This window comes from Capricornis sumatraensis, chromosome 2, assembly GCF_032405125.1.
Source record: "Capricornis sumatraensis isolate serow.1 chromosome 2, serow.2, whole genome shotgun sequence".
NCBI lineage: Eukaryota > Metazoa > Chordata > Mammalia > Artiodactyla > Bovidae > Capricornis > Capricornis sumatraensis.
The window spans coordinates 13,710,648-13,782,736 of record NC_091070.1 but is presented as its reverse complement, the minus strand read 5'-3'; the positions used below and the strand labels follow the sequence as shown (position 1 = coordinate 13,782,736).

The window sequence follows — 72,089 nt, the reverse complement described above, 5'->3', positions numbered from 1 at the left end:
CTTTTGAGATAGTACCCCCTGGCAGCAGGGGGCCAGTAATGAACAGTTGTTGTTCAGTGGCTAAGTCATGTCCGACTCTTTGTCACCCTGTGGACTGTAGCCTGCCAGGCTCCTCTGTCCAGGGGATTTCCCAGACAAGAGTACTGGAGTAGGTCGCTATTTCCTTCTTTAGGGGATCTTCCCCACCCAGGAATCAAATCCACGTTTGCTGCATTGGGAGGCAGATTCTTTACCACCAAGCTACCAGGGAAGCCCACAGTTGATCTTATCGAACAACAAATTCCTCAACTAATTCTTAAGTATCTACTGGGGACTGGACCACAGTGTGTGTGTGTGTGTGTGTGTGTGTGTGTGTGTGTGTGTGTTTGTGTGTGTGTGTATAGAAGTCAAGAACTAATAGTTTAAGTTAATGGGCTCTTGGGTAGGGTTTGATTTAGTAACAGAGACCCTTCAAATAGTACTTGCTTAAACAAGGCTAAGGTTTATTTGCCAGGGTCTACTAGGCAGACCACAGCTAAAACAGGGTTCCAAGATATAAGGGACCTGGGTTCTGGCATTTCTGTGGCATTTCACTCATCATCTACAATGGCTCAATGCCACATCCTTATGCCAGCTAAGAAGGAGGCAGAAATGGTGCTAAGAAGGGCATGTCTTCTCCTTTCAAGGATATAACTCAGAAGTTTCATACACCACCTATTGTATATCCCATTGTCACTTAGCCACATATAGCTTCAAGGTTCAGTTCAGTTCAGTCGCTCAGTCGTGTCCGACTCTTTGCGACACCATGAATTGCAGCATGCCAGGCCTCCCTGTCCATCACCAACTCCCAGAGTTCACTCAAACTCACGTCCATCAAGTCTGTGATGCCATCCAGCCATCTCATCCTCCATCGTCCCCTTTTCCTCCTTCCCCCAATCCCTCCCAGCATCAGAGTCTTTTCCAATGAGTCAGCTCTTCGCATGAGGTGGCCAAAGTACTGGAGTTTCAGCTTTAGCATCATTCCTTCCAATGAACACCCAGGGCTGATCTCCTTTAGAATGGACTGGTTGGATCTCCTTGCAGTCCAAGGGACTCTCAAGAGTCTTCTCCAACACCACAGTTCAAAAGCATCAATTCTTCAGAGCTCAGCTTTCTTTCTAGTCCAACTCTCACATCCATACATGACCACAGGAAAAACCATAGCCTTGAGCTTTGTTGGCAAAGTAATGTCTCTGCTTTTCAATATGCTATCTAGGTTGTCATAACTTTTCTTCCAAGGAGTAAGTGTCTTTTAATTTCATGGCTGTAGTCACCATCTGCAGTGATTTTGGAGCCCCCCAAAAATAAAGTCTGACACTGTTTCCACTGTTTCCCCATCTATTTCCCATGAAGTGATGGGACCAGATGCCATGATCTTCATTTTCTGAATGTTGAGCTTTAAGCCAACTTTTTCACTCTCCTCTTTCACGTTCATCAAGAGGCTTTTTAGTTCCTCTTCACTTTCTGCCATAAGGGTGGTATTATCTGCATATCTGAGGTTACTGATATTTCTCCTGGCAATCTTGATTCTGGCTTGTGCTTCTTCCAGCCCAGCATTTCTCATGATGTACTCTGCATATAAGCTAAATAAGCAGGGTGATAGTATACAGCCATGAAGTACTCCTTTTCCTATTTGGAACCAGTCTGTTGTTCCATGTCCAGTTCTAACTATTGCTTCCTGACCTGCATATAGGTTTCTCAAGAGGCCGGTCAGGTGGTCTGGTATTCCCATCTCTTTCAGAATTTTCCACAGTTTATTGTGATCCACACAGTCAAAGGCTTTGGCATAGTCAATAAAGCAGAAAGAGATGTTTTTCTGGAACTCTCTTCCTTTCTACATGATCCAGCGGATGTTGGCAATTTGATCTCTGGTTCCTCTGCCTTTTCTAAAACCAGCTTGAACATCTGGAAGTTCACGGTTTATGTATTGCTGAAGCCTGGATTGGAGAATTTTGAGCCTTACTTTACTAGCATGTGAGATGAGTGCAATTGTGCGGTAGTTTGAGCATTCTTTGGCATTGCCTTTCTTTGGGATTAGAATGAAAACTGACCTTTTCCAGTCCTGTGGCCACTGCTGAGTTTTCCAAATTTGCTGACATATTGAGTGCAGCACTTTCACAGCATCATCTTTCAGGATTTGAAACAGCTCAACTGGAATGCCATCACCTCCACTGGCTTTGTTTGTAGTGATGCTTTCCACTTGACTTCACATTCCAGGATGTCTGGCTCTAGGTGAGTGATCACAGCATCATGATTATCTGGGTTATGAAGATCTTTTTTGTACAGTTCTTCTGTGTATTCTTGCCACCTCTTGTTAATATCTTCTGCTTCTGTTAGTTTCATACCATTTCTGTGCTTTATCGAGCCCATCTTTTCATGAAATGTTCACTTGGTATCTCTAATTTTCTTGAAGAGATCGCTAGTCTTTCCCATTCTGTTGCTTTCCTCTATTTCTTTGCAATGATCGCTGAGGAAGATTTTCTTATCTCTTCTTGCTATTCTTTGGAACTCTGCATTCAGATGCTTATATCTTTCCTTTTCTCCTTTGCTTTTCACTTCTCTTCTTTTCACAGCTATTTGTAAGGCCTCCTCAGACAGCCATTTTGCTTTTTTTGCACTTCTTTTCCATGGGGATGGTCCTGATCCCTGTCTCCTGTACAATGTCACGAACCTCATTCCATAGTTCATCAGGCACTCTCTCTGTCAGATCTAGGCCCTTAAATATATTTGTCACTTCCACTGTATAATCATAAGGGATTTGATTTAGGTCATACCTGAATGGTCTAGTGGTTTTCCCTACTTTCTTCAATTTAAGTCTGAATTTGGCAATAAGGAATCAAGGCAAATTGCAAGTGGTCAAACAGGAGATGGCAAGAGTGAACATCGACATTCTAGGAATCAGAGAACTAAAATGGACTGGAATGGGTGAATTTAATTCAGATGACCATTATATCTACTACTGTGGGCAGGAATCCCTCAGAAGAAATGGAGTAGCCATCATGGTCAACCAAAGAGTCCGAAATGCAGTACTTGGATGCAATCTCAAAAACGACAGAATGATCTCTGTTTGTTTCCAAGGCAAACCATTCAATATCAGAGTTATCCAAGTCTATGCTCCAACCAGTAACGCTGAAGAAGCTGAAGTTGAACGGTTCTATGAAGACGTACTAGACCCTTTAGAACTGACACCCAAAAAAGACGTCCTTTTCATTATAGGGGACTGGAATGCAAAAGTAGGAAGTCAAGAAACACCTGGAGTAACAGGCAAATTTGGCCTTGGAATACAGAATGAAGCAGGGCAAAGGCTAATAGAGTTTTGCCAAGATAACGCACTGGTCATAGCAAACACCCTCTTCCAACAACACAGGAGAAGACTCTACACGTGGATATCACCAGATGGTCAACACCAAAATCAGATTGATTATATTCTTTGCAGCCAAAGATGGAGAAGCTCTATACAGTCAGCAAAAACAAGACTGGGAGCTGACTGTGGCTCAGATCATGAACTCCTTATTATCAAATTCAGACTTAAATTGAAGAAAGTAGGGAAAACCACTAGACCATTCAGGTATGACCTAAATCAGCTTCAAGGAGTGGGGGCAGAGAAACATAATCCTCATTCCAAGTGACTATTAACCAGGAAATATCACAGATCATATTATTCTGGAAAACAGGAGAGTGGATTTTGGGGAACAAATAACATCTACTTCCACAGGGTTATATAAAATACGAAAAGGCATTTATGAAGCCCTTGACTTTTCTAAGCAAGAGTGTACAATAGGCCTTCAATTACCTGGACTTGGACTAAGGCTTGGACTAAGAGATTTGGATTCTAAATGTTGAGAAACAGGAGGTGTGTATCATTTATACCAATGAGAAAACAGGAACCATTCTAGAATATGAAACATTTAAGGCTGACATCCCTGTTTCCAAAGTCTCCCAGAGTACTTTTATTTTTAATAGCAACTTAACTTTGCATTATAATTACTTCTGAGTGTGGATGTGTCTGTCTCCCCAATTATAGTGTGCTCCTATGGGGCGGGGACGCTGTTCCATGTCTGACTCATGGTAGGTACTTAGTAAACATCATCTGATCTGTTGTGGGGAACTGACACACGTTCCCATTCCCCCTTCTGCCTTCTTGCTTACCTGAACTCTGACCTTCTCTTTTGAGAATTCGTTAGCAGCGCTGAGGGTGAATCCGAGTGATAGCTGAGGACCTGGATTCATGGCATCAACTCTATTCTTGGGCTTCCTGATTGCTTCCTTAACTGAAACTCACTTCATCTGGGGACTCTCTGTTCCAGCTTCTGGACACCCTCTGTTCTGACTGTCCATTGACATGTGACAAACTACCCCAAAACTTAGTGGCATAAAATAATGGCTCAGGAATTTGAACAGGGCACAAGTGGAGAGGGTTTCTTTCTGTTCCACAACGTTGGGGTCTCAACCAGAAGACTCAGAGGCTGGGGGTGACTCAACATTTGGGTTTAGAACTATCTGAAGGATTCCTCACCCTGATATCTGACAGTTGATGCCAGCTGTTTGGCTGATACCTTCGCTGGGACTGTTGCTAGAGCACCCTTTTGCTAGGCCTCCCAGGTGGCTCAATGGTAAAAAATCCTCCTGCCAATGCAGGAGGCGATAGGAGATGTGGGTTCCATCCCCGGGTGGGGAAGATCCCCTGGAGAAGGAAATGACAGCCCACTCCAGTATTCTTTTTCTGGGAAAGCCCATGGATGCAGGAGCTGGTGGGCTACAGTCCATGGGGTCACAGAGTCAGACAGGACTAAGCAAGAACACATGTGTCCTCAGTACCCAACCTTGCGCACAGCACCCTGAACCTCCTCGCCTGCGCGAGGTGCTCTTAATCCTTTCCGTCCCCTGATGCTCCTATCCGCTTTGCCCACCTCTCTCCCTCGCCTCCTCCCTGCCCCCCTTCTCAGTGCACTCCCACCCCCACTTTTTCTCTCCCACATTCTCTGCACCCTATCTTTGTCTCTTTATCCTGTTCTCTCTTTTAAAAAAAATCAATCTGCAGAGCGATTAGATTTGCAAATGAGCGGGCAGGAAACAGGGGAACAAAGGGAACCAGAGCCGAAGAGAGAGCAGGTATAATTACTGTAATTAACTCAAGCAGCGGGGACACATCCCCTCGCCCTGAAGCGGCTGCTGAGAGGTGCTGCGAGGCACCACAGGGGAGGCCGAGGGGAGCCCCCCCATAATGACACTCAGACTGCTCCCCCTCCCCAGGGCCGGGGTGCTTGGAGGGGCCCAGCTGGGAAGCCCCTCCTGGAACAGTGCCCATGCGAGGATCCACCTCATCTCCTTTCCTGGGCTCATCCAGAGCAGGGATCGGGGATCTGGGCCCGGACAGAGTGGGGCCAGGGAATGAAATCACCGCTTTCCTCTCTTACCTGGACACCTAGCTCTTTACCTGCTCTATGACATCTGAGAGTCTCTCTGGTTTCCCTGGGGTCCACACATTTCTAGAGACCTTGGAGGAAGAAACCTGTCTCCCATCCCATGAAACTGTCATATCTATGTCCCCAGTTCAGTTCAGTCGCTTAGTTGCATCTGACTCTTTGCGACCCCATGGACTGCAGCATGCCAGGCCTCCCTGTCAATCGCCGACTCCCGGAATTTACTCAAACCTATGTCCACTGAGATTGGTGATGCTATCCAACCATCTCACCCTCTGTCATCCCCTTCTCCTCCCGCCTTCAATCTTTCCCAGCATCAGGGTCTTTTCCAATGAGTCAGTTCTTCACATTAGGTGGCCAAAGTATTGGACTTTCAGCTTCAGCATCAGTCCTTCCAATGAACACTCAGGACTGATTTCCTTTAGGATGGACTGATTGGATCTCCTTGCAGTCCTAGGGACTCTCAAGAGTCTTTTCCAACACCAGAGTTCAAAAGCATCAATTCTTCGGTGCTCAGCTTTCTTTATGGTCCAGCTCTCAATCCATACATGACTACTGGAAAAACCATAGCCTTGACTAGATGGACCATTGTTGGCAAAGTAATATCTCTGCTTTTTAATATGCTGTCTATGTCCCTAGGCACCCCACAAAACACACCTCTGGGCACTTGGGCTTTTCAACCGCACCTTTGCAACCTGACCTCTTGGAGTGCTCCTCATGTCTTCATCCTGTAGCCAGATCTGACCTTTCGATACGTCCTAAACATGCGCTGCATTCTTCTCTTTCTCTGCCTTCTCCTGTGAGATTGTCCCTTTCCGCCTGTGCTGCACTCCCCCAAATGCCAGATGGTGAAACGTTATCCACCTTTTGAGACACATTTGAAACCAAAGCCATTTCTGTGAAGTCTATAGCGATCTCACCCCTCTACCGAGGCCCGTGGGCCTTGTCTCTTTTATGGACTTAACTTACTATACTTCCTGTCCAACTCCTGTTCTTCAGAGAAGGTAGACAGACCCTGACTTTGGATTCCTGGAGTTTGTCACCTCTGGAGGTCTGTGTCAGTCAGACCTCTTTCACCTTCCAGGGACAGAAACCCCAAGGCAAACTGGCATAAACAACAAAGGGAATTTACTAGTTTGCAGTCAGGCATGGCTGGACCCAGGAGCCCAGATCTTATCGTCAGATCTTTCTCTCTCCTGTCCCCCTTTCTCAGTGTGTGTCTAGGCAGACCTCTAGAGAATGTGGCCCCCCAGCATCCCCACGCTAATGTCATTCCTAGAGCCAGCTGTCTTAGGGAGAGAGTTTCTTCCTCCCAAAGTTTCAGCACACACCTGAGATCGTCAGGCTGGATGGTGTTCAGACTGCTGAGTTGGGAGAAATGAAGCCCAGTGATTGACCAGACTGGCATCAAACCCTCGCCCCTGGAGTCTGAGGGGGTGGTGTGGTCAGGCCTATTCAAACCACATGGATACCCAGAAGGGAGGAAACTTCAAAGGACAATGGAAGAACAGAGCAGGGATGTTGCCCAGGTGGAAACCACAGATGCCTGTTGCTCCCTGAGAATGCCCAGGTGAGGGCCCCGTCCCTGGAAATGCCCCATATCTTCCCATGATTATACTCAGCCTGTCCTTCAGTACTCAACCCATGTCCATCAGCTCTCTGATCCCTCCCCACCTGCTCTAGGTGCCCAGTGAAAATCTCTCAGTCGTGTCCCACTCTTTGCAATTCCATGGACTATACGATCAATGGAATTCTCTAGGCCAGAGTACTGGAGTGTGTAGCCTTTCCCTTCTCCAGAGGATCTTCCCAACTCAGGGATCGAACCCAGGTCTCCCACATTGCAGGCAGATTCTCTACCAGCTGAGGCACCAGGGAAGCCTTAGGTGCCCAGAGTCTGTCATTTAGCCAGGTACACACCTTTATGCTGCCTTCTCATGATATTTATGTTTTCATTTGTTATAACCTCATCTGAGCAACAAGATTACAGACCCACTGGGAGCAAGGATGTGACCATGCTTGTGTGCTCCCCTCCCACCCTGATACAGCCCTGGGCACCTGGACAGCACTCCAGTGGACCCAGCCCAGCGTGCAGATGATGGCCAGCTCTGAGAAAGGGCTGAGTCCCTTACAAGCTGCGTGACTTTGTGGAGTCCCCCAACTGCTCCAAGCCTCAGTTTCCACACCTAGAAATTGATGATATGAAAACACCTATTTTACAGAACTGTGAAAATATCTTCTTGGCTAAGCCCAGACTGTCATCCTCCAATTGCGTGATGGGTATTTAATTACCACAGAAGTAAGAAACAGGCATTCATCTCCTCCTTTCTGTGACAATGAGCTCTCCAGGCTTCCCTCTGCCTCCCTAGTTATTTTTATTTTCTTGGCCAGCTCCTCTTACTTTTTCCCTAAATAGTAAACAATGTGTGTTTTCGTGGTCCATAGCACAGGTGTGGGTCCTACATTGTCCATATTGGGGTTCCAGTTATACCACTTGCGAGAATGTAACCTTAGGTGTTATTTTACTTCTCAGGGACCCAGTTCCTTCGCTAAGGGATCACTCCTCACAGAGTCTTTCTGGATGTCTAACCCCTCCTCCCAGGATGGTCTGGAGCCTCACCTACAGCACCCTGGGAATATTTCATCCTAGCAATTTGTCCTTTTTCTTGTCTGTCTCCTCCACTATGCCATAAACATTAAAAGACAAGGTTCTCATGTTCAAATGCCTAAAATGTTCAAATGAGAAATCTCAGTAGTATTGAGTGAGTTAATTTGTGTGAAGCACCTAGAACAGGACTTGGTGGGGAGTGTTATAAAATTGTTAACTATTATTTCTAATGTTCCAAACAGAAATACATTATCCTTCAGCATCAAGTCCAGTCAATTCTTTCTCTGTAAAACTTCTCAAATTGATTCTTCCGCTGCTCTCCATCCCTTCTCCTAATTTATTTTTTAAATTAATTAATGTGTTAAATTGAAGGATAATAGCTTTACAGAATTTTGTTGTTTTCTTAACTCAGGCCCTCAACATATCCAGCATGGATTACTCCTTCATTCTTTTAATTGATTTTCCTTATCTGTCTTGCCCTCTAATCTATTTTCCACACAAAAATCTGATCATATATCTCCCCTGTATTAAGATTTCGAATGGCATACCACAATGATGAGGATACAAAATCCAAACTCATAGAGTATGATGTACAATGTGCTTCATGATGTTTTTCTTGCTTATTTCTTTAGTCTCATCTATCTCCGCTGGTCCCTCATGTCTGGACACATCCGCTTTCACTTCCTTCTTGGTCTAGAATGCTCTTACCCTCCTTTTCCTTCTGACCACTCGTTTGGCATCCACTGAGGCTTCGTTGAGGGATCACTCCTCACAAAGTCTTTCTGGATGTCTAACCCCTCCTCCCAGGATCGTCTAGATGCCTCACCTACAGCACCCTGGGAATATCTCTATCCTAGCAGTTTGTCAATGTACATGTCTATCTCCTCCACTGGACCATAAACTTATTATAGACAAGGATCTCACGTTCAAATGCCTAGCTCTTGGCAGTTTCTGGCATCTCATCCGGGCTCAGTGCTTGTTGAATTAATTGAATAATCCCTACTGAATTTGTCAGGCGCCTTCTGATTGCAAGTGACAGAAATTGGCGATGGGCATCACTGGATCCCTGTACTCAAATGACACCACCAGGACAATATCTCTCTCCAGCTCTTGGCTTTGCTTTCTTCCGTCTTGGTTTCATTCTCAAGCTAGTGCCCTGAAAATAACCATCAGGAGCTTTGCAACTCTGAGAAATCCTGAAATTAATGGCATGTCTTTCCCAACATTTTCAGGGAAAGTCTGGACACTACTGTCATTAGACCAATTTGATTTAGTTGCTATCCCATGAAATGTGGTGATTGGTCAGAAATAACAGAAATTTATTTCTTATAGTTCTGGAGGCTGGAAGTTCAAGATCAATCTCCTGGTAGATTCTGTATCTATACTTCATAGATGCTTATCTTTTGCTGTAATCATACATGGCAGAAGGGATGATGGAACTCTCCAGTGTCTCTTTTTCTTTTTTAATCATCGGATAATTTGTATTTGGTTTAAGTAAATCCAGTCTTAATAATATATATGACCTGTTGCTTTACAGAAATAAAAAAACTACGATTAGTAATAATTCAGCTAAGTGAAGTGAAGTGAAGTTGCTCAGTCATGTCTGACTGTTGGCCACCCCATGGACTGCAGACTCCCAGGCTCATCTGTCCATGGGATTTTCCAGGCAAGAGTACTGGAGAGGGGTGCCATTTCCTTCTCCAGGGGATCTTCCCGACTCAGGGATTGAACCTAGGTCTCCCATATCGCAGGCAGACGCTTTACCCTCTAAGCCACCAGGGAAGCCCTATTCAGCTAAAGATAGATTTAAACTACATAGATTTCATTACCAAATCAAATTTGTTTAACAAACTAGCTTTACTTTTTTAACTTTTCATTTTATATTGGAACAGTTTATTAACAATGTTGTGTTAGTTTCAGGTGGGTTATTCATATACATGTATCTCTTCTTTTTCAGTTTTTTTTTTTTTTTTCAAATCCAGGGGCTCTTATATGAGGGGACTAACTGCAATCCTGAGGGCTCCACCCTCATGATCTAATCACCCCAGAGGCCCCACCACCTAAGATCATGGTAATATGCCCATCTCTGGAACTGAGGGATGGTCATGTTCACCTGAAACAAAAGGACAACATTCGGTTCATCCGTGAGAAACCCGAGGCTCGGAGTGTTTTGGTGATTTGCCTGAATTGAACCAGCTTACAAGAGAGGGAGCCTGATTCTCAAACAGTCTAACATTAGAGCCTGCCCTCTTATAAAACAAGTTTTTAAAAGGAATTTATATACACAGTAAAAATTCCAAACAGTGAAAAAAGGTGTACAGTGAACAGGACAGGAAGCTGTACTTCAAGCCATGACCTTGGTCCTCAACTCCCCATTTCTTCCCCACAATTATTCATCCAGGAGGTTTCATCATTTCATTTCATTTCATTTCTCTGCTTTATTTTGCTGATCCAGAATAGTCTGTTTAGATCTACTGTGTCCCCACTTCCAAGGATTTTACCCCATGCCCAGTTTATTATGAGGTCTTTCCATTTGGGCTGGCAGGAACACAAACTAGTTCCAGCCGGGTGTGAAGTTGAGAAGCTGTTGGACTTGCTGCTTTGCAGTGGTTCTTTGTCAGCCTCTAGTAGCTGCTCACATGTGTACTGACCAGTTCTCAGGCAGCAAGTGGAGGGAATCCTCTGCAAGTCTCAGGAGCTCTCTCTCCTCTGACACCTGCCTTGTCAATCTAGCTGATGTGGACACCCTGATACAATCTCTGCCTCCTTAGCTCAGGGAGGCCACCAGATTGCACCTGGAAGGCCCGCCTAGCAGTAAGCTGGGGCAGTTGTATGGCCCTTTCCTTCCTCTCCCTTCTCTTGGTGTTGTTCAGTCGCTCAGTCGTGTCTGACTCTTTGCAATCCCATGGACTGCAGCACGCCAGGCTTCCCTTCTCTTACCCATCAGCAACTCTTCCAGCACTGCCTGCTGCACAATGTCTTAAACTGTTATTTCCTTTTGTCATTAAAAAAAAAAAAAACCTGAATAAGGAAAGAGAGTAAATCTGGTTCCTATTACCGCACCATGGCCAGAAGAAGTGCTTCTTTCACCAGAATTTATGAATCCTTCCAGAGATATTCAGTGCATAAACAAGCATATATACCCTCTCCTCTTTTTGCTGCGGTTTTGCACCTTACTTCAATTTCTTATTATCCTGCAGATTGTTCCTTATAGATTGACCTTAGTCTTTAAAGACAGAGCCTGCACTCCTAACCCTTACTCTAGTCTGCTTCAGCGAATGATAGCTGAGTTATATTTGGCTGTAATTGATGCTCAGTAAATAGTTGACGAGTTGAATAAATTATGTTGAAACTGCATCGAGGTGGCTGGACTCTGATGTGCTGATGACTGGAGGAAACAGGATATACCATATTCAGTTTGGGGTCCTTTGTATTCCAGATTGCTCTGTCCTCTCCTTTTATTTCTCGGAAGTTTCTTCTTGCTTTCTGGCCCATTGAGGCTGAGACGCAGTGATATCTAAACCTCAGCTCTTGTCTTCTATTTGATAGTCTAATTTATAGGACAAAGCCACATCCTCTGTATAAAAAGAGGCACATGTACCCTTTTGGGGCAGCACTGTAAGTGTTGGAAGATATGGAAGTGTGCCTGGATAGTGCTTGGCCTGTAGAAGCTCAGCAAATACTTTTTAGATGAACTTGGGGCTTACTTGTGTCTTGTGCAATTACTCTTTAGGCTTCTGACATCTATTTAGGATCTATTAAGTGAGGCTGTCAAAGATGAGTATATAGAGATAATTCATTCTTACAAATAGAAATGGAAAATACCCTAAATAATCATAGCAACAGAATTTAGTTGTTAAATTTGTGAGATAAAGTTATTAAATAATGGTGAAAGATTAGCATATAGCAAGACCTTGATGCTGGGAAAGATTGGAGGCAAGAGAAGAAGGGGACGACAGAGGATCAGATGGTTGGATGGCATCACTGACTCGATGGACATGAGTTTGAGCGAGCTCTGGGAGTTGGTGATGGGCAGGGAAGCCTGATGCGCTGCAGTCCAGGGGGTCACAAAGAGTTGGAAATGACTGAGCGACTGAACTGATTAGTATTATCTTAGTCTGTTTGGACTATGACAAAAATACCAGACTAGGTGCCTTGTACACAAAAACTTATTTCTCACAGTTCTGGAGGATGGGAAGGCCAAGATCAAGGTTCTGGAAGATTTGGTGTCTGATGAGAACCTGCTTCCTGATTCGTAGGTGACCATCTTCCTATTGCATTCTCACATGACAGCTAGGATACAGAGCTCTCTGGAGCCTCTTTAATAAGGGCACTAACCCGGTTCATGAGGGCTCCACCTTCATGACCCATCACCTTCTAAAAGCCTTGAACCAGGAGATAGATGGGCCCCAGGCTGAGCAGCTGGGGTTGGTCCCCTGTGCACAGGTACTCCAAGATGAAGATAATAGCAGGAGTGAAGAGGAGTTGAGCACTGCCCAGAGGAGAGATGAATAGACCACGTATTTATCATTCTTGAGATCAAGGAGACCTTCCCAACTTTATAGGTACAAAAAGGCTCCTTGGGGGTCAAAAAGGGAGGGAGCGCCACCCTGTAGTAGGTGATGTCTACTACTATAGGCCTCTTCGTTTGAATCCTTTTTGACTAAGAGATGCGTGTGCACACAGGGGAGGACCTTGGGATAAATTAAATATGGACTCAGAGCCCACAAGACAAGATGATTGGCCAGAGGAAGCCCAGAAGAAATGCCCCATGTAAGTGATTCTAACTAGCATGAGAGCGTGACTCTTTGAGGCCACCCGTGAGAGTCTATTCACACATAAATTTTTCCTCCTAATAAACACTTGATTATTTTCACTACTTTCCATCTCTTTGTGGAAATTCATTTCTACAAAGTCAATGGGCAAGGCCTTGTCGCTGGCCGCTGGCCTAGTGGATAGGATTCAGTGCTCTACCTGCAGTGGCCTGACTTCAGTTTCTGGCCCAGAACTGAGACCCTGATTCAAGCCACCGGCCCCATCCTTAAGAGCATCGCACTGGGGTGTAGGATTTAATCTATAAATGGGGAGGGGGACAAGCATTCAGTTTATAGCAAGTATTGACTCAATATATAGCTCTTCAAAATGCGTGTTAGTGTGTGTCTGTGTGTGTGATAAAGGTTAACAGGGCCCCCAAATGCAAGTCAGTCACTTTGTCTGGGCTTTAGCTTTTTCTTACCACAAATTTGGAATCTAACACTCAACCTTAGGTACAAGTTTACTACTTAACATCTCTTCTAGTTCTCACAGCACCCTGAAAAAGTGGCATTATTTGCCTCATTCCTACAAAATTAGTCAGGGACATATAGGTAATATATGGAGGAACTAGGATTTGTGTTCAGGTCCTTCTGACCCTAAAGCCTGAGCTCCAGCTGCTCACAGGAGTTAAAACATTGCTCCCAAAGTGTGCTCTGCAGAAATCTGCTCCTATGGATGGTTGTAAGCAAAAATGTGCCCTGTTCTTAGGGATATTTGCATTTGTCTTTGAAGAATTTGCATTTTGGTTGTAATTTAAAGTGGGAGACAGCTCACACAGTGTAGGCACATGCCATTTACTGGTATTTATGTGTAGGTAAAGTGTTTTATTTGTTTACAAATTGAAGGTTTATGGCAACCCTGAATCAGGCAAGTCTATTGGTGCCATTTTTTGCTCACTTCCTGACTCTGTGCACATTTTGGCAATTCTCACAATATTTCAAACTTCTTCATTATTGCTGTGTTTGTTATTGTGCTCTGTGATCAGTGATCTTTGCTGTTACTATTGCAAAAAAGATTAGAACTCGCTGAAGGCTCAGATCATGATTAGCATTCTTTAGTGAGACAGTATTTTTTAATTAAGGTATGTACATAGCTTTTTTAGACATAAGGCTATTGCACACTTCATAGACTACAGTAGAGTGTAAACATAACTTTCATATGCACTTGGAAATAAAACAAAATTGTGTGACTCGCTTTGTTGTGATATTAGCTATGCTATGGTGTTCTGGAGCCTGCACTGTCTCCAAGGTGTGCCTGTATTTCCCATCTTCTGCCTGTGGTTCAGAGAGTTTTAAACAGATGGTGGCTGGGTTGACACCTTGGTAAATATGGTAGCCATTTCTACAAGCTGCCCAGATTGTAGAAATCAGAATATCAGGATGAGGAAGGCTCCAGAAATAATTATTCAGGCCTACATCTTCATTTTAAAAATGAGGAAATTGAGGCAAATGGAGACTACCTTATTCAAGGACACCACTTGCTTTGGCTGAAAGTATCTAGAACTCTCTGACTTTAGCCCAGTGCTCTTTACTCTTGTTAATAAGAGTGTGTGTGTGCCAAGTTGCTTCAGTTGTGTCCGACTCTTTGTGACCCTATGGACTCTAGCCCACCAGGCTCCTCTGTCCATGAGATTCTCCAGGCAAGACTACTGGAGTGGGTTGCCATGCCTTTCTCCAGGCGATCTTCCCGACCCAGGGATCGAACCCACGTCTCCTGTGGCTCCTGCATTGCAGGCAGATTCTTTACTGCTGAGCCACTGGGGAAGGCTGGGAATAAGAGAGTTCTTTCTAAACTTCCTGGCAATCGATGAGTAGTTTTATGTATATTTTCCCTCTGATTCCATTTCTCTGTGTTTTGGCTTATGTTCTTTCTCTTTCTGTCTCAGGCCTCCTCTGTTCACAGTGAGAGGACAGGTTGATCTAAGGAAAAGGCGGCTAGAGAGTTGAGTAGAGGGGGCCTTAGGATGTTGGACTACAGTCTTGCATCAACTCTGATAGGGAGAGCTGTGCGTCATCACACCCTGGATTTGTGACTGAAAAGCTATGCGTACAGGTAAGATTTTATAGGTGAATCATATTAGGGACGCTTCCTATATAAGACTACCACACACCCTTTGCTTTATCCATTCCATCTCTAGAGATTTAACTTACAAAGATACATGAAAAAGGATGTTTTGAAAAACACCGTATATAATGGCAAGAGGCTATAAACCACCTGAGATACCACTGGTGGGGGCATGGTTATAAAAACTGGGGTACCTCCCAAAACAGCAGAGTAGATATGAGGTGCACCATGCCAGATCACATGGGCGAATATGGTGCAACCTACAAGATAGATTAAGTTAAAAAAACAAAGTGTGTATACGTCTTGGTTTGGGTTTCTTTGAAAGAGAGCTTCAGACAAGGACTTGGGTGCTGAGTCATATACCATTGTGCGTGGGTGTTTATCTTGCATCTTCTTTATCCATTCATCTGTTGATGGACACATAGAATGCTTCCCTATCTTGGCAATCGTAAATAATGCTACTGTGAACATTGAGGGGCGTGTATCTTTCCAAATTACTAGATTTGGGATGTATTAATATACCCAGGAGTGGGGTTGCTGGGTCATATGGTAGTTCTGTTTTTAGTTTTCTAAGAAGCCTCCATATGGTTTTCACCAGTGGCCACGCAAACTTCTCCACCAATGGTGTACAAGGATTCCCTTTTCTCCACATTCTCACCAACATTTGTTATTTGTGTTCCTTTTGATGATAACCATTCTGACAGGTGTGTGGTGATATCTCATTATGGTTTTGATTTGCATTTCCCTGGTGATTAGCGATGTTGAGCATCTTTTCTTGGCTGTCTGCATTTCCTCTTTGGAAAAATGTCTATTCAGTTTTTCTGCCCATTCTTTTTTTTTTTTTTTTTTGAGTTGTATGAGTTGTTTGTATATATTGCATATTAATCCCTTATTGGTCATATCATTTGCAAATATTTTCTCCCAGTTAGTAGGTCATCTTTTTGTTTTATCAATGGTTTTCAACAGCTTTTAAGTTTAGTTAGATCCCATTTGTTTATTTTTGCTTTTGTTTCTTCTTACTTTAGGAGACAGATCCAAGAAATATTCCTGCAATTTATGTCAAAGAGTACTCTGCCTATATTTTCCTCTAGGAATTTTTTATTATGGTACCTGGTCTTACACTTAGGTCTTTAATCCATTTTGAGTTTATTTTTGTATGTGCTGTTAGAGAATGTTGTATTTTAATTCCTCTATATGTAACTGTCCAGCTTTTCCAGTACCGCTTACTGAAGAGACTATCTTTCTTCATAGTATATTCTGTAATCATCAATGAAGTTTTGATCAATGATTATTTTAAGTTAATTTCTGTTTATAGTATAAGGCAGTGTTCAAAGTTTACTTATTCCTGGGATATTCAATTGTCCTAGCAACAATTGTTTAAAATCCTTTCCCATTGGATTGCTTCGGCAGTTTTATCAAAAATTAATTGACCATATATGATTTGGTCTATTTCTGGACCTTTTATTCGATTCCACCCATCTATTCGCCGATCCTATGTTAATAGCACACTGTCTTTATTATTGTAGCTTTATGATAAATCCAAAAGCAGTGTAAGAGCCAAGTGTGGTTCTTAACATTGTTTTTGGATGTAGTGTAGGAGGTAGGATAAGTCCTCCAACGTTGTTCTTCTTTTTCAAAGTTGTTTTGGTTATTTTAAATTCTTAACATTTACATATAAATTTTATTATCAGTTCATCAATTTCTATTTAAAAAACCCCAAGATTACATTGAATCCCAATACACTGGAAACTATTAAACATCTTAATAATATTGTATCTGTATCTGACAATCTGTAAATGTTGTATATACTTCCTTCATTTAGGTCTTAATTTTTTCTGTATTTTGTCATTTTCAGTGTGGAGGTTTAGCATATGTTTTGTTAAATTTATCCACAAGTGCTTTATATTTTTTGATGCTGTCACAAGTAGTGTTTGTGGCAGCCAGCCTCCAGGCTGGCCCTCAGTGCCCCTTCTCTGCTGGTATTCATGCCCTTGTGCAGTACCCCTGTAACACACATGCAGTGTACCAGGTCTGTGTGACTACCAGGATATGGCAAAGTGACGGAACACCTCTTCTGAGAGTAGGCAGTAAAAAGGCAACACGGCTTCTTCCTTGCTCTCTCTTGGATTGCTTGCTCTGGAAAATATGAGAACAGCTCTACTTGATGGTCCAATGGGGTGAAGGGCAGATCATAAAGAGGAACTGAGGCCTCCACTCACAAGCCATGAATGAGTGATTTTGAAGGTAGATCCTCCAGACCCAGTCGAGCCTTCAGATGACCGCAGCCCTGGCCAACATCTCGACTGCAACCTCCTGAGAGATCCTGAGCCAGGCGACCTGTTGAATCTTCTCCCAGGTTCCAGACTTGTAGAAACTGTGAGATAATGGATGTTTGTTGTTTCAAGCTGATATCTTGATAATTCATTATGTAGCAATTGAGAACACTGCAGGAGTTTAAAAAAATGGTATCTATTTTATTTTGATTTCTAACACTCTGTTTTTACCATTTAGAAATTCCAATACACACACACACACACACACACACACACACAGAGACATGTATATATACACATATACACATATGTAAAGAGAGACCTTGTTTTCTGTGTCCTTTCTAAAAATTAGGTTTTTGGCAGATATTTTAGAATTTTCTACATAAGCAATCCTGTCATCTGTGGCAAAGACAGGTTTTCTCCTTTTCAAATCTGGATACTTTTTGTTTATTCTACTACCTTATTGGTAAGACTTCTGGTATAACATTGAATACAATGGTGAGAACAGATATTCTTGCCTTGTTTTGATCTTAAGAGAAAGTCATTCAGTCACTCACCATAAGTATAACGTTAGCTGTAGGTTTTTCTGAGATGTCATTTATCAGGCTGAGGAAGTTTTCTTCTGTTCTTAATTTACCAAGAAGTTTAAATTTTTTTCTCTTATTTTTTTTTGTTATCAATACTAGATTTATAGTTTTATTATGGTAAAAAGTAGTTGTTACAGTGAGACCTGCACACATATACAGGATGACGTTGAAATTCATATAGAACAATATTTACATTTTGTTATACTTGAAATTAGAAGATGAAGTACAGCTTAAGCTTTACAACAAAGAAAAGAAAAATACCTGAAGTAATAAAAGAGTTAATAGTAAAAATAAAACCATCTGTTCTTAACACATCACGTGGAAACTTTTGGTCAGAATGCTATAATACATCTTCTTAATCTGATTGTCTAAACTATTAAAATATGGGCAGTTCAGTTTTATTTTGCCAGTGATTTGTTTGGTGGGATTATAAACTAACATTTTTGAAAGCAAATCCAAGCCATTTTCAACCAAATTTTTGACATGGGATGGTAGGCTTCCTGGTTTTCACTTGGGAAATGTATTCTTCCAGTCTTATAGTCGTATATTCTTATAAGTTGCTCTGGCCACACTTCATATTGGGGTGCCCAAAGCTCTGAATGTTTTGAAGAGTTGATCAGCTTCTGAATTCACATGGAAAAGTGGCTTCTTTGTTGTTAACTCTATGTGGTGTCTGTACTCCAAATGTCAACTGGAGCTGAGTAGTGAGGTGATTTCAGTAGTGCTGGAGATCTATACTAGAGTGTTCCTACCTCATGTGTGTATATTCTAATAGGCATTCCAGAAGCTCTGGAAAAAGCCAGAATCAACTAGTTTAAACGTTTCTTTGTTATCAATAGGTTTTGAGGTTTTAAATCTCTGTGACGAATTCTCCTAGGCTGACAAAACACAGTCCGTTGTAGGATGTGGTGCAGATAACTTAACAAGTGGAGAACCCATGAAGAGACCTGGAGGGATAGAGTTTAAAATTCAGAGATGAGATGTAACCTGGATTCCTGCATAACCACATGTGAAGGTGGACTATATTTGGGTGAGAGTGTTCTGAAAGATAAATCTCCTGAATTGCAACACAGGAACACTTCCTCTTTACTTTCTAGTCTGATTTTCTTCATAGTTACCACTTGATCTGTAGTTTACCCTTACACATAACTCCATAGATGCCTTCTCCAACTTCCTCTGTTTTGGAAAACTCATCTATGATTGCTCAGTCGGAATGGTAGCTCTGGATTATTGTTCTGTGGTGGTGGACAATGGGGATGGGGTGTCAGAGGAGCGGTGCAGTCAGTGACACAGTTACCATATCTGTGTCACCTTTCCTCACCTCCAAGAGCCCAGAGATCTTTTATTATGAATAATTTTCTACTAATCTTTCTGGGTCTATTGAGAGAATTATGTTCTTTCTTTTTTGTTTTGTTAACATGTTGAATTGCATTGGTTGATATTTGAATGTTAAACCAACCATGCATTCCTGAGATAAAATCCACTTGATCATCATGTATGAATTGTTTCTGAAAATATCTGATGAATTGTTGTTATTCAGTCACCCCGTTGTGTCTGACTCTTTGTGACCCCGTGGACTGTAACACACCAGGCCTCTCTGTCCTTCACCATCTCCTGAAGTTTGCCCAAGTTTACTTCCATTGCATTGGTGATGCCATCCAGCCATCTCATCCTCAGATGCCCTCTTCTTCTTCTGCCCTCAATCTTTCCCAGCATCAAAGACTTTTCTGATGAGTCAGCTGTTTGCATCAGATGACCAAAATATTGGAGTTTCGACTCCAGCATCAGTCCTTCCAATGAGTATTCAGGGTTGATTTCCCTGAAGATTGACTGGTTTGCCCTCCTTCCTGTCCAAGGGGCTCTCAGGAGTCTTCTCCAGCAATTGGAAGGCATCAATTCTTCAGCGCTTCTTGACAGTCCAGCTCTCAGAATACATGACTACTGGGAAGACCATAGCCTTGATTATATGGGCCTTTGTTGGCAGAGTAATGTCTGCTTTTCAGCACACTATCGAGGTTTGTCATAGCTTTCCTGCCAAGAAGCAAACATCGTCTGATTTCATGGCTGCAGTCACCATCCGCAGTGATTTTACAGCTGAAAAAGAGGAAATCTGTCACTACTACCACCTTTCCCCCCTCTATTTGCCGTGAAGTAATGGGACTGGATGCTATGATCTTAGTTTTTTTAATATTCAGTTTTAAGCCTGTTTTTCTATTATTTGAGGCACATTTGCATTTCATCTGAGATCACAGTGCTTCCTTGGTGCTTGAAACTTGGATAGATAGGTTTTCATAACTGTTTGAGATCCTTGAGGGGAGTGTCCAGACTGAGATATGTGGGAATTTTGGTAAACTGTTGATAATTTCCTGTCCCCTTGAATCAATATATTTGTTCAATCAAAATGTTTGTTCATCTTTAATTTGGAAGAGGAGTTGAAAACTGGGATAGTGGAAAAAAGAATGGAGAAGGAGGGCTGCTGGTAGAAACCTCAAAATAGGGAAAGTATTAAGATATTAGCTACCCTAAATGACAAATATTTACTATTGAAATCATGGCCTTTAGGGATCTTAGCCACAACTTCAGGATCATTTTACATTATTTCTTTAAACACCTTTTATTTTCCTGAGAAGAGTTTTGAAATTGCAGTTTTCCTCCATCTCCTTAATTTCCAGTGACATATCAGCATCCGGCGATGTTTTAGCATAACTTTCCTTCTGTGCTGGTGCCTGGCAGAGCCACTCCTTATTCTGACTCTGGCCTATGTCCCTTCAGTGCTTTGAGGTCAGTAAGAGTTTGATCAGTATTTGTTGAGAGCTCAGTGTCCCTTTCTTCAAGACTCCAGGGAGATGGGTATGAGATATTATGATAATTTATTTTCACTCAAGGGCATTAAGACCAGAAAAAGCCTCTGTTGGCCTTCTTCAGAGGCTGGGGTTAGTGTCTGTATGTTGTAAGTAGGGAGACTGAGACACGGGATTCTGAAAAGGATACTTTCAGTGGATAAAATGATAGAAAATAGTCTAGGTGGCTCCGTCAAGTACCAAACAGCTATCAACTTCTCAAGGTTAACATACGGAGAAAGGCTAGAACCTCTCTGCTTTCTCCTGCATCCAGGCAGCTACGGGTCTTGAAGACTGTGAAAATGACTGCTGAGCAGAGTATAGCAATGCAGTCTCTCTCTGTCCTCTGCCTCATTTTTCATTCTCTCTCCTTGATCCCCCTCTAATCTAGGCTGGGACAATCAGATGACAAAAGAGTTCTACTTTAAAACAAGTGCACTCAGGTATATATAGTAAGGAAATGGACTGAATGAGCCAGCTGCTAAAAAATAGAAGGTCTGATTTTATCCATTCACGAAGATTGTGGCCCAATGCAGTTAAGGATAAAATAAATCAATTCAGATCTAATATTTAGAAAATTTATCCCAGATTGGAATGGTTGGCCTCTCATGAGAAATGCTGTAGATTTTTCCAAATTGGCAGCAATGGTGGGGATGGACTTTTGCAGGTAAAAGGCTTGACATTGCCTGGACATCAGAATATATTTTCAATTCTGTTTTAGTTTACCTCCAGAAAAATTCGTCCAAGTCCTCTAAGCTCTGCACTACATAACTGTGAGTAAAGGTTGCTGAGTCCTTAAGGGAGGTTTTGGGGCTCTGACTTATGTTTGGGGAATTCTAAGTCTACGCCAATCATATGGTAGATACTCATTCAATTTTCACACATGGGTAAGTTCGGTGAATGAAGAAACATATGCATAGCATTTACCGGGCTTTCCTGCTGGCTCAGATGGTAAAGAATCTGCCTGCAATGCAGAAGACCTGGGTTTGATTCCTAGGCCGGGAAGATCCCCTGGAGAAAGACATGGCTACCTATTCCAATATTCTTGCCTGGAGAATCATGGACAGAGGAGCCTGGGGGCTGCAGTCCACAGGGTTGCAAAGAGTTGGACACGACGGAGCGACTAACACTTTCACTTTCACTATTGAGCACTTGCTGAGTGCCATGCACCATGCTAGGCCCTTCTCATTCTGTTTTATTTAGGTCTCATCATAACCTTGGCATATAGTCTCCATTTTGCTGATACGCAAACTGAGTCTCAGCTAGGATTTTTCAAAGTCATGTTGGTTGAGAAGAGCAGGTTGAGATTTATCTAGCATGCAGGATAGATATGGAGTCTTAATTGATACAATCCTCTTGGCATTTTATTCTGGGCTGTGCACTTAGAGGCCCTCCATCAGCATTTATAATGAAGGCTGTCTTCACTACATCTCTCATTATCTTTTCCTCCTTGGAGTCAATAGCCTACTTGTACCGAGATGGTTGGATGGCATCACTGACTCGATGGACATGAGTTTGAGTAAACTCTGGGAGTTGGTGATGGACAGGGAGGCCTGGCGTGCTGCAGTCCATGGGGTCACAAAGAGTCGGACACGACTGAGTGACTGAACTGAACTGAACTGAACTGTTCAACTTTGCATCCACGTTGTTAGCTTTTCCACTGTATCAGTTTAGAAATGCTTTAAGGCACAAGGGAAAAACCTCAACCAATGTGGTGTTAAAAAAAAAAAGTTTCAAGTTCTCTGATACACCTCCAGTTGAGATCTCTGTCCCCTCTTCTTGAATCTGACAACTGCTTTGACCAATTGAACAATGAAGAAATGACACTGATTCCTGCATGAGGCTGAATCATAAAAATCCATGAAACATCTACATAGGCCCCTTGGAATGCTTGCTTTTAGAACAGCCAGAGTACTGTGAAAAGCCTAAACCTTAGGGGGAGGCCACGTGCACTGGCACTTGGTCAACAGTCCCACGTGAGTCTGGTCTTTGGTCCTTCCAGCTTGAGTACCAGACATGTGAGTGAAGAAGCACTCTTGGAATTGGGTCCTGCAGGTCCAGTTATTCTAGTTTCTGGGTATTTGAGTCACTCACCTGGTTGAACCTTCTCAAGAGAGGCCCTAGATACCGTGGAGTAGAGACAAACCCTTGCGGATGGACTCTGCCTGAATTCTTGACCTGCCACCTGTGAGCTTAATAAAATGACGTATTTTAATGTCACTAAGTTTTCGAGTAGCTTGTTATATGGTATAAGTAACTGGGATATCCAGCTAGCACTGGTTTACATCAATTAAAATATGTGTGTACCTGTATTTAATGAAGCGAGAGATCTAGAGGTAAGCCCTTGTTGGCGTTAGTTCAGCTGTGCCATTAGGGACCCAGGATCTTTCCGTGTGTTCATATTGCCATCCTTACTGTTACCTTTTGTCCTCATGCTTGTTGCCTCACAGTTTTGGCATAAATGCTGTAGCTCCAGTCATTGCATCAGCATTCAAGTTAGGAAGAGCAGAGCTTGCCTCGTCTCTATGGTTTTATTAGGAAAGCAAAAGCTTTCCCAGCAACCCTCATGTCCTTACTTATGTCTCACCAGTTATAATTTTGTCACATGGCCACTCTGATGGGAAGAGAGGCTGAAAAAAAATGAGCATTTATCTGGCAGATTGCTGTCCTAAACACAGTCTGGATTTGCTTAGCAAGGACACCAGGAACCACGAGCAGCACGTGGGCAAGGCCAGTGTCTGCCACATACCTCAATTGCTTTGCATTATTTTTTCTGGTTGGTTCAAATAGGTAGTGAGTTACTGAAAACAGAGATAATGATGATTACTTCTCTGGACTGCTTCTTACCATCCAACATAGCACTGAGAATGTCATTTCTATTTAATGCATTCACCTGTTGAAGAAAGAGGAACATAATAAGGAGGTGATTTTCCAGAGCAGAAGTCTTCACATTTTTTTCTCTGCATAGCCCCTGAAAACATTTTGAGAGGCAGTGTACCTCCTTGTACATTTTTAACCTGTTACTTGCAGTTTTTGTTATAAATTCATATAAAAAATTACAAAGAATATTATTTTTGGCAAGTAGTTAATACTGATATTTTAATATAAATGTTTATATTGCTTTTTAAAATTTCCAGTCTAAATACCATACTGATTTGATACTACTGTCTTCTGTTTTAAAATTTGCAAATGAGTTTTCCTTTAGTAGTTAGAAATTTTTACATCTTTTCTTTTTCTCTTTGTACTCACATTGTCATTCCAGTTTCCTCACAGAATTTTATTCTAATGTAATATATTTTTAGGCTTGAAAATTTGCCTTGTTGATTTCTTGCTTCTTGTATTATGCTTCTTTGCAACAAAAACATACATATAAGTTGAAACAGCAATTTAAAACATTTCATGTGACTAAAAGGCTTTAAATACTAAAATGTTTCTTCTGGATTGAATTATCATTGAAATTATTATACTACATAATTGAGAAAAGCAACATAAATATATTACACCTTTTGATATAGAATTATTAAACACAGAAGTGAAATTCATTGCAAATGTATCTGCTATGAGATGGATGGGATTTTAAAAACTTGTATCATGTATCTATGTATGAATATTACTTATTGCTTGAATGAAACAGCTTGGCATCAATTGCAAGCCTATTTTTGTTTATTAAGACATAAGTGTGGACAAATGTTAAGTAGACTTATTGTGGTCATCATCTTGAAATATTTACAAGTATTGAATCATTACATTATACACCTGAAACTAGTGTAATGTTATATTTCAATTTAAAAAAAAGCTGAAAGTGCTGAACACATTCACGTAAGTAAATGGGAACGTAAGGAATATTATTACCTTTGAATTATTTGAACTACTTCCAAGTTGTATATCAAAAATCACATAGTGGCCTGTCATCAGAAATTATTTTTAATGATCTATCAGCTGACAGCTCAATTAGGTCCTCCTTCGATTATGTGGAAAACACCTGACTTGGAAAATAACTTGCAACCAGTCATTTGAGCTGTTTTCTTGCAAATGGATTTTCCCTGCTTATTAGAGACATTCACAACCTCAGTATTTCTATTTCCTACCCCCTGGTTGGAAGTTTGTGCTCCAGGATGCATCACAGTAAGATTTGGGATGAGGGAGCCCTTTGTCTTGCTGGGAGAAGGGCTGCTGTGAAAGAGAACTAGGGAAGATAGGGAGGAGAACTTTCCTGATGCCCCAGTTGCAGGCAGATTAAGTTTAGCAGAGTCTGTCAGAAAACTGAGGATTTGAAAATGGATCCTCATCAGTCTATCCGTGTCCCCAAACCAAGAGCCTGTGTACCCCAACTTGAAGACTGCTGAGGCTGAGTTTGCTTGCGTTCCCTTTAGGCACACTGCTCCTCACTCAAGGAGCTGCTCTGTGCCGTGCCTTATAAGTCTTACCGAGCCTGAGAACAGTCTTCTGAGGCAGGAATCATTATCTCTGTTTTGCAAATGAGGAAGGATGCAGTGCTGAAGGGAAGTAGCGGCCACTGGGCACCAAAACTGGGGTTCAGACCTGGGCGATGGGTGGACGGAGCTTGAGCTGTTTAGCCATTGCGTTCAGCTGAGCCTGGTTCTGGGAACAGGGATCCCAGCTCTTCACAGGAGCTGTTGCTTGGATTACTGTTGCTTTTATCTGTGTTTCCTTCTTGGCAAATTTCTCTAAAGCAGTGGTTCTCAAACCCAGGTGGCTGGGCCCCACCTCTTGACTTTCTGATTCTGTAGGTGTGGGTGAGGCTGAGAATCTGCATTCCTAACAAGTTCCCAGGTATTGGGGGGAGAGGGCCCACTTCTTCAAAGCCTGTCCAGTCTCTGGGAGAGAGTCCCATTTCTGATGTATGTAGGGACAGATGCTTTCCCCCTTAAGTTTCCTTTAGGACTGAGGTTGTCACTTGCCTGCTAAGTCACTTCAGTCGTGTCTGACTGTTTGCGACCCCATGGATTGTAGCCCACCAGGCTTCTCTGTCCATGGGATTCTCCAGGCAAGAATACTGGAGTGGGTTGCCATTCACTTGCCTAGAAGTGAGTATATATGAAACCCACATTGCATATATATTTCAGCACCTGAAACAACTTTGGAAAAACCTGTGCTGCAGGAATTTTTGTTGGAACTTTCTTTGGTGATATTTGTACGTGGGTATACCTGCATCACTTTTACTTTTCACTTTCATGCATTGGAGAAGGAAATGGCAACCCACTCCAGTGTTCTTACCTGGAGAATCCCAGGGATGGGGAAGCCTGGTGGGCTGCTGTCTATGGGGTCGCACAGAGTCGAACACGACTGAAGTGACTTAGCAGCAGCAGCAGCAGCAGCATACCTGAATCAGGGGAAATTGTACTTACATGTTTTTATTTATGTGTATATACTTTGCACACAAAGTTCCTCTGTGTTTCTGCTAAGTTATTGACTCTGTCTGTCTGGATGGGATATTCTTTCCTGCATTCTTCACCTATTGGTTCAATCCTCAAGATTCATCTCAAAATAATGGTTTCTCTCTGAAATTTGCTGGATAACTTAAGTGCCTCTTCCCCGAACTCCTCTAGCCTGGCATAGCATTGTATAGGAATGATCTTGCTTACATGTTTTCTATCACATTGGTTGAAAAATTTGATACTAGTAAGTGCTATATAAATAACAGTTAGCAAACATTTAATTAGCACTTCAGTTCAGTTCAGTCACTTAGTCGTGTCTGACTCTTTGCAACCCCATGAATTACAGCACGCCAGGCCTCCCTGTCTATCACCAACTTCCAGAGTTCTCTCAAACTCACATCCATTGAGTCAGTGATGCCATCCAGCCATCTCATCCTCTGTCGTCCCCTTCTCCTCCTGCTCTCAATCTTTCCCAGCATCAGGGTCTTTTCCAATGAGTCAGCTCTTCGCATCAGGTGGCCAAAGTATTGGAGTTTCAGGTTCAGCATCAGTCCTTCAAATGAACACCCAGGACTGATCTCCTTTAGGATGGACTAGTCGGATCTCCCTGTAGTCCAAGGGACTCTCAAGAGTTTTCTCCTATACCACAGTTCAAAAGCATCAGTTCTTTGGCGCTCAGCTTTCTTCATGATCCAACTCTTATATCCATACATGACTACTGGAGAAACCATAGCCTTGACTAGGTGGACCTTAGTTGGCAAAGTAATGTCTCTGCTTTTGAATATGCTGTCTAGGTTGGTCATAACTTTTCTTCCAAGGAGTAAGCGTCTTTTAATTTCATGGCTGCAGTCACCATCTGTAGTGATTTTGGAGCCCTCCAAAATAAAGTCAGCCACTGTTTCCACTGTTGCCCCATCTATTTCCCATGAAGTGATGGGACCAGATGCCATGATCTTCACTTTCTGAATGTTGGGCTTTAAGCCAACTTCTTCTCTCTCCTCTTTCACTTTCATCAAGAGGCTCTTTAGTTCTTCACTTTCTGCCATAAGGGGGATGTCATCTGCATATCTGAGGTGATTGATATTTCTCCCGGCAATCTTGATTCCAGCTTGTGCTTCTTACAGCCCAGCATTTCTCATGATATACTCTGCATATAAGTTAAATAAGCAGGGTGACAATATACAGCCTTGACGTACTCTTTTTCCTATTTGGAACCAGTCTGTTGTTCCATGTCCAGTTCTAACTGTTGCTTCCTGACCTGTATATAGGTTTCTCAAGAGGTCAAATGGTCTGGTATTCCCATCTCTTTCAGAATTTTCCACAGTTTATTGTGACCCACACAGTCAAAGGCTTTGGCATAGTCGATAAAGCAGAAATGGATGTTTTTCTGGAAATTTCTTGCTTTTTCAATGATCAAGTGGATGTTGGCAATTTGATTTCTGGTTCCTCTGCCTTTTCTAAAACCAGCTTGAACATCTGGAAGTTCACGGTTTATGTATTGCTGAAGCCTGGCTTGGAGAATTTTGAGCATTCCTTTACTAGCATGTGAGATGAGTGCAATTGTGCGGTAGTTTGAGCATTCTTTGGCATTGCCTTTCTTTGGGATTGGAATGAAAACTGACCTTTTCCGGTCCTGTGGCCACTGCTGTGTTTTCCAAAGAACCTACCTGCCAAGACAGGAGACATAACAGACACGGGTTCAATCACTGGGTTGGGAAGATTCACTGGAGGAGGGCATGGCAACCCATTCTAGTAATTGTGCCTGGAGAATCTCACAGACAGAGGAGCCTGGTGGGCTACAGTCCGTAAGGTTTGAAAAAGTTGGACACAACTGAAATGGCTTAGCATGCACACACGCCCCAAGGTTTACTTGAATGCAAGTTTTTTTCCCTACAGTGACTAATAGTAAAGAGATCCATTCCCACCCTGCCCCCTGCCCCATAATCAGATAGTTTTGTTTAAATCAGTTTGGTACATGAAACAGATTCGTTTTGCAGTTTTTTAAGGAACTGAAATAGAAATTTCTAAATGCAGCAGTCTACCTGTGCAACAAATATCTGTAAGGTAAAATAAGGGATTTTAAATAGAACTACAATCTGCATGAACAAATCAGATGAAAAGTGTGGAAAGGTTTCTATATATTTTCTGGATTAAAAAAAAAAGCCAAACCCCAAATTATTAATGGCTCAGGATGGGGTGGGATGAGCTACGGCGTGCTGGAAGGAGAGATGGGTGCAACGTGTCCTGATGTGGGTTCAGCACTATGTAAGATCTGGACAGCCCTTCTGGAATGCATGGGCCTGAGCATCGCTTGCCACCCTGGTCCATGCCCCACCGTCTCTGGTCACTCTCTGTTTGCTCAGGTTAACAGTAAGACAGAATCCTTTGGAAACTTTTCTAGGCATCATCTCAGTTCTTTTCAAGGCTTCTGTATAAATGCCACATGTGCTACTAGTTCAAATCAAAGGAGAGGAAAGAGACAGGCTGCATGGTTAGGGGGACCTCAATGTGTCAGTGATAGTACTAACAACTGCTGAGCGTTTCTGAGCATTGATACAGTGAGTTCTATCTCTTGATTCAAACTGGTAGCTGCATCTCTGCTCATCTTGTGGTTCAGGTGACCTTGATTCATCTTTATTGTTTTAACATGTTACACTCTCTTCCATTGTTTCTCTGATATGCTAAACTGCAAGGAGATCAAACTGATCAATCTGAAAGGAAATCAGTCCTGAATATTCATTGGAAGGGCTGATGCTGAAGCTAAAGCTCCAATACTTTGGCCACCTGATGTGAAAAACTGCTCACTGGAAAAGACCCTAATGCTGGGAAAGACTGAAGGCAGGAGGAGAAGGGGATGACAGAGGATGAGATGGTTGGATGGCATCACTGAGATGGTTGGATGGCATCACTGACTCGATGGACATGAGTTTGAGTAAACTCCGGGAGTTGGTGATAGACAGGGAAGCCTGGAGTGCTATAGTCCATGGGGTTGAAAAGAGTTGGACATGACTGAGTGACTGAACTGAAAACTAGCTCTCTTAAATCACGGACATCTGGGGCTCTTGTTTATTTCTGGCTTAGGAGGGTGAAAACCTCCACCTGTCTTCTGACACTCTTTCTGTTGCTCTGTTTAGCATTACTTTTCAAAAATGTGAGAGCCTTAGTACATTCCCACCCAAAGACTCAGTAATGCAGACACAAGATCTACTGACTTTGTACGTGTTCATATTTTCCAGTATCCCCTAGCCTATTTGTCGTTGATAGTTATTTTTACAAAGTCCTCATCACTTCCTGTTTAAATGTGTTTCTTGCCCCCACTCCTTTCCTTTCCTGTATTTTCACTATTCAAACAGTGGGTTATGGATTTTTGGATTTCATAGAGTGAAAGTTAAAAAAAGAGAGGCAGGGTAACTTATGTAGGGTTGTTATCTTTTAATTTTTCCAAATAAAGACGAATACCCTTTATTTTTACCATCACTTCATAAAAGAAGCTGCCCAGTGGAGTCCTAGAAGCATGGCAGTTGCCTTTGTGGAGACAAGTCTCCCAGGAGCTCTTCTTCTGTGCTGATTCAAGTTCAGTGCAATCTCTTGGGCATCCACTGTGTGCTCAGCTTTGTGCTGGACATAAAAGAAAGACTGGACTTTTGCCTTCACACTCATTGATCCCATAGGAGAGATGAGACAAACAGCTTGGTAGGACTGTAAATCTGGGTCTGCCTTTTCCATGAGACTGTTCTTTTTAAAGGTAAAGATCATGCCCTTATGTCTCTTACACCCTACTGCACCAGCATGTGTCTGACATACCATACATGTTCTATCAATGTTTGGACACTCATAAAGAATTATGGGACAGTGCAAGGTGAAATACGTGTAGATCTTCAACTGAAGTCAGTCATGTACCACTTCTGCATGGTACTGTATCATGAGTGGTAGGATAGCGCAGGAAGGGGGTGGGTCACAGCTGACTCAAGTTGGCAGGAAGACTTCATGGCAGGAGATGGTGAAGTTTGAGATGGGCTCTCAGGAGTGACTAGAAGCCAAATGACCTGACACTAAGCAGTGAAGCTCTGTTGGAAAGCAGCTTGAAACCCAAGCATTCATACCCAGAAGAGGTTATGTCTTCATTTTGCAGGGCAATGGCTTACTTGGGGTTTACGGTAGCATGGGATGATGATGGACGCCAAAGAACATTTAGGGCAATAGTTCGCAATTGGGGGTGATTTTGCCCGCTATGGGACATTTGGCAAGATCTGGAGACATTTTTGTTTCTTAAAACTGAGGAAGGGTGTTATTGGCAAGTAGTTCTGACATATAGTAGAGGCCAGGGATGCTGCTAAATACACACGGTGGTCGTCTTCCCCTACTGAAGACTTGACTGGTCACAAATGTCAACAGTACTATAGTTTAGAAACTCTAAGGAATTCCCTGGTGGTCCAGTGGTTAGGACTCCATGCTTTCATTGTCGAGGGCTCAAGTTTAGTCCTTGGTTGGGGAACAAAGACCCCCCAAGCCACACAGTGTGGCCAACAACAACAACACAACAAAACTCTCTGATTTTGTGGGATTAAGAAGAAAAAGGAAATAAATATAGTGTTATCAAAGGCATTTCATGATCATGAGCAATGCCTGGAATGCAAAGCTGCTCTTACAGGGTAACAGTTTGTCCTCTCCGTCTCTCTTAGGAGCCTCCTTTTCCCTCCCTTCACCTGTCTCTCTCCTGATGTGTGTTGTAGGCGTCCTTCTCTTATCTCATTACCTCTCCTTTGGTTTCAGACCTTCAGAACTTCTGCTGGCCTCCTGCAAATGAAGACCTCAGAGCTACCTGGGGAACTCTGGGAGGCTGTTTGGGCTGTCCACTGGGTCTGAGTTTCTTTGTCTTAAAAGGGAAGGTTTGGGACTGGAACATGTTTACCGGTCTCTTTGACTTTGATAAAGCAAAACTCTGAGACATTTGAGAGCTGTGTTGGAGAAGACAGTCTAGACTCCAGACTTTTCTATAGGTTTCACAGACCTCAGACCAATACTATGGGGAAAGAAGAGGCCAGTTGGGTGCTCAGTGAGAAAAAGTCATTCCAGGAGGAGGGAGAATGTGGACCATCCCTGTTGCCAGAAGTGCTACCAGAAATACCTGTCTGGGCTCTTCTGCTGCTACTGCTGCTGCTAAGTCACTTCAGTCGTGTCCAACTCTGTGTGACCCCATAGACGGCAGCCCACCAGGCTCCCCTGTCCCTGGGATTCTCCAGGCAAGAACACTGGAGTGGGTTGCCATTTCCTTCTCCAATGCATGAAAGTGAAAAGTGAAAGGGAAGTCACGCAGTCGTGTCTGACTCTTCGTGACCCCATAGACTGCAGCCCACCAGGCTCCTCCATCCATGGGATTTTCCAGGCAAGAGTACTGGAGTGGGGTGCCATTGCCTTCTCTGTGGGCTCTTCTAGAGATGACCATTAAGACCGTTGCTGTCAATGAAGAAAACAAGCTTTATTTTAGAGTAATGTTAGGTGTACAGAAAATTGTGAAGATAATACAGAGTATCCTCATATGCCCTCTATCTGGTTTGCTTTGGTATTAACATTTTATGTTTGTATGACACATTTATTACAGCTGATGAATCAACGCTGATACGTTCTTATTCACTAGAGTCTGTGCTTTATTCAGATTTCCTTAGTTTTTACCTAATGTTCTTTTTCTGTTCCAGGATCTCACCTAGAATATCACACTACCTTTAGGTTCCCCTTGGTTGTGATGATTTCTCAGACTTTCCTTGCTTTTGATGACCTTGACAGTTCCGAGGTGCACTGGTCAGGTGTTTTGTAGACTGTCCCTCAGTTGGGCTCTGCTTGATGTGTTTCTTACAATCAGACTGAGGGTCGTGGGTGTTGGGGAAGAAGACCACAGAGATGAAGTGCCTTCTTATCACGTAGTCTCAGTGTGACTTTCCACTGATGATGCTGACTTTGACGACCTGGCTAAGACAGTGTTTTGTGAGGTTCCTTCAATGTAAAGTTATTATTAGTGTTTTTGTCCCTTTTACACTGTACTCTTTAGAAAGGAGTCACACTGTTACAGCCCACACTTATGGAGTAGGAAGTTAGGCTCCCCCTCCTTGGGAGGAGTCTTAAAAGTTTTAAAAGAAAAAAAAATTATTTTAACCCTTGTTTGCCTCCCAGGTGCAGTGAGTGAGCCCATTCTCATTTCTTCTTCCATGTCGGACAGTTAATTGAGGTGTGGGGATTTACTTAAGCTAACAAATGATTATCCTTCGCTGTAGAAGCGTTACCTGAATGCTGAATTTGCTAATTACTCTTCTCTCCGCTTCTCCCAAGCAGTGATCTTGAGAGAGATGGCACAAATCTATCTTTAGTGAGAGCTGCAACTCAGGAAACTGGGAGGGTGAGGATGAGGGAGGGGTGGCCACTTACCAAAAGTGAAGCAGGAGGAAGTGGATGAAGAATTGAGTGGCTTAAAGGGAAATGATGTGGCTAGGAGGGGATTAACGGGGAGTCTGGTCACTGAGCCTAACTGAACTTTCTCAGCCTGTGCTGTCCCTCAGCATTGCTTCTGGATTTCTGTTTGTACCTCTGCTGATGGGAGGTGAGCAGAAATGTTTATTTTGGGACAGTGGCTGGAAGAGAAGGCTGCTTGGAGTCTCTCTGGCTTTCCCCCCTAACTTGTGAAGTCCACGTCCTCTACATTGGGCCGTTGCCACTTGACACGTCAGTTTGAACCCAAAAGAGTAAGTATAGGCACAAATGGTGCTTGATCACCATTCATACTTTTGGGAGATACTGCTAACTGATCACATCTCTCTCTGCTGCCAAGACAGACATGTCCTCAGACTCTTTCTCAACACACCGCCATGGGTATTAATTACGTATCAGTTGGCATGGGCAACGAGTAAATGATTTGCCATTCCTGGTCTAGACAGATACTTTTTTAAGATATTAAGATTCGGGTTACACAATTCATTCATTATTTAGTCAACAAATATTTCTGAGTACCTACATGTGCTAGGCATTGAGCCAGAGGCTGGGTATATATTGGTGAATAAAATAGACAAAGTCCTTGCCTTTGTGGAGTGTACAGATTGTAAATTTGTAGACGAATGTCATGTGTAGTATCTCAGTAGCTCTTTGTATGAAGTGAAGTGTTAGTCGCTCAGTCATGTCCAACTCTTTGTGATCCCATGGACTGTAGCCCACCAGGCTCTTCTGTCCATGGAATTCTCCAGGCAAGAATACTGGAGTGGGTTGCCATTCCCTTCTCCAGGGACTCTTCCCAATCCAGGGATCGAACCCAGGTCTCTTACATTGCAGGTGGATTCTTTACCAATTAAGCCACCAAGGAAGCTCTTTATATAGTTTAGGGCAATCAAAATCAGCTATGGCGGGAAGGGTAGTAAGTAGATTTCATTAAACATCTTGGGCAAAGTTCAGATATATGCTCTCATTTAATCCTCACAGCCACCTTATAAGTTAGGAAGCAGTAGTCACAATCTACAGATGAGAAAAGCAAGGCATGCAGAAGTTGCCCAAGAACCAAGGGCAGAGATCGAATCTTTGTCAGTCTGATGCCAGCAGTATTGGTTCTTACACCCTGCCTCACTCATCCAAGCTTTCTGTTCTTTAATGAAGAGGGGATGTTTTCAGAAAAGGAGGGTAGATTAGAGTCCATGCTAGGGAGAAGGGAGGCTGGGTCCATGTAGATGCTGACCTATGGTTGCTGGAGGCTCTGGCTGAGGTTGCTGGGTGGGGCTGAAGCAGTCAGTGGAACAGGGCTCTGGCTAGAATGATGCTGTAAATGACGTCAGCCCTGAGAATATGCCTCATCACATCACACCAGCCTGATTTCCTCCTAGGCCTACCTTGGACTTGCAATGTAACCAGTTCTCTCCCAGTTTCTACCAGCTGCTGAAAGCGTGAAGATTTCTCCCCATGCTCTTGGGTTGCCTGGAGATAAATTGTGCTCTGAAAAGATGTGCTGTGGGAAGAGGAGGAAAGGGCAAATATTGGGCACAGCTGGGCTGAACTTGCCCTCCTGCCGGTGGCTCCACTCCAAGCCTAGATCTCTATCTGAGCCTGAACACCCAGCCAGGCCTTGCTCTGTTCTCACATTTAGCCCAGAGCTTTCCACCAGGCCTTGGCAATGTAGCTCCTGAGTGCTTGGAGTTTCATTCACAGAGATTGATGTTGTTTGGAGTCCCAGAAAGTCCTCCTTGAATAGTAGGTCCAGTGTGGGTGAAATAAAGGACTTTCCTGGTAAAGAACTAGGGAAGAAAATCGCTGAGGCTTCACTTAGTTATTTCCAGAGACTGGAAAGACCCCATGTCTCATAGAGAAGCATGCCTTTTCTCTTCCTAAATACATTTTAGTGGGCTGTGGGAATCTCTCCTCTCTTAAGAGTGAACTAAACATCCAAGTTGGTCCGCATTGTTTTCATGTCAGTTTCCCTGAGAGCAGAGTTTGAAGCCAGGACTTGAAGACAGGTAGTGTATCTGGGAGGGGTGGTGGATGCTGGACACACCATCAGATCTCCCCTTAGGAGCAAAGGGCTGATTCCCTATCTGCTGGGAGCACGGTGGCTGAGAGCCCTTGGCTGTCAGGGATGCCCCTCCTGCCCCGACGCAGGCTGACCTCAGTTACCAAGGCCCACCTAGTTCAAGGTTACACTCATTTCTGGGGGTGCTTACATCCAATGACAGATGGAAGCCAGGGTACAAAGCCCTACCCGCCCCCCCCCCCCCCCCCCCCCGCCTTTTAGGATGAGTTTGAAGCTGGAGGCATCATCTCAGCTTCAAAACTTCTCTGAGGGCCAGTGGAGGGTCACCTGGTGTTTCCTCCCTGCTTTTTCCCCTCCATGGGTGTTGTTGATTCCTAGAGCCCTCCGTAATGAACCTGACCATGTCCCTAGCCACCTGGCATAGTCTGGGGTAGGGGATTCTAGGATGGGATTTAGAAGCTCAATCACCACTGCCTGGCTGGCCGCAAGGGCTGTGTTACTCATGGTAGGTGGGGCAGTACAAGCTTTAACTTGTGGAGATTTGGGAGGTATACCCAGTGGAAACGATGAGTTAGTTGGTGCAGTGTATCAGCATTTGAGAAATAAGGGATAAATAGTAGCCATGAGGCCAGTGAAATTGGATAGATGTTGCTAAGCTCAAATAATGCTTTGGAAGAAGATATTGAAGATTTGAGAGTGATTGATTACAACTATAAAGCTAAGTGTGAAGACCAGAGGTCTTCCTTGTGGCTTTGTAAAGAGGTTCTCATCACCAGCAGAAGGAGAACAGGGAAATCTGAGGCCCAGGCTCAGGACTTAATCATTAGAAAGGAGCAGTGACTTCAAAGAAGGTTAAATAACCAACATACACAAGTGATTGAAAATGAAAGTGAAAGTTGCTCAGTCGTGTCCAACTCTTTGCAACACCATACACTATGCAGTTCATGGAATTCTTCAGGCCAGAATACTGGAGTGGGTAGCCTTTCCCTTCTCCAGGGGATCTTCCCAGTGCAGAGATCAAATTCAGGTCTCCTGCACTGCAGGAGGATTCTTTACCAGCTGAGCCCAAGGGAAGCCCACACAAGTGCTTAGGTCGAGTCTAATCAAGGTCAGGGCCTTGGTTAGGAAAGAATGGGACCATGACACATGGAATGGGGACTTCTGCTTGATGTATGATACGTGAAAATCTTAAATCACAGATTTTATTTCCTCATACCCCCTGAGTCCGCAGGAATGACCTTTTCCTCCCTATTAAGGGCTAGCACTCCCCTTACCTTGAAGACAATGCAAAGATCTCTGCAAGATGGTGTGTGTCTGCCCAAGAATGCCCCAACTCTTATCCTGGTCACTGGATATGGCATGTGATTAGGGTATGATCACAATACCTGGTTAGGGACAAATTGAGCTTGATAGGAAAGAAAGGGCCATTTCAAGGAGCCAGAGGACCCAAATAATATATTCCAATGAGAGCCAAAAGAGCATGCTTGGGGCTGAGCTTTGAGATGCTTGATCAGGTGGGGCAGAAGGTTGAGTTGGTTGATAGAGATTTTATCACTTTGGGAGGATATCCTCTGCCTGGGGTACACTGCTAAGATAGGTCCAGAAAGTTGGGACAAGTGTTGGCCCACATTAAGAGATGCCAGGATTTCTCTGGTGCTTGGTGGGAGGGAAGAGGGGTCCAAAGGTTGAGAGAAATAAGCATGGTAGAGTAGATATCAGAGAAGGCAATGGCACCCCACTCCAGTGCTCTTGCCTGGAAAATCCCATGGAGGGAGGAGCCTGGTAGGCTGCAGTCCATGGGGTTGCTAAGAGTCGGACACGACTGAACAACTTCACTTTCACTTTTCACTTTCATGCACTGGAGAAGGAAATGGCAACCCACTCCAGTGTTCTTGCCTGGAGAATCCCAGGGACGGGGGAGCCTGGTGGGCTGCCGTCTATGGGGTCGCACAGAGTCGGACACGACTGAAGTGACTTAGCAGCAGCAGAGTGGGTATACTATTAAAGCCAGGAAACCCACAAAGGATGATGATCCATGGAAGATCCTGAGGATTTACGGAGGCTGTATAGAAATTTGTTAAGAGATGCACCCTGATCAGTGAGGTGGCTCTCCTCCAGAGACCAAGAACAGGTGGCAGGAGATGTTTCACAGAATAGGGATCAGTGAGAGTGATGGGGCAGATAGGAACCTGATGCAATAGAACCCAGGTGACGGGGCTCCCCTTCAGAAGCCAGGTGGACACAATTGTAGTGTGCAGAAAGGTCGTGGGCAGTCAGAGGGGTCCTCAGCTGTGTTGAGGGATGGTTAATTGAATGTGGCATCTCTAGGGGCTGCTACTACTGCTAAGTCACTTTAGTCATGTCCGACTCTGTGCGACCCCATAGACGGCAGCCCACCAGGCTCCTCTGTTTATAGGATTCTCCAGGCAAGAATGCTGGAGTGGGTTGCCATTTCCTTCTCTGAGGGGCTACTGACAAGGATACTACTCAAACTGAGTAAGGAATCGGCAGGATGATCATCACGGCTGTTTGCTCAGGTAACTGCATGGGGAAAGGAGAATGACCTAAACTTGTGAAGGACTGTTGACACAGGTTCAGAATTGACACTGATACTTGGAGACCTGGAGTGTCATTTTGAACTGTGGCTGGTTGGAACCTGAACTCTTTCAGTTTTGGGGGGAATTATTTTGCCTACTGCTTTTCAGAGCATCTTTCCCCAAGTCTCAGGTAGTTCCTTCTCATAAAGGTGTGCCCTGGTCCTCTGCAGATTACTCGAGAAGAGCTTTCGGCAGTGTCTCCTCTCTGGTTCTCTGCCCCACAAATTATAGCCATCATGGGGTCCTTGAGCTTCGATTTCTGGCTCCCCAGCTCAGCGAGAGAGACCACCAGGCTGACCCTTTTGTTGTGGTCAGAAACTCCCTCTCTGCAGTAAAATAGGCTGGTGTGATAGGAGGGCCCCTCTGTTGGCTGTTATCTAATCTCTGAAAACCTCTGTTTCTACTTTTTGTCTGGTTTTTCAAGTTGCTTAAGGCGTGAGAGTAACTCTAGGCTCTGTTATTCCTTCTTGAAAGTGAAAAGTGAAAGTTAAGTCACTCAGTCATGCCTGACTCTTTGCAACCCGATGGGCTGTAGCCCACCAGGTTCCTCCATCCATGGGACTTTCCAGGCAAGAATCCTGGAGTGAGTTGCCATTCCCTTCTCCAGGGAATCTTCCTGACCCCTGGGATCAAACCAGGGTCTCCTTCATTGCAGGCAGACTGTCTGCTGTCTGAGCCACAGTGGAAGCTTCTTGCCCATTGTCTTGTTCCTTCTTGCCCAGAAGTAAAAGCCCTCTCTGATTTTCTTCATTGTTTGTTTGTTTAAACTGACTGCTCCACCCTAATGGCACAAAGGTTGTAAATGACAGGTGAAGTATACGGTTGATGGTTGTGGTGAGTAATTCCTTGGACAATAAAGCAGAGGTCTATAGCTTAGCCACTAACTTATCCAAGACTTGCCAAATTTTTCGGCTGAAACTGATAACTTTTCTGCCCAATGGAAGTTCAGTTCAGTCGCTCAGTTGTGTCTGACTCTTTGCGACCCCATGAATCGCAGCACACCAGGCCTCCCTGTCCATCATCAACTCCTGGAGTTCACGTCCATCGAGTCAGTGATGCCATCCAGCCATCTCATCCTCTGTCATCCCCTTCTCCTCCTGCTCCTAATCCCTTCCAGCATCAGAATCTTTTACAGTGAGTCTCCCTTTTACTAATGGATCTTATTGGAGGCTGGTTGGTGTCTTTGTAATTGATGTGAGTAACCCATTGGTTGAGGCTGAAGACCCACCACCATACTCCAATAGGGAGCAGCTGTGTGGGCTGACGTCAGAGTGTTCCCAGATTAGGGCTGTTTGGTCTGGCTGGCGGCTATGGAGAATGTCTGATGGATGCAGGAGGCAAGGGAGTGTGTGACATTGGGGAAACCACAGAGGTGAGTGTAAGGTGTATGATAGTAGTGAAAGTGTTAGTTGCTCAGTTGTGTCTGACTCTTTGTGACCCCATGGACTGTAGCCCACCAGGCTCCTCTGTCCACGGAATTCTCCAGGCAAGAATACTGGAGTGGATTGCCATTCTCTTCTCTAGGGATCTTCTGGACCCAGGGATCAAACCCTGGTCTCCTGCATTGTAGACAGAATCTTTACCATCTAAGTCACCAGGGAAGCATCAGGGGAAGTAGAATTCAATGGTTGGGGAGCCAAGTAACCACACAGGGAAGGAAGATGCCAATGGAGATGGGGCAGCTGGGACTGAGGCTCTGTGACGTCGTCTTGCCTGGGCCTGGAACAACAGAAGTTCTTTCTGAATGGGAGGGTGAGTGAGCCAGCTGAAGATGCAGAGTCGGGGGTTGCTGGAAGGAGGGCTGAGGAGCTAGGTTTATTGAGGACAACCTTTATTCCTTCCCTCCTGTGTCTGACCCCTCCCAAAGAGGTGATCTTGTCAGATTTTGGTTCAGAAGTTCATGAGCATCTTGCCTCCAAAGGAGGGCCAGGAAGGATGTCCTTCCAGTGCCTAGTGCAGACTTTCCAGAAAAGGCTTCCTCAGAGCACAGTTCTTTGAGGGACATTTCCTCCCTTGTCAAATAAGCTTGGAAAACACTGCATCCACATCCCTATCTTGAAGAGCCATTAGCATGTTGAAAGTTCTTAAAAAGCTTGAAGCAATGAAGGAAGCGGTGAATTGTGCCTACCTTTCCCTCAGTTCAGAAAACAAAGATCAAGGCAGCTGGTCCCATCACTTCATGGGAAATAGATGGGGAAACAGTGTCAGACTTCATTTTTTTTGGTTCCAAAATCACTGCAAATGGTGACTGCAGCCATGAAATTAAAAGACGCTTACTCCTTGGAAGAAAAGTTATGACCAACCTAGATAGTATACTCAAAAGCAGAGACATTACTTTGCTGACTAAGGTCTGTCTAGTCAAGGCTATGGTTTTTCCAGTGGTCATGTATGGATGTGAGAGTTGGACTGTGAAGAAGGCTGAGCACCGAAGAATTGATGCTTTTGAACTGTGGTGTTGGAGAAGACTGTTGAGAGTCCCTTGGACTGCAAGGAGATCCAACAAGTCCATTCTGAAGGAGATCAACCCTGGGATTTCTTTGGAGGGAATGATGCTGAAGCTGAAACTCCAGTACTTTGGCCACCTCATGCCAAGAGTTGACTCATTGGAAAAGACTCTGATGCTGGGAGGGATTGGGGGCAGGAGGAGAAGGGGACGACAGAGTATGAGATGGCTGGATGGCATCACGGACTCGATGGATGTGAGTCTGAGTGAACTCCAGGAGTTGGTGATGGACAGGGAGGCCTGGCATGCTGCGATTCATGGGGTTGCAAAGAGTTGGACACGACTGAGCGACTGAACTGAACAGAACTTCCCTCGGTTTGCTCTGCCACGGGAAGCCCCACTATGGTAACCAGCTGGGGGGCAGTGGGTAGCACCAACCTTCAGTCTGTAACAGGAACCATGAGAGACCATGGGTCCTTCTTTACATCATGCTCTCGACCAGGGCCATCATTCTGGTCTTTGTGTTTCTAGAGTCCATCTCACTCTTCCAGCTGGCCGGTGCCTTTGCATGAGCAGCCCGGCTAGTTCCTTGTCCTAACAGCGCCCCCATCCCCTCACTGCCCCCCCAAACCCCACCTGGCTCTTCAATGGCTGCCTCATCCTTGCCTCCACTCTCACCTCACCTGCTCGCAGAGAATTTCCTGACCACCCTGCATAAAGCTGGCCTCTGCAATTGTTTTCTTTAAAAGGATTCTCCTCTCCTGAAGTTAATTTATGTACTCGTCCTTCTGCTAGAATGAGATTTCTGGGAGAGCTGGGATCTTATCTCCTCTACTCTGGTTATGCCCACAGTCATCAGCTTCTTCATACCATAGCTAATGGACATTGGGTCTATGGAAGTGACTCAGGTCCCTCCCTTGGAACAGGCACTGCTCTTGGAGCTTTCCCTGTGTTTTCTCATTTTTAAGACTTGTTGACTAGATTAATGAACACCCCCCCCACCCCATCCCCAATACAACTCTGGTCCACGGCTGGTCCTGCCTTGACTGTTCTGGCCAGCACTAGCCATCTTTCTCCATCACACCACTTACTGCTTGGGAACATCATTCCCCATGCAGATCACGACTTACCTGTGGATTCCTTTCTTATCAACGGTTAAAATTAATTGGGTGGTTTTCTAAAATACCAGCTTTACAACTTACTTTCTAATGATTATTGTAGGTTTGCTGCCAGAAGGAAGTTTCTGAATTGTGCTGCAGTGTTGCTGAGAAGCCCTTCACTGGGCTGGTCACACCTAAACAGGGGCTCCTTGGTGGCAGGAATTCTCATTGACTCACCTCCATCACCAGGGGTTCACTGAACGTGTAACATGGGCCAGGCACTAGGCAGGGTGCTGAGGGCAGCATTGAACAGACACGTATCACCCTGGAGACCCCATGCATACATCCTAGAGGAGTTTTCTGGTGGTTCTGCACATCCCGTGGTGTTAACCCAGGACTGAGCATTCATTCATTCATTCATTCAATCAATCACTGACTTATTCATGGATGTTTAAGTACCAACCAGGTTCTAGGGATTCTGCTTGGTGTAGGCATACAACAGTGAGTGTCAGCAGATACATAACTCTCCAGACAGGGTAGAGGGGAATGGACAGAGAGCCATAAGGCACATCAAGCTGTATAAGGGAGTTTGCTAGAGTTGGGGTACCCGGGCAGGCTTCTGTGATCTGACAGATGAAGAGATATCCCCTGGACATAGTGGGCTGCTTTTGTCGACATTGGGAACAGAAGTGCCCTGAGGTAAAAGGAAGCTGTGATGCTCTGGAAACCCAGAGAAGGCCAGTGATCTGGGAGCCAGGGCGAAGGGGCACCTCGTGGGTCCCTGTGGACAAATACGAGTTCTAACCATGGCTCTTTATTGAAACACAGACTTGCTTTCAGTGTAACTCAATCCTAGGCCTGCAGCAACCAGTTCCCCTTCCTAGGGGAGAGTGAGGCTGGAGACAGACATGCCCTTTGAAAGAGGCCACTAGGAGGCCCTGCCCTGGGTGTCTGAAAGGAGGAGCGGAGGGCTGGTGGGCGAGCTGACACTGAGTGCTGCAGGCTTGGAGGATAAACACCACCCGGAATAGGTTGTTGCCCACTGCCGCCTCTAAATCCCCCAGGCTCACAGTGAGACGACTGCGTGTTCAAGGCAAACATTGATTCAGCTGCTGGTGGGAAGGGGTTCTGGGGTGGAGCGGGAGACACGGGGAGGAGAAACCTGGCAGGGGATGGGAGTTGGGGGAGGCCCACTCAAGGGTTAATCCCTCCTGCCTGTGTCTCTGCCCCTCTCTGCTGGCAGGCTGTATTTATAGACAGGATAATTGCTGAGGCTTTGAAAGGAGCACACTGGAAGAGAGGGGCTGGTGGGTGGGGGTGGGGAGGTCCCACCTGCTTCTGGGAGCTGCCCCTCCCACATCCTCCCTTTCTTCCTTCTTAAGGGACCCAGCTTGGGCAAACAGGGTTGCCCACCGACTCCCTATACTCCACCCCACCCCACTAGCTGTGTTTTCACAAGATGTTTAAATGCCTCACATTTAATCCCCCCAAACTGGGGGTGAGAGCAGTCATTTTCCTCCAGCTCCTTGGTAAGACCTTTCCTGAGCACCTTAGCTAAGGGGCCCTACACCTGAACCCCCACCAGCCATCCTCTAGTACCTCACCGTGTTTTTACTTCTTTCCTAGCATTGATCATAATCACACAGTTATCTTATTATTATTATTATTTTCACTTGTTTTTAGTGTCTGCTTTGTCCACCTGATTCGAAAAACTGACTCATTAGAAAAGACCCTGATGCTGGGAAGGACTGAAGACGGGAGGAAAAGGGGATGACAGAGAATGAGATGGTTGGGTGGCATCACTGACTCAATGGACATGAATGAGTCTCAGTAAACTCTGGGAGTTGGTGATGGACAGGGAGGCCTGGCGCGCTGTAGTCCATGGGGTTGCAAAGAGTCGGATGTAGCTGAAGTGTCTGCTTCATCTATCTTGTTTGCTGAATTTCCTGGCCTAGGATAGGTGCTCAAGAAATATTTGTTGAATAAATGAATGCTTATTTAACAGAATAGGAAACTGAGGCTTAGAGTGGTGAAGCAATTCTCTGGGTCACGTGAGATGTAAAGTAACTTAGCTGAAATTAGCTTTCATTCTGCTCATCTTAGGGATTCCCTGATGACTCAGCGGTAAGGAATCTGCCTGCAATGCAAGAGACTTGGGTTCAAATCCTGGGTTAGGAAGATCCCCTAGAGTAGGAAATGGCAACCCACTCCAGTATTCTTGCCTGGAGAAGCCCATGGACAGAGGACCCCATGGCGGGCTACAGTCTATGGGATCGACTGAGCGACTAAACCACCACCACCACTTGCTCGTCTTCAGAGCTTAAGGTCCTGCCAGTGGAATCTCAAACACAGGGCCCGGGCTACTAAGGTGAGTGAGTGACAAGGGCGCAGGTGTGTGTGTGTGTGTACACCCTGGCTGAAGGGGCCGATGCTGTTTAGTTGTGGCTAATTGTTGCTGGATCTTCCGATTTTTAGAACGAGCCAGAAATCTGGATTTTTATGTGAAATGTGCTGGATTTTAAATGCTGGCCACAAACCCACTTTTAAAAAACACACCACCCAGAGGATGGCCAAGCCTAACACAGCTGAGAGCTGGATGGGGCCGTGGTCTGCAATCTCTGTTCTCAACTCACCTGCCTTGTGTTGAAAAGCAGCATGAATAATGCTCATCCCTTTTATGGACACTGTACATTGGGCATTTCGTAGCCTTTCTTTACCTGATGTTTCATTGAACAGTCACAGTGTTTCAGGAGAGAGGTCGGGGAGACTGCTGTACCCGTTTTAGGGATTAGCACACAGGGACCTGGGGGGACTCTTATGAAGCCACAGGGAAGTGGCAGTGAGTTCTCACTCTTGGGCTCTTTCCCATCTAGCCCAGTGTTGTCTGTCCTGCCGAGGACCTCCTCTCCCCGTGGCTTTCATTTCTCCTTCTCCACTTGAGATATAGGAGAGAGGCTCTGTGTGGTGAATGGGGGTGAAGAAATCCCACGCTGTGCCTCCCGCAGGTCCGGGGTGCCCCCAACAGGATTTACTGCCAGCTCCATGGAGAGTCGGAGAAGGCAATGGCACCCCACTCCAGTGCTCTTGCCTGGAGAATCCCATGGAGAGAGGAGCCTGGTAGGCTGCAGTCCATGGGGTTGCTAGGATTCAGACATGACTGAGTGACTTCACTTTCCCTTTTCACTTTCATGCATTGGAGAAGGAAATGGCAACCCACTCCAGTGTTCTAGCCTGGAGAATCCCAGGGACGGGGGTGCCCAGTGGGCTGCTGTCTATGGGGTCACACAGAGTCGAACGACTGAAGCGACTTAGCAGCAGCAGCAGCAGCAGCTGTGGAGAGTGGCCTGTGCTGCTGCTTGTTTGGAGAGGCAGTTTTCAAAATATTGTCAGTCTGAGCAATGATACAGCTCCATCAGCATACTCTAATTCTGATGAGGCCTTAACAGTCGTCAGTGAGCCCAGCAAGAGAAGGGGGACCCTTGGCTGGTCTGCAAACTCCGGTATGGTGCCGTGTTTCCGATATTCAGCTCTGGGTCGCCCCAAGAGTGGAAGAGCACCAATTGACTGTTGAAAGAATGAATGAATGAGTCCCCAAGTGCCCATGTGGTGGGCTGGGGGTGAGGAGGGGAATGGGACCTCTAATCACACTGTTTTAGCCATAGCTAGCTCTCATTGTGCACGTACATATCCCAGATACTGCTGGAAGCCTTTTCCATGTCTGTGGGGATGATCTGCAAATCTAGAAGGGTGACTGCCCTCGGTAAGTGCTGGGAACATGTTACCCATCAATGTTTCTTGTCATCTTCACAGCAGCAGGGAGACATTATCATCCTGGTTTCTACATGAGGGAGGCCAAGTCACAGAAAGGCCAAGCGACTTTGTCTAGGAAACCCAACCAGCAGCGGTGTACCCACGACTTGAGCCCCCAGCTGGTAGCCCCAAGCTCAGACTCCCATCCACCTAGGAATTGCAGAGCAGGATGATTGCTAGAGAGACTGGAGGAGATCAGAGAAGTGGGGAAGGTTATCCCAAGAGTCAAGAAATGTGTGTGTGTGTGTGTGAACCAGGCATGTGGGAAAAGGCAGTGAGTGGGGCAGAAAAAAGGGCAAGTGTGAGTCGAATCAGAATCTGGTTCATGGCCCCCCTCCAGGCTGCCACCTTTCCTGCGTGAACATGATGGAAGCTGACAGATCCAGGATTAATCTAAAGGCTTCAGTTCTCTGAGTACCAGGTGGAAATTTGCCTCCAGCCCAGCCAGAGTGTGATTTGTAAGCGGGCCTTGACCTTGGCTGCCAGCCAGGCTTCGTACCCCCCTCCATACTTCTCCATGGAGGCTGCAAGGGCCAGGGGCCACCTGCTGAGACAGGTCAAGAGGGTTTAAAAACAAGCAAGAAACAAGAGAATGGATCAATTTTTCTCAGTGAACTTAACGCTCTGTGAAGGAAGCCTATAATTACATGAACATACCAGTGTGGGGAGAGACCCATAGCTGCCTGTCTGTGTGTGTCTCTCACTGTGTTCTCCCCATGGGTGGTCTGGAACCTTTTTCAGTATATGTCCCTACGGCTCATTTGGGAGAGGAAGGTGAGAAAAGGCAGGTGCTTTCCAGTTCTCTTTGCTCACGGCCCGTAGCAAGAGAAACCTCTGATGTCATCACATAGTGCACAAACACAAACAGTGGCGCCGTCTCCGCAGCCCCCGAGGGGCCAGTCCCGGGATCCAGGGCTGCTGGGGGGTCTGGTTGGGGCCGCAGCAAAGCCCGGCCCTCACCTTCAAGGAGGCTGAACAGATGCAGTCATGTCAGGAGATGAGTTGGAGAGAGTGGTGCTTTGAGCCTTCTCCTGGAGCAAGCCAGGCCAACTAAATCTGGGAAGGCGCTTAACACGGGATCAGGGTAGGTTAACTTCAGTTCTCCTCGTCTGATGGTCTAAGGTGACTGTGACTAAGTTTTGGCCAATGAGCTGCAACAGTAAGACTCTTGAGGGCTTCTGGGAAAGGTGTTTCCTTCCTGATAAGTGAGAAGTATGGAAGGAAAAAGCCATTTGTGCTGCTCTCTTTTTAAAAGAAATTATTGTTTATATATTTTAAAGATTATTGTGCATTTATAGTTATTTCAAAATATTGGCTATAATTCCCCATGTTGTACAAAGTATCCTTGGATTGCAGGTTATTGAGGTACCTATTGCTGGTACCTCTTAATCCCCTTCCCCTATGTTGCCCCTCCCCCCTCCCCTCCACCCCCCACCCCTGGTAACCACTGGTCTGTTTTCTTTAACCGTGAGTCTGCTTCTTTTACTGTTAAATCCACTAGTTTGTTGCATTTAAAAAATTCCACACATAAGTGACTTATTTCACTTAGCATAATGCCCTCAAAGTCTATCTGTGTTGCTGCAAATGGCAAAATTTCATTCTTGCTTTCATGCTGAGTAGTAGTATTCCATTGTCTGTGTGTTTGTATCACATCTTTTTTTATCCAATCATCTGTTGAGGGACGTGTAGGTTGCTTCCGTATCCTGACAATTGTAAATAATGCTACTGTGAACATTGGGGTGCATGTAACATTTCAAATTAGTGGTTTTGGTTTTGGGGGGATATATAAGCAGGAGTGGAATTGCTGGGTCATATGATATTTCTAATTTTAGTCTTTTGAGAAACATCTGTATTGTTTTTCATAATGGTGGTCCTAATTTATCTTCCCATCAACAAGATATGAGGGTTCCCGTTTATCCACATCCTTGTCAACATATGTTATTTGTGTTCTTTTTGATGATATCTATTCTGAAAAGTGTGAGATGACACCTCATTGTGGTTTTGATTTGCATTTCCCTGATCATTAGTGACACTGGGCATCTTTTCATAGGCCTGCTTTCCATCTGCATTTCCTCTTTGAAAACATTCAATTCTTCTGTCCATTTTTTGATCAGGCTTTTTTTTTTTTTATGTTGAGTTGTATGAGCTGTTTATGCTGCTGCTCTCTTTCTTGAATAGTGTTTTGGACACCACTGTGTGATGATAAGACGGTTGGAATATGGCAGCCATGGTACAGTTAATGAGGGGAATGCAATATTAATATAAGGAGAATGGCAGAGGATTGATGGAACTAGGTCCCAAAGATGTGGACAAGCTGGGGTACTTACCCTGGAACCACCTACCTCTACTTCGTATCTGCTGCTGCTGCTGCTAAGTCGCTTCAGTCATGTCCGACTCTGTGTGACCCCATAGACGGCAGCCCACCAGGCTCCCCCGTCCCTGGGATTCTCCAGGCAAGAACATTGGAGTGGGTTGCCATGTCCTTCTCCAATGCATGAAAGTGAAAAGGGAAAGTGAAGTCGCTCAGTCGTGTCTGACTCCTAGCGACCCCATGGACTGCAGCCTCCCAGGCTCCTCCGTCCATGGGATTTTCCAGGCAAGAGTACTGGAGTGGGGTGCCATTGCCTTCTCAGCTACTCCTTATATAGGAAGTAATATTTGTCTCTATAGTTTAAGCCACTGTTGGTCATATTGCTTCTCTTGCAGCTGAAGTAATCTGAACTGATTTAGAAGCATAAACTGGGGGGCTGTGTTTCTGGGTTTTAGGAGGTCCAGACTTCTGACCTGTGTCCTAGAAACAATGTTGGTGATTCCGAACAATGGGTTGGCTTGCATCTTACTTCTTTTGTGTGACGGAAGTTAGTGTGACCCCTCATAGCATTGGCTCGGGGTGCCTATTCCGTGGTGTGTTTTGCTCTATTTGATTTCCTTGCTACTTTTCCATTTCATAAGAAGAATATCAAATCACTTTGAATTCCCTCACTTTGAGGGAATTTCAGTTTCATTTTAAATAAAGTTGCCCTGGCTGAGTGTATTGGAAGAGCTTCACATAAGGACCAAAGTACCCCAGGTTGATGACGGAAAGAGGACTTACAAATAATTAACATTAAGTGCAAGCCTATATGCTTGACATAAAAAACTGAATTCTGGAACTCATTTTTATTTCATTGATTTATATATTTATAGTTATGGCAGTTCCATACTGTCTTAATTACTATAGTTTTGAAATAACTTTTGAAATTGGGAAGTATAAGTCCTTCAACTTAGTTCTTTTGCAGGATCATTTTGGCTATTCTGGATCCCTTGAATTTCCATATGAATTTTAGGATGAGTTTGTCAATTTCTGCAAAAAGGCAGTAGAGATTTTGATATATAAAATCAATACATACTTTCAAGGTGTACTGCCATCTTACCAGTATTAATCTTCTGATCCCTGAACATGGGATGGTTTTCTATTTTTTATGTCTTTGATTTCAACAGTGTTTTGTAGTTTTCAGAATATAAGCTTGCACGTCTTTTGTTAAGTTTATTCCAAAGTATTTAATTCTCTTTGCTTTTGTTAGTAAATCGTGTTGTTCTTAGTTTCAGTTTAGATTGTTCATTGCAAGTATATAGAAATGCAATTGATATTTGTATATTGATCTTACAGTCTTGCTGAACTCAGTTTTTCTAAGTAATTCTTTATGGGACAAATATTTTTTTCTCTTCTTACTTTACTTGCTGTTGATCTCCAGCCTTATCTCCGTAAGGGCTGTTTGTTTTTTTTTTCCTAATTTTAATATAAGTAGACAGAATATTTGAAAAACATGTAAACCTGGTGAGACTAGACATTTGTCCATTTTTTTAAATTAGTTTCACTTTTGCTATGATTCTGAGATATGGAGCAAGATGGGGAATAACCTTAGGTATTTGGGGTTCAGAAAAAGCCACGTCAGTGTATCTGTCACTGAGACTGGTTGCCCAGGTGAAGGGGTGCCAGCAGCTTGCCCCGAGAGGCCCTCTCCTGTGTCGGTGTGGCTGGGAGTGAGGAACACAGCTGCCACCCAGTTCTCAATGTTTGTATCAACTAGTGTTGCATGTCTGCTATAAGTTTGGCACTTATGTTCACGACTCCTTAAAGTGTTCTGGATGGTAGATGATGATAGCTCTGTTTTACAGGCAACAAAATCAAGTCTCAGGGAAGTCAAGAACTTTCCCGGTTCAGTTCAGTTCAGCCTTTCAGTTGTGTCCGACTCTTTGTGACCCCGTGGACCGCAGCACACCAGGCCTCCCTGTCCATCACCAACTAGCGGAGCTTGCTCAAACTCATGTCCATCGAGTTGGTGATGGACAAAATCAAAAGCTGAGAACTGGCTTCTTTGACTTCCAAACCTGCCCTCTTCCTGCAGAGCCGCTCAGCCTCTTGAGCCCTGGGTTGGGGAGGTTTGCTCTGTTCTACCTCCTACAGCTGGTGCCTCCCAATTGTCCTCTGAAAATTCTCTGCAGGCAGGATGCATGTGTGCATGGTGCTCCTTGATCTGTCTTCTAGCACCTTTTTGCAAAGCATCTTTAACTCAGCTCTTGCCCTGATAGCCAGTGCTTTCTGTCTTATTCAGCACTTTCCTGGGAGCTGGGAGAGCAGGGATGGGAAAGGTGAAACACACTCCCTCCTGCTCTCAAAGTTCTACCATCAATTCTCTACATAGATTGGCAGATGAGCATTCTCCTTTGTGTTTGAGCAAACTGGCCTGTTGGATTCAGTTTTGTAAACAGGAGAAGCCCATGGCCATCCCGGCAAGACCTGGGCGTGGCTGGTAATATGTGGCCACCTAGAAATGCAGCTGGGACATAGTTGGGTCTCAGACACATCTGTTGAATGAATTCTGGTCCTTGCCCAGCACTAGGATTACAAGGAGATGAAACTTGTTAACAATTTTCAAAATGAGAGGCAGTCCTATTTGAATATGTGGTAGGACTCTGTTATAGTAGGTCCCACCTTCATAAACTCATCTGTCTGTTGAGTGAACAAATGATTTATTGCTTTCTGAAGCGGTGACAGGGACAGACCAGCCAGTGAGTCTGGTATTCGGAGAATTCAGAATTTAGAGGGGGAAAGTGAAGTCGGTCAGTTGTGCCTGACTCTTTGTGACCCCATATACTGTAGCCCACCAGGCTCCTCCGTCCATGAATTTTCCAGGCAAGAGCACTGGAATGGATTGCCATTTCCTTCTCCAGGGGGTCTTCTTGACCCAGGAATCGAACCTGGGTCTCCTGCATTGCAGGCAGACGCGATACCATCTGAGCCACCAGGGAGGCTCTTAGAGGGGGAAAACAGACAGAAAGTAAGCAGTTTGTCACAGGTACCCAATCCTGGGCACTGTCATCTTCTGTCACCATGCGGCTTTTCTTGACTAAACGGAAGTCTTGCCTGCTTTCTCCTCTTCTCAGCTCTCTCTGTTACCTCCTCACTCCTGGCCACCCTTCTCTCCTCAACAGATGTGTCTGAGACCCAACTATGTCCCAGCTGCATTTCTAGGTGGCCACATATTACCAGCCACGCCCAGGTCTTGCAGGAGCTCCAGGCAAACATTCCGCACAAGGCTCTTGTTCATCTCTGTCCGCAAGTCACTCCCCTGCCTGTCTCCACCCATAAATTCTGGTGGAGCTTCCCTTGGTCAGAATGGGCTCTACAGGGCACTTTTACCGCTGGAAGGGTAGTTCTGGGGAGAGATTGCCATAGAAAAGTATAATTTTGTCAAATGTATTTATTTACTTATTGCCTGTGCTGTGTCCTCATTGCTGTGCAAGGGCTGTTCTCTAGTTGTGGTTAGTTGGGGCGGGGCTCCTCTTCAGCTGTGCACATGGGCTGGGCTTCTCATTGCAGAGGCTTCTCTTGTTGTGGAGCCTGAGCTCTCTGGTGTGCAGGCTTCAGTAATTGCAACACTCTGGCTCTAGAGTGCTGGCTGAGTAGTTGCCCTGTGGCTGGCTTTAGTTGCCCTGTGGCATGTGGGATCCTCCTGGACCAGGGATCAAACCTATGTTCCCTGAATTGGCAGACAGATTCTTAATCACTGGACCACCAGGGAAGTCCTGACAAGTACCATTTTAGGCTAAATTCTTCCTGAGTGAGTTGCATGTGACTGAGTTTCTGTCCCTGGTCAAGGAAGCCTGGTGTACTGCAGTCCATGGGGTTGCAGAGTCGGACACGACTGAGTGACTCAACTGACTGAACTGAACTGAGCTCCTGGCCCTGGAGGGAAACATTGTTAATGCTTATTTTCGTCACTGACCCTTCACTGAATGTGTCTTTAAGGACATTTGGTGGGTCAGATACAGGGCCAGGGGCTGGAGATGTGTGTGATCAGTTCCCCTCCGTTCTTGAACTTTTGGGGAGATAGGAAGTGCTATCAAATAATAGTTGATAGGACATGGAATCGTAGAATCTTAAGATTAAGAGGGACCTTATCACTTATTCTAATACTTTTCAAACTTCTTTGATCATGACAAACAACTTAAAATTTTATGTTTTTTACATGTCCCAGTATACATGCATATACTTGTTAGGATGCCGTGGACTGTAGCCTACCAGGCTTCTCCGTCCATGGGATTCTCCAGGCAAGAATACTGGAGTGGGTTGCCATTTCCTTCTCTAGATTAAATAAATGTATAACAAATGTTGTACAAGGTCAAATTACACTTAATATGCCTATATTTTCTATTTTATTTCATTTAAAAATACTGACCCTACAACTCACGAAATTCATTTTTATGACTCAATATCACAATATAAAGTTTCAAACTTCAGTTTGAAAAGTACTAATCTAACAGTAACCTGGAGCTTATGCTTTATCCAGTTGTCAAGTACTTGTCTAGCCTTCGTGGGATTTCTCTGGTGAGCAGGAATTCAGTACTAACCTAGGAGGTCAATTCTATCTTTGAACACTTTTGTCTGTTTAAAAGTTTTCTTCTGACTTTAGTCTTCCACATACCACTCATTCTTTTTTCTAATTTTTAAAATTTTTATTTGGTGGATAATTGCTTTACAATGTTGTGTTGGGTTCTGCCATACAACAATGTGAATCAGCCATGAGTATACATATGTCCCCCTTCCTCTTAAACCTCCTTCCCACCCCATCCCACCCCTCTAGGTTGTCACAGAGCAGCATTAACATGTATACATTTCCATATGTAAAATAGATAGCTAGTGGGAAGTTGCTTTATAACGACTCATTCATATTCCATGTAAAATCCCCCTAGAACAGTGACTGTGCTCTCTTGCATTTCTTGGTCTTTTATAATGTTGTAACTCTGGATCAGTAGTGTGCTTGAGTCAGTGTGCACCAGCTTATGATAGCCAATTTCCAAATTTTAGGAGATTTGTGAATCAATTATTAACGTCTTGATTAAAAATTAAATTCAATGACTTACAGATTTATTAAAACTAAAGGAAAGAACTCATCACTTTATTTTACTACATCTGACTCTTACTATGCTCTTGAAGTTGTGTCTATTGAACTTGTATGGTAGAAAGACCATACTGCTGCTGCTGCTGCTAAGTTGCTTCAGTCATGTCCAACTCTGTGCGACCCCATGGATGGCAGCCCACCAGGCTCCGCCGTCCCTGGGATTCTCCAGGCAAGAACACTGGAGTGGGTTGCCATTTCCTTCTCCAATGCATGAAAGTGAAAAGTGCAAGTGAAGTCGCTCAGCCGTGTCCAACTCTTCGTGACCCCATGGACTGCAGCCTCCCAGGCTCCTCCGTCCATGGGATTTTCCAGGCAAGAGTACTGGAGTGGGGTGCCATCACCTTCTCCGGAAAGACCATACAATGGAATGCTATTGCCCATCTTTTCCCAGCTCTGTGCTCAATGACATCACATAGGTAGCTTGAAATCGGCCATGGTGGGGGCATTTACACCACGAAAATCAGCATATATAACAGTCCTCCACCCCCCAGGAAAGCCAGCTGTTAGGGACTTCCCAGCACACCACTGCTCTGCAGTACCAGTTGAGTTCCATTTCAGCTACAGCACTTGGTAGCTGTGTGACTTGAGCGAGTCAGTTAACATCTCTGTGGTGCAGTTTCTTTGCACGACGCCCATATTTCTAGGGTTGCTTTGAGGATTAAATGAATTCATGCATATGAAGTGCTTAGAACAATGCCTCTGTAGGTGTTAGCCTAGCCGTCATCTAGGCTCTTTGCTGCTAAATTATTCCATCCTCCCTGGAAAGCTATGGTTTCCAGAAATCCCTCAGTCTGGTCACCCTCCCGTCTTGCTTTCACCTTTGACATATGGATTTATCTTCTCTTTCCAGCCAGATCATAGGGCCCCTGACATAGAGGTGGTTGCCTTTTTCTTTGCAATCTCTAGGTCCAAGCCTTGGGTTGGTTGCAGAGTGGAAGCTCAATCTCCTTGACGAATGGAAGGCCTCAGGGGGCTCTGGCTGCTCCCAGCATGGTGCCCTGCTCCCAGTGGAGGTTTCCGGGCTTGGCTGGTTGATCTGAGGAGAATAAGTGTTTTGGTGGAGGCAGCCCTGAGCTGGCTAGCAGTCTCAGACAGCCCAGCTGCCATCCAGGTGGTTGGCCTATAAATCACTAGGCCTTACCCTCCCTGCAACTCGATAAAGCTGAGGCATAAACAGCATCTTGTGTCAGTGATGAAGCATCTGGCACCTCCCTGCTCTGGACAAGGCCTCATGGAGCTTGTTTAGGCCCTGATTCTCTCTTGCACACAGCTGCTGTGCTATTTGAAGAAGTCGGGAGACTCTCCTGCCTCACATGGTGCCTGTATTTTACCATTAGGGATTTATTTTTTGAGGGTGAACAGTGCTTTCTTTGTAAGGTTTTGTTTTAAAATGGTGGTGCCTTGGGAGAGTGGTGTCTTACTCAGCCTCTAGAATCTTAGTGTGAATGTGCTTATCAGCCACCTTGTTCCTGCTCCACTGCCATCTCTTATCAAAGAGGGCAGCAACCCCAAACATGCTGGAGGCAGCACTCCGGAGTGTTGATTCCCAAACCTGGCTGCACTTTTAGAGTCACCAGGAGATGCTTTTGCTTAATTAGAAAAATTTTAATTTGATAACTGTTGACCACCCCCCCCAAAGTAAATGTCACCCTTACAATCTTATTATTTAAATATATGTTTCTGTATATTAGTAAGAAACAGAAATTTCCAACTCAGCTGTTTTTTAAACTTTGGTTTCTGTTTGGCTGTGCTGGGTCTTCGCTGCTGTGAGGGTCTCTCTCTGGCTGTGGCGAGCAGGGGCTGCTCTTAGGTTGCAGGGTGTGGGTTTCTCGTTGCTGTGGCTTTTCTTGTGGAGCCCGGGCTCTAGGCTGTGCGGGCTTCAGGAGCTGCAGCACGTGGGCTCTGTTGTTGCAGCTCCCGGGATCCAGAGCTCAGGGCCAGGCGTTGTGGTGCATGGACTTAGTTGCTGCTCGGCATGTGGGATCTTCCCGGACCAGGGATTGAACCCATGTCTCCAGCATTGGCAGGAGGATTCTTTAACCACTGAGCCACCAGGGAAGCCCTTCTCCCTCAGCTTATCCACTTCCATTCTGGGGAGTCTTTAAAAAGCAATGATTTCCTGGGTCCTTCCTTAAACCTTAAACCTGGACTTCCTTGGTGGCTCAGACAGTAAAGTGTCTGCCTACAATGCAGGAGACCCAGGTTCGATCCCTGGGTTGGGAAGATCCCCTGGAGAAGGCAGTGGCACCCCACTCCAGTACTCTTGCCAGGGAAATCCCATGGACAGAGGATCCTGGTAGGCTACAGTCCATGGGGTCGCAAAGAGTCAGACACAACTGAACGAATTCACTTCACTTCACTTCCTTAAACCTACAGAGATGGAATATTCTGGAGAAAGAGTCAAGAATCCTTAAAAATACTCTCGTCCAGTGACTCCTGTTGTACAGACAGGTGTGGGAAGAAGTGAAGAAGTGGATTGAGGTACTTATCATAGTGATAAGTACCCTATTTGATCCATTTTCATCCAGGGCTTGGTGCATAGCAGCACACAGTCAGTGCTTAATCAGTGATCTTTAAACTGCAAGAGGCTAGGAGTTGGACAGACCTGGGTTTGAGTCTAAGCTCTGCCGCTTCCTGTTTACCCCAGGCGGGTGACTTCCTTTTCATCTGGGAAATCAGGATGATAATGTGCACAAGAACAGGGCCAAGGGCAGGCAGTCGGAGGACAGGGTGAGTCCCTGGTGCTCCTGTTTCAGTTACTTACGGGCAGCCGGAAGCCTCCTTCAAGCACTGGCCTTACCCTGCGGCCACAGGTCTTCCGGTACTGCCTGCAGGCTGTGTGCACAGAAAAAGCTACAGACACCGGCCCTGCTGGGATCGATCCCGTCACTGCCTGCCTGTGGCTGGATTGATCCGATACCTGCTTGATATCTGCAATTAGGAGACCGACTGAAGCTAATTTCCAGCTTGACCTGCCACCCCGCTCCCGAGGATGGTGCGGGAGGTCGCCTTCAAGGAAGGCGAGAGACTAGAGAGCGCTTGCAGAGACAGGGGAGGGCGTTCCGTGGGGGTGGGAGTGTGTGTGTGTCTCCTGCCACCTTCACACACAGGGAGCTGGGACCTCCTTCCCTCCCTCTTACTGTGCTGGGTTGATGCCTGCCCTTCCCAGTCCTTTTCTGTCTGGTGTCGATGGTCATCGTTTTTGTGGACGTCTTCTTGAACAGGGGGACTTTGGCGAGCTTAGGGGAGGGTCAGCACAAGCATCAGCCAGCTTTTGTGTCTGCACTGTGTGGCCTCCTTCTTTTGCAAGAACGGGGTAGGCTTGTGTCGCTTCAGGGATTTGGTTTCCAGCTGAGATCTCTGGGAGAACTCCAGAGACAATTCTTGGAGTGGGGAGAGGTGGAAAAGAGTGCCCTGCTCTGGGTTGCCTATTTTGGGGCTTAGTTGTTCTAGGAATTGAGGCTCTCTAAGTTTGTTTCTTTATCTGTAAAATGGGATGTGCCGAGTTGCTTGCAACCCTAAGGACTGTAGCCCACCAGGCTCCTCTGCCCATGGGATTCTCCAGGCAAGAATACTGGAGTGGGTTGCCATGGCTTCCTCCAGGGGATCTTCCCAACTCACGATTCGAACCTGTGTCTCTTATGTCTCCTGCACTGGCTGCTGCTGCTAAGTCACTTCAGTCGTGTCTGACACTGTGCGACCCCAGAGACGGCGGCCCACCAGGCTCCCCCGTCCCTGGGATTCTCCAGGCAAGAACACTGGAGTGGGTTGTCATTTCCTTCTCCAATGCATGAAAGTGAAAAGTGCAAGTGAAGTCACTGAGTCATGTCCAGAGGGTTCTCTACCACTAGTAAAATGGGATAATGATATCTATTTTACAAAGGGGTGAGGATTCAGTGAGCTAACAGGAAAAGAAGCTCATACAGTCCTTGAAATATAGAAGCTGCTCAATGAAAGTGGAAGTCAAAGCCGCTCAGTTGTGTCCAACTCTTTGCGACCCCATGGACTATACAGTTCATGGAATTCTCCAGGCCAGAACACTGGAGTGGGTAGCCGTTCCCTTCTCCAGGGCATCTTTCCAACCTGAGGATCGAATAAATGGTAACTATTGTGGGTGTTAATTTTTTCTCCGTTCCTCCTCTGTTCTGACTCTCCCCTCATTTTAAAGTATCTGCAATCATGTCGTGTCTTGCAGTCTGTATGCACACTTTACGTGTGCTATTTTGCTCCCTTCCTCCACCAAGAACTGTTCTTAAATCAGCGATGACTCTTATGACTAAGAGTTTCTCAGACCTGAGAAAATGTAGCGGCAGAGTTCTGTTTCCCAGCCCTCAGTTGGATTAAAGTGATACACAGGTTTGTTTGGCCAATAACTCTTTTTTTTAAAAGGGGAGATTGCTGCTGCTGCTGCTAAGTCACTTCAGTCGTGTCCAACTGTGTGCGACTGACCCCATAGACGGCAGCCAGCAAGATGTAAAACATGTGTTCATAGCTAATGAGCAAAATGAAGGTGGCGTTAAAGAAAGGGGAAATTTTGCAGAAAATTAGGCAACTCTGTAAATCTTCTCAAGGAGCAAAGGATTTAGGAACTTCTCTGATCTGGGCATCTCCAGGACCTGTGTTTCTTGCTGCATCCTACTCACCCCCCTGCCTCTTTAGAGCAGCCCATCTCCTCCTGTGGGGTTATCTGTCCTACAGGCCCTAGTAGAGTCTGAAGGATGAGGTGTCTGCCAATTTGTGGCCAGTATCTTGGCTCCCCACACACAGGCCAGTGTATAAACACACTCAATTAAAATTTAAAAAAAATAAAGCTTAATTCCTAAGACATTAGGAAATAGCAAAATGAGGTGTAGTTCTGGCCCATCCATTCATAACGACCACATAGGAATTTGAAGATGTCTTAAATCTTCCTTGTTTGCGTGTGTGCATGCATGTGGGCTGTGCAATTAGGAGACCGGATATTCCTAAGAGAATCTCCTATTGGAATCACTCCAGAGAATTAGCACCTTGCTGCCGGCATCCAGCAGCCAAAGGAAGCTTGCAAGCCTGCTGTGGGTTCCAGGTGCTAGGCTGTGAGTGGCATCCTTCTGGGGTCTTGCCTTTGATGTCCTCATTTTCAGCAGGGTAGGAAGCGGACGGTGCTTTCACCAGAGTGAAGCCCTGTAGGCTGATGATGCAACTCTTACTGATTCTTCCACCACCGCCTTAGCTAGGTGCTGACACTTGTTGAAGGCTTGCTGTGTAGCAGGTATTTTGCTCAACATGTAACTTGCAATTCCTAATTTGATTCTCATGGTATTCCCATTAGAGAAATTCTGTATCATGAACAGCATTTTGCAGATGAGGAAATAAAATACCAGAAGCCTTGGGTTTTGATTCCCAAGTCAGCCTGATGCCACTCGCCCGAGTTTTCTCTGTCAAGATCACTGCCTCTGGTAGCCCGGATAAGGGTGCTGAGTATGTGGGTAGATGTGCTGGGAGGGGTCTGGGGGCTCCTGAGCTGTGAGTGTTCCGTCTGAGCCTGGCTCTGCCCTGGGTAGTCCCTGCCTAGATTTCTCTAAGGGGTGCTCAGCACGTGACTCCAGGAAGCACCAGGCACATCTTGGTCTATGGCAAAAGACGGCACACTTGTAAAAGGCCAGATGCTATTTTTGGCTTTGCAGGCATTACAATCTCTGTTGCAAATACTCACCTCTCCTGTTGTGGTATGAAAGCTGCCACTCGTAGATGAATGGACAGGGCTGTGTGCCATTGACAAAACCAGGTGACAGGTTGTAGAGTGCTGACCTCGGGTCTGTGGCAGTCAAAGGGTTGACAGTCACAGACAACCGGGTGGAGGATGCCCCTCTGGAGGGGTTCACTGAGTGAGCCCTGCTTTTTGATGACTGGAGAATACTTCTGAGGGGGAGAGAATGGTCAGCTGGATTGAATGAAGCTTGTGAGTGTGTGTGTGTGTTTTAGGGCTTGGAGATGGAGGCGGTGGGGAGTATGTATATGTGTACTCGCATAAATCAATCACATTGCGTATTAAAACCATCCTGGTTTCATAATCCTTATGAAAACAAAAGCAAAAATGTCAGCATTGTCAGGAGGGCCTTGCAGGTGGGGGAGGATGGTGTAACTCAAGGGCTCCCCGAGTTTCAGTTGTCTTTGGTGGGAGAGGGGTTCCCTGTGGTCACTGAAACACTGATCCCAGGGATGCGCTATTCCTCCCTTTAAAGCTTAGGTCCCAGTGCAGGCAAACATCTTCCTTAGTCCTTCTCGACGCAGCCCAAAGATGCAGAGATTCAAGATTTTGAGTGCATTCAGAGGAAACCAAAGGAAAAAAATGCATTTAAGACCCCAAATAGCACATGCAGATTCTAACCCTACCCCAGCCAGCTTGTCCTCATGGGTCTCCGAGTCTCTCCTATTTTATACTCTCTTCTGATACCTTCTAATTAAGTCTTGCTTCAGGCCCAGGGGTACCGCCCTCCCTAGGTCATCCCTGGTACATAGGGTTTGTCATTACAAATGACCTACCAAGGGGATCTCATTCTCAACATCCAAAGGAGGGCCCACAGACATGAGATGCCAATTAGCTTGACATGAATTAAAAAAAAGCATTGTAAGTAGCACAAGGAAAATACAGAACATGTAGAAAGAAAGAAAATAAAAATCAGGTGTAGTCCTTCCATCCAGGGAGGACACCGCACGTGCTGGAGCGTCGTTCACCGTGCCCTTTCAGCAACGTGCTCCTTGTCTTTCTTGAAACCACAAGTATAAATCCACACAACAGTGATGACCGTGCAGTAATAGAAGGGTCATTCCGTCCAAGCAGAATCAGCGCTAGGAGATGTTCGGTGAGCGGGGACTGGAGGGGAGAGAGACAGCAGGGCCGTGCAGGGCGGTGCTTGCAGGGGGCTGTGCCTCTGCTGCTTTGTGGGCGCTTTGCAGGGGAACCGGTGAGGAGGGGGCGGGCTGGGAGTGCACAGCTGTCTGAGGGGCCCTCGCCTTCTCTTCCCTTGGAAGGGAGGCAGCAACTGTGCTGCCAATGGAGATGGGCTCGGGGTGGGCACTGGGGCCGCCTTCTCATTCTCTGCAGCTGCCCGTCCACCCTGGTCAATGATGCTTGTCCATCACTGCTGAGATCCAAGTCCAGCCATGTGCGAGGGGAACATCTGTTCCCGAGGCTGCAGGGCCCTGCAGTCCTGAAGCCAGAGTGACCGCAGGAGCCGAGCATGGGATCAGTAGTAGTGTGTGTGCTGTGGGCGTGGAGAGCAGGTGCTGAGGGTGCCACGTGGGAGGGCACGCTGGCTGGTGCCATTGAGGGCCCTGCCTCTTACCCTCTCAGCAGCTGGCATAACCGACCCACTGGATGCTGGGGCTCATGGGTCCCCTGGGGCAGGGTCTGGCAGAGGGATGTTGGCACTGGCTCTCCTTGGGAGCTGAGCAGGCGGTGGGTAGAAAGTGGAGCGTAGAAGGTGTTTGTCTCCTGATCTCTGTGCCACTCGGCGTCGGCGGTGGAACAGAGGATGAGTTTCTCCTGGTGCCGCATTACAAGGGCTTCATGGACCGCTTATGAGCCTCAGAGACCAGGTGTTCACAGCACGACCTGCTTCCGTCTCTTTCATTAGTTCTCCTCCAGTGCCGCATGGACAGCACAGGGGATGAGAACCTGTGCTCTGGAGTTGAACTAAAGTGGGTTCAAACACAAGCTCCTGTGTGCACTGGCCGTGTGACCTTGCGCAAGAGATGAAATCTCTCTGTGCCTGTTTCCAGCCTTGAGGACGAGGATAACAATGCCTGGTTTGGGATGTGCAGGAAGGGTAAGTGGAATTAATCACCCAGCCGCATCTGCAGCTGCCAGTAGGGTATGTGTTCATTGCTTCCTTTCTCTCTTGATTTTGTTCACATCTACCGACTCTTTGAGGTACCCAAGGCATCTGCCATTCAGGAAACGATCAAGGTCAGTGGCTTTAAGCTCCCTGGTTGATCCGGTGATGGCCATCTGGTCACTACCACTCACTGTTAACGCTGGTGGCCTATTTCCCAGGCCTTAAGGGTATGAGAGTGCTGGAAGGTCACGTGGATGGCCATGACCTGTTTCCCTTCCTGCTGCTTGACTTTACCTGTTAGCCGGGACCTCAGCCCTGTAGAGTCCCGCCATGCTTGAGGGGAGTGGCTGGGGGCAGGGGTCTTGATCTGTGGTGTCAGAGCTGGTCTGCAGTCTCAGAGCTCTGTGGCTGTTTCTGGTTCCCCTGAGTCCACAGGCTCCCTCACCAGGCTCCCCCACTGTTTGCTGGTGGATGCCACCACCTTCCCAAGGTCTCTTTCCAGGGCTGTCCATCCTTTCTCTGAAAGTTCTTGGGCCATCAAGGCTGTCCCCTCTCTGCTGAAGCATGCCTTGGTGGGAGTAGGTAAGTAAGTAAGTGTTAGTCGCTCAATGGTGCCTGACTCTTTGCGACCCCATGGACTGCAGCCCACCAGACTCTTCTGTCCATGAGATTTTCCAGGCAAGGATACTGGAGTGGGTTGCCATTTCTTTCTCCAGGGGGTCTTCCTGACCCAGGGATTGAACCTGGGTCTCCTGCACTGCAGGCAGATTCTTTACTGACTGAACTATGAGGAAAGCCTACAAGGAGTAGGGTAAGAGCTGAGAATTTCTTTGGATGTAATTTTGGGGTCACCCTCAGCTGGGAGATAGTGTCCTAAAGCCATTCTGCATCTCAGCTCTTTTCTTGAGATGTCTCTCTTCACTTTTTTATTTCCAACATCCCCACCGTCATCCCTGGACTTGAGACCTGGTCCCTTGGAGGACTGGCTGGGACTAGGTCTGAGAGCTGGACTGGATTTCATCCCTTCTTCCTGACCCTGGGCTTCTATGGATTTCAAGCTCCTCAGACCTCACAGAGAGGCTCTGGCAGGCCTGCCCCACTGGGCTCTGTGCCAGGCCCAGATGCCCCAGCTCTGGAGGGAAGGCTTCATGCCCACATGATTATTTACCATTTGCTTGGAGACTGTCATGGGTCATCTGGCTTTCTCTTTTCCAACTCAATAATCCTGTTTCCTACAACTGTCCTCTCGTGTACTTTGTCATACTCTTGTGATCCTTTCAATTCAGCTGGGATTTTCCTGGAGTAGGGGCTCAGTTTTGGTCCTGGAGACAGTCTGAGCCATGCTGAATAGCACTGGAGATTGCAGCATCTCCTGCATGCCTTGTGCTTTGTATTAGGTGACTTTTATGGGGATATGCCCTGGCCTGGAGGCTTCTCTGGAGTCATGGGGGTATTCCTCAGGGGCAGCAAAGCTCTTTTCATCCCTCCTCCCCACCAGCCCAGATGGCCTTCCCTTCCCAACTAGTGATAATGCAGGCTCGCCCTGGGGATCACCCTCCCTCCTCTGAAGGCCAGTGGTCAAGGTGTGGTCTGAGGACCACCTCTAGGGTCATCCTGGCATTCTTGTTAAAAAAGCGGAGTCCTGAGTCCTTCCTAGACTCATCATCTTTGTATCCTTTCAGCACTTTAGGCATGGCGCATGGTGGGAAAATGTATAAGCTCTTCAGGGCCTTTTGTAAACATTTGAACCCCAAGGTGGGGAAAAAATAATGGCCACAATACATAAAAAGGAAATTGCAAAATCAAAATTAATAAATGTTTAATTAAATGTCTAGAAAATACAGCTATGTCAACACATGAACCACAAGTCAATTCACAGTCACGTATAAATGATAAATAATCATTTATAGTGAGAGGCTTTTAATATGCTCCTTGTGAAGTAACAGGCGTATGATGCCTCCGTTCAGCTCTTTGGAATCTGAATCTGTGGGGTGGGGCCGGCATTCTGCATGTTTGTCAGGGTCGCCAGGTGACTCCCAAGAGTGGAGGCTTCCTGGCCTTCCTGAGATCGCCTCGCGCTGATTGAGAGGGTGAGTATTGAGGGACGAGAGCTGTCTGCTGGAGGGTGGCAGTTCCCAAACCTAGGTGATCAAAAGAACCTCCACGGAAATTAAAAATAAAAACACTGTGACCTGGGCCCCCTCCGGGCCTGTTCGATAGGCTCATCTGGGGTGGAGGCTGGGAATCTACATTTTTAAAAGTTCTGGTGGTGGTGGGGTACCTAAGGATTACATAGCTAGATTTGAGAGCCATCAGAATTAAGGGAAGTAACCAGACGAATGCGTCTCAAACTTCGATGTGCACAGAGATCAGCCAGAGAGCCCATGAAGCCTTGGGTTTTGACTCGGCCGCCCTGGGTTGGAGCCCCACGTTTTGCATTTGTAACAAGCTTAGCAATGCTGCCTCTGCTTGTTCATAAGCTACATCAAGGGTTTGAGCATCAAGGACCCTGACTGCAATCTTGGTTTAGCTACTTACCACATATGAAAGCTTCAAATGTTTTAGTAACATCGGAAAGCCCTGGAAAAGAGATTGCAATCAGCTTACCCCGAGGGCCTGGAGTTTTAAGACAGGTCTCTTGGGTGGTGGGGTTTGGATGGTTCATTTCCCTCTTCTTGGCTCACCCCTGGATTACAGTGATCTCCCCAAGGCCAAGGCCACCCTGTGGACTACCTGGATTTTCCAAATTACAGTCAATAGAATCTGATTTGTGGCTGTTCTTTTTCTCCTGGCTTTTTTATTTCCCAGAGAAACACTTAGGATGTGATTAGATACTGTTCTTCAGAGATTGGTCCTCTTGGAAATTCTATGAGCTCTCTAGTATCCTTTACCAAATTGCTATTCTTCTTAAATTAATCAGAGTGGATTCTGTTGTTTGCAGTCAAGAACCCTGACTACTATGCGTGTGAAGGCATCAAGGCTCCAAGCTGCAGAAAATGTTAGAGATGGCTGCCCTACCCACAGCCTGTGCTCCATCAGGCAGCTAGGAATGTCAAGTTCTCCTTTGTCCTCCAAATGCCTCTACAGTTTATTTCTCTTTATTGTGCATGTGTTTGTTTCCTCTTGAAAATTTAATTGAAAGCCTCTTGAGGGTGGGATTTGTTGTTGTTTAGTCACTAAGTCCTGTTCAACTCTTTTGCGACTCCATGGACTATAGCCCACCAGTCTCTTCTGTCTGTGGGATTTCCCAGGCAAGAATACTGGAGTGTGTTGCCATTTCCTTCTCCAGGAGATCGTCCCAACACAAGGGTTGCACCTGAGTCGCCTGCTTGGCAGGTGGATTCTTTACCACTGAGCCACTTAGGAAGTGCTGAGGGCAGGCTTGAGTGTTCTTATATATCTTCATTCAGGTATTCAATCAATACACATTCATTGAATGCCAACCATGTGCCTTCCAGGTAGCAGCTGTCTTAGCCTGGGTTTCCTAGAAAGCAGAACCTGAGACAAATAGCTTACGTGGGAGTCCTTTATTGAGGAGTGATCCCGGGGGGCAGGAGTGAGGAACAGGAAAAGCAAAACAAGGGAGGTGGGGGTGTCCCAACAAGAGTCATCACTGAGTTGGTTACAGCTATGAGTATCTGGGTGACAGACAACGCAGGACATCTGAGAAGCCATGTGAAACATATGCCAGGACCATCTGTCCAGGGTGGGCAAGGAAGAAGGATGTATCCATCCACTTCTATATTCCATGTGTATTCGTTTTCTTGGGCTGCCATGACAAATTACCACAAAAAACAGAAATTTATCCTCTTACAGTTTTGAAGCTAAAAGTCTGAAATCAACTAGTTGACGAGCAATTCTCCATCTGAAGGCTCCCAGGAAGCATCTTTCCTTGCTGCTTCTTAGCTTCTGTGGTTGCTGGCATCCTTAGCTTTCCTTGGCTTGTAGCTGCTTCATTCTAATTTCTGCTGTTTCACGTGGCCTTCTTCCCTTTCTGTGTCCAAGTCCTTCTTTCCTTATAAGGACTCTTGTCATGGAACATGGGAACCACCCTAATTAAGTACATCCTTTTCCTAACTTGGTTATGTCTGCAAAGACCCTATTTCAAATAAGATAGTGTTTATAGGTATTGGGGTGAAAGGGGAAAAACTCTGTTTTTCCCAGGACTCATGGGCTACTCAGACGGTAAAGCGTCTGCCTGCAATGCGGGAGACCCGGGTTTGATTCCTGGGTCAGGAAGATCCCCTGGAGAAGGAAATGGCAAACCACTCCAGCACGCTTGCCTGGAAAATCCCATGGGTGGAGGAACCTGAAAGGCTACAGTCCATGGGGTCACAAAAAGTCGGACACGACTGAGTGACTTCACTTTAACTTTCACATGGGCTGCTCTCAGTACTTCGCTTCTGACACCAAATATTTGGTGTTTTGTTCTCACACCAAGCAATTCTGCAAAACTACCTGGGTGTCCTCAGTTTTACTCAAGTCTGACACGATCTGCAGATAGCATTGGATCCCACATAAGGGTTCAGTCCTGCAAGACTGCTCCCACTTCAGATGTCAATCACGAGTCCAGGTTGTCACCTGGACTCGTGATTGGCCAGCTATGAACTGGAGGTCCCTACAGCTCCTTCCTCAGCCTCAGTAATGAACTAGAGGGGCTCAAAGAACTCAGGAAAGCAGAGTACTTACTAGACTACCAGCTGACTATGAAAGAGCAGTACTCAGGAATAGCCGGATGGAACAGGTGCACAGCGTAAGGTACAGGGGAGGGTGCCGTGTTTCCTGCCCTCTCTAGGCATGCCACCCTCCTGAAACCTTCAAGAGTTCACCACCCTGGAAGACAGCACTTTGGGGATCTTTATGGAGGCTTCTTTACTTAGGCTGCTGCTGCTAAGTCACTTCAGTTGTGTCCGACTCTGTGCGACCCCATAGATGGCAGCCCACCAGGCTCCCCCGTCCCTGGGATTCTCCAGGCAAGAACACTGGAGTGGGTTGCCATTTCCTTCTCCAATGCATGAAAGTGAAAAGTGAAAGTGAAATCGCTCAGTCGTGTCTGACCCTCAGCCACCCCATCGACTACAGCCTTCCAGGCTCCTCCATCCATGGGATTTTCCAAGCAAGAGTGCTGGAGTAGGGTGTCATTGCCCTCTCCGCCTTACTTAGGCATGATTGATTAAATCACTGGCTATCAGTGATTTAACTCAAACATTAGCCCCACTCTGCTCCCTGGAGGTCTTGGGGGGTGAGTGGGTGCGGCTGGAAGTTCCAACCCTGTAATCACAGAGTTGGTTTCCCTGACAACCAGCCCCTATCCTGAGGCTGTCCAGGAGACCCCAGCCCGCCAGTTATCTCATTAGCACACAAAAAGACACTTAGGACTTTGGAAGATTCCAAGGGGTTTAGGAGCTATGTGCCAGGGCGTATGTATCTCTTAGGTCACAGTGGTTAAAACTTCAGTATAGCTTTTTGTGGGATGCAGTTCAACCCACAACACCACAGCTAAAGGTTCTCCCCAACGTGCTAGCTCCACTGTAGTTCCAGGTTGCATTTACATGGGGCCAAGGCTTGGCGAGAACAGAGGGGCCTTAGGGTGGTAAGTGAGGAGTAAGATATGGGCCTAAGGTGGATGGACTGTCAGGCTGTATCCGTAGGAGCCTGTCAGAAGTCACAGTGACTTGTTGGCTGCAATTGGGGCTAGAACAAGAAGAAAGGCCAAAAGGATTTCAAGTGCTGCAAAGAAGGTGTCCTGCCCGCCAATGATAAGGCTGGAAGCCGGCGTTCAGCCCTTTATGTGCCAGATCCTGTGCTAAATAAATCAGATTTAAATTTTACAACAACCCCACGAAGGAGGTGCTATTATCCTTATCTTACTGATGAAGAATCTGAAGTTCAACAGGTGTGTCTTACTCAAGGTTAAACCTCCCCTGTAAGCTTCATAGAAACAGACTGTTGTAGCCTCAGCAGCTAGAAAAAGTTCTGGTATACAGCTGGTGCTCCATAAATGTTTGCTTACTGCTTAAATGATGGAGCTGCAATTTGAATCCGGGTTGTCTGATGCCCAGGTCTGTGCCTTTAACCTGACTAAGGGAATGTGTGATGATCAAAACAGAGAGATGTCCTCCCTTTCATCAGCTACAACCCCATACTAGGAGACACACTTAAAAAAGTAATTCTAAATATTCAGTCCGAGGTTGGCCCTTTCTCGAGTGACAGGCAAGCAGTAGGTACTGTGCACACACTTGATGGGTTGGTGCTGGGCTCACATGTCACAGGGTTTGCACTTTCTGCTTGGTCTGGCCCATCCTCAGCAACTGCACTTTGGTCTCTTCTGCAAAGGCCAGGCTTTGCCTGCCAGTTGTATTTCATGACACTAATAAACATTCACACCTACGTGGAGCATTTAGACAGAAAATGGAGCCTAAAAGCTCCATGCAGCAACGTGCTTCCTCTCCTGCAAGCTGGGGGAACATTAAGTGAAACACATATGCTGCGGAAACAGGCTGCACCATTATTGGACCTGATGCATACTCACTCTGACCAATCTATTTTTATTTGAAGCACTTACCTTGCATGAAACCAAGCATAATAACTACAGTCAATAGAGATGTATTTGTTTTTATTTAAACTCATAAATGTGCTAACGCCAATAAAGATTTTTTTTTCCCTTTGAAAAGTGAGACGTGTATGGAGGAGATGGAAATTTACACATCCATCAAGCCACGAAGGCCCATTTTCTCAGAAACCATTTTTTGAATTGCCAGTGATTTATGGTGGCAGACTGAAGACTGAGTCGGTGAGGCTGGGAGAAGGAGAGGGAGAAAACCCTTCAATGTAGTTAATTTATTTCACTCCATTTAAAGAGCAGAGGACTGGAGAGTGGAGACTGGAGGACAGAGGTGAGTTATCTGAGTGAGAGTTGGGTCCTCGGAATAGGAAGGCAGTTGGATGCTCATTGTCCTCATTTTTGTTCAATTCTACTTTGGGAATTTGGCAATCAGATGGAGCGGTGAGAGTAACCTGACCTTAGAAGGCCTAGATTTGCTACTCTGCAGCCATGCCACTGTGACATGGGTCATGGGCTTCCTCATCTGCAAATGGGACATCAATTTTGGCTTTGCTTGGTGGTTAAGAGCACTGATTCTCTAGAGCCAGACTGTTGGACTTAGATCCTGGCTCTGGTGCCCCCACGTACAGCCGTGTGGGCTAGGCAAGTTACCTCTCTAGGCTCTGGTTTGCTCCTTCATCTGTGGGGGATGCTAATACTACAGACCTGTGATATTGTTGTTTATAACAAGAAATATGTGTTTGATCTTTGTCCCATTTCCAGCAGAGAGTTCCTAAAACCCTTGGAAATTCCTATGTGATGAGAGCTGGAAAGGTGTCTTTTGTTATGTTAATGGAGTGACTTTTGGAAAGCTCCTAGGTAACCTAATGGGGGCTGTTGCCAGGGGTCCCAGACATGTGATTGGAGGTGTAGAACTTTCAATCTTACCTCCTGACCTCTGAGAGGGGAGAGGGGCTGGAGGTAAAGTTAATCATTAATGGCCAATGACTTAATCAACCATATCCAAGTAATGTGTGTGTGCAAAGTCACTTCAGTTGCGTCTGAATCTTTGCAACACTATGGACTGTAGCTGCTCTGTCAATGGGATTCTCCAAGCAAGAATACTGGAGTGAATTGCCATGCCCTCCTCCAGGGGATCTTCCCGACCCAAAGATCAAACCCATGTCTCTTACATCTCCTGCACTGGGCAGGTGGGTTCTTTACTAGTGTTACCTGGGAAGGCCCTGTGAAAAACAAAAGTATGGGCTTTGGAGGGTTTTTGGGTTGGTGAACCTGTGGAGTTGCTGGGAGCATGGTATGCCTGGAGAGGCGTGGAAGCTCTGTGCCCTTTCCCTGAACCTTGTCCAAAGCACCTCTTCCCTCCCTCTGACCGTTTGAGTTACATCCTTTCATGATAAACTGATAACCTAGTAAGTAATGTGAGCCGCTCTAGCAAATTAATCAAGCTGAAGGAGGAGGTCCTGGACACTTTCAATCCAGAGCAGATTGGTCAGAATTACAGGTGACAACCAGGCTTGCAACTTGTGTCTGAAATTGGGAGGGGTGGGGAACAGTTTTGTAGGACAGAGCACTTAACCTGGGGTATCTGATGCTCTCTCTTGGTAGATGTGTCAGAATTGAGTCAACCAACTGGTGTCCAAGAGGACACCCAGCTGGTGTCAGAGAATTGTGTTGGCGAGGATGTGGAGAAATTGGAACCCTTGTACCCTGATGGTGGGAATGTAAAATGGTATAGCTGCTGTGAAAAACAGTATGCACTTATGTACTCAGTCATGTCCAACTCTTTGCAACCCCATGGACCATAGCCCGCCAGGTTCCTCTGTCTACGGGATTTTCCAGGCAAGAATATTGGAGTGGGTTGCCATTTCCTTCTCCAAGGGATCTTCCCAACCCAGGGATCGAACCTGTGTCCCCTGTGTCTCCTGCACTGCAGGTGGATTCTTTATCTGCTGAGACATTGTATGGCATTTTCTCAAAAAATTAAACATAGAACAACCATAAGATCCAGCAGTCCCACGCTGCATATATGTCCCAAGGAATGGCAAGTGGGGACATGAATATTTGCACATCCATGTCCACAGCAACATTCTTCACAATGGCTAAGACATGGACACAGCCTCAGTGACCATCGATGGATGACTAGATAAACAAAATATGGCATATTCATACAGTGGAATATTATTCACTTTTATAAAGACAGGCAATCCTGACACATGGTACAACATGGATGAACTTTGAAAACATTATGCTAAGTAAAATAAGCCAGTCACAAAAAGACAAATACTGTACGATTCCATTTGTATGAAGTACCTTGAGTCATCAAATGATTAGAGACGGAAAGAAGAATGTTGGTTGCCAGGAGCTGAAGGGAGAAGGGAATGGGTCATTATTGTTTAATGCGACAGAGTTTTAATTTTGTAAGATGAAAAGTTCTGGGGAAAGAAGGAAGTGAGTGATGTTTGCACGAATGTGAGTGTACTCACATTAATGCCACTGAACTGTACACTTTAAAAATGTTAAAATAGTCAAAAAGCAAGACGAAAACAACCCAACAAAAATACATACTCCAAACCTAGAAACGATGATAGACAGCTGTCGATAGGGCTGCTGAGGGTCCGTGGGATGAGACACCTGCATTCTGACTTTCTGTCTCCTTTCTACCCTCTGTAGAGGCCCTGAGATACCTCCCTGCAACTCTGGAGCTCTTTGGATGGCTGTCAGGAAACACCGTTTCAATCCTTGCCAAGCTCACGGAGGAAGGGAGCCTGGTCACCTGTGGCTCCTACCCAAGGTACCTTGTTCGCCCTACAAATTTTCTCACTGGAGGAAAAAGCGTTCTGTCCTTGAATGGGTTCTGAGTGGCAGCCGAGGTGGAGAGACACAGGCCTGGGAGAAATGTGGGCGGTGCTGTGCCCCCAGGAGTCTGTCTTTGGGCTCCTGAAGTGACCGGCTGTGGCTGCATCGAGTCACCCCACCTCTCAGGGCAGTGAGACTCTGGGCTTTGCTGAAGAAGGGGAAGGTGAGAGGGTGTGAGCGGACTTGTGCTGACGGCCGGCTGCTTCCCTGGGTGGACCTGCCCCTGTGGGACGGGAAACCCTCTGAGGGCCCCCTTGCAGGTTGGTCTCAGAAGCGCTTCAGGGTTAAGTGGAGAAACGGCACCACAAGCAGAAGACGCAGAGCATCCTCAGGTGGCCCAGGTACCAGCTGGTCTGCAGGTTACACTCCAGGGCGGCATCTTCCTTGATTTCAGCCCATGGCTCTGCCCACGAGCAGATAGTCTCAGCCTAGGTGAGAACGTGGCTTTCTCTTCCTCTGACTTTGACCTCTCCTTTCTCTCTTCCTTCACCTTCTTTCTGCCGGCTGGTCCCTGTGGGCTGACAACCTGGCCGTACTGGCTGCTGGAATCCAAGACTCAGCCAGCATGGGTTCTGAATGGGAGGCTGGGTCATCAGCTTAGGAGGATTGGACAGCATTGCTCCTCCTGGGTTTCCCAGGACTGCCCTAGCCTGTGCCTCTGACTGCTGAGCCATGGGTTGGATTCAGCAAGTTGGGGTGGGAGGGGGCCATGGAAAGGGATTGGTGATAGAGCACCTCACCTGTTTCAAGGATCAAGAAATACCTGTCACTAGGCTGTATACAGAAAGGCTCCCATGAATAATAGATATAGCATTACAAGAGTTAGAGATAAGAGCCGTGGCCACATCCTGGAGGACCTTGAAGAGGAGTCGGGGATTAAACATGGGCCATGAGGGGTATGGGGAGGAATTCCCTTTTGTTTGTGAATGGAAAAAATAAGGTTTAAGCAAAAGCCAAAAAAAAAAAAAAAATGTTATAGCCAAAACCGCCAGAGGTAGAAGTAGCTTGAGGCCAATCTTGGTTCTCGAGCGATGTCATCAGGAATCGTTCTCTGCATCTCTCAGTCCTGCTTTCTCCGTGTTAGCTTCTTTTCCCCACATGTTGGCAACATGGCTTCTAGAAACTCCAGGCTTGTGCCCATCTGCTCAGCAGTGAGGCGGGTGGGCTGGCTGCTTGTGTGAGAGTAGAGGTTTCGTGCAGGAGATAAATTTGGAAGATTCAAGATAAAAGTTTAAAAAATAGACTGGGTTCAGGTTGTGGGTGTTTTTGAATCTTAAGCAAAGAGTCTGGGCTTTATTGAAGGTTTTGAATAGAAAAGTAACATGGTTAAGTTGGCATCTTGAGAAGCTAGTATTGCTGCAGGGAAGTTGGACTATAGAAGCAAGAGGCTGGGGTAAGAGAGATTATTTAGAAGGGTGTCCTAGAAATCTAGGGGTGAGTGGATGGCCTGGAGTGACCCTAGAGGGTTGTCCTATTCACAACGTTGCTGATCCTGGCACAGTCACCTAGATGTAGGGTCTAAGGCCCAGCCAGGGGTTCAGGGAATATATTAAAGTGTGAGTGGTTGGGTGGAGGGATGGCTGAGTGAATATCCCAAGTCCTAGACCAGGCCTTGCAAATGGATGGAAGATGTGTGGAGAGAGGTATAAATGTGAGGACCTCCAATAAGGATGCCCATGCATGAATTTTCACCTGGGATAAGCAGATCCCAGCAAGACAGAGACGTGTCGGTTGCCTCCAGCCTGCTCTTGCCAGCAATGAGAGTTCCGCCCACAAATCAGGAGAGATTAAAAGCCAATACTTCCCCTTCTCTGACTTCCTGAGCATCTGGCATCAGGTAATTGTTTCCATGAGAAAATTTTATTTTCTTTTCAAGACTTTGACATTTATGAAGAATTCTTCAGGATGATATTGCTAATCCCAGGCAATGCAATCTTTGCAAACTTCTCTGCAAAGGGAAAAGGGTCATGCTGCTCTTTTTTTTTTTTTTATTGGAGTAGAGCTGATTTACAATATTGAATTTGTTTCTGCTGTACAGCAAAGTGAGTCAGTTATACATACACATATATCCACTCTTTTTTAGGTTTTATTCCCATGTAAGTCATCATACAGTATTGAATAGAATTCCCTCTGCTATTCAGTAGATTCTTATTATCTATTTTATAAATAGTAGTGTGTATATGTCAATCCCAATCTCCCAGCTCATCTCCCCTGCTGCTGCTGCTGCTGCTAAGTCACTTCAGTCGTGTCCGACTCTGTGCGACCCCATAGATGGCAGCCCACCAGGCTCCCCCGTCCCTGGGATTCTCCAGGCAAGAACGCTGGAGTGGGTTGCCATTTCCTTCTCCACTGCATGAAAGTGAAAGTGAAGTTGCTCAGTCATGTCCAACTCTTTGCAACCCCATGGACTGCAGCCCACCAGGCTCCTCCATCCATGAGATTTTCCAGGCAAGAGTACTGGAGTGGGGTGCCATCGCCTTCTCCGTTATCCCCCCTACCCAGCCCTTAACCACAGGTTTGTCTTCTGCATCTGTGACTCAACTTCTGTTTTGTAAATAGGTTCATTTGTGCCATTTCTTTAGATTCTGCAAATAAGCAATATCATGTGATACTTGACTTTCTCTGTGCAACTTCCTTCACTTAGTATGACACTCTCTAGCTTCATCCATGTCACTGCAAAGCACTGTCTCATTCTTTTCTATGGCTCAGTAATATTCTGTTGTATATGTGGACCACATCTTCATCTATTCTTCTTCTGCAGGAGACCCAGGTTTGATCCCGGGGTCAGAAAGATCCCCAGAGAAGGAAATGGCAACCCATTCCGGTACTCTTGCCTGGAAAATCCCATGGATGGAGAAGCCTGGTAGGCTACAGTCCAGAGTCAGATATGACTGAGCGACTTCAGTTTCACTTTCCACCTCCTAGCTTTTGTAAA

At 45.6% G+C, this 72,089-nt stretch overlaps 1 pseudogene; it reads right to left on the bottom strand.

Moving 5' to 3' along the window:
- Positions 1-18,091: 18,091 nt before the first annotated feature.
- On the bottom strand, positions 18,092-59,453 carry LOC138074139 (cyclin-dependent kinase 1 pseudogene; annotated as a pseudogene).
- Positions 59,454-72,089: the final 12,636 nt, after the last annotated feature.